Genomic DNA, 60,948 nt, shown 5'->3' on the forward strand with positions numbered 1-60,948 from the left:
ATTGCGAGGACAAACGGATTCTGCGGTATCCTGGATTGGAGCAAAACCCGGACCGGATTCTCAGGACGACCGGATTCTGCGGTATCCTGGATTGGAGCAAAACCCGGACTGGATTCTGAGGACGACCGGAATTGGACTTTTTTTTTTTTTTTTTTTTAAGTCCTAACCCTGTTTTAGATGGACATTTTCATAAATCGTTGTCATAAACCATATATTTCAGATGGAAATTGTTTTCAAAAATCATGTGTTTCAGATGGACATTTTCATAAATCATGTACTGGAGCAAAACCCAGACCGGAATCCGAAGATGACCGGATCCTGGATTGGAGCAAAACCCGGACCGGATTCCGAGGACGAACGGATTCAGCGGTATCCTGGATTGGAGCAAAACCCGGACCGGATTCTCAGGTCGACCGGATTCTGCGGTATCCTGGATTGGAGCAAAACCAGGACCGGAATCCGAGGACGACTGGATTCTGCGGTATCCTGGATTGGAGCAAAACCCGGACCGGATTCCGAGGAAAACCGGATTCTGCGGTCTCCTGGATTGGAGCAAAACCCGGACCTGATTGCGAGGACAAACGGATTCTGCGGTATCCTGGATTGGAGCAAAACCCGGACCGGATTCTCAGGACGACCGGATTCTGCGGTATCCTGGATTGGAGCAAAACCCGGACTGGATTCTGAGGACGACCGGAATTGGACTTTTTTTTTTTTTTTTTTTAAGTCCTAACCCTGTTTTAGATGGACATTTTCATAAATCGTTGTCATAAACCATATATTTCAGATGGAAATTGTTTTCAAAAATCATGTGTTTCAGATGGACATTTTCATAAATCATGTACTGGAGCAAAACCCAGACCGGAATCCGAAGATGACCGGATCCTGGATTGGAGCAAAACCCGGACCGGATTCCGAGGACGAACGGATTCAGCGGTATCCTGGATTGGAGCAAAACCCGGACCGGATTCTCAGGTCGACCGGATTCTGCGGTATCCTGGATTGGAGCAAAACCAGGACCGGAATCCGAGGACGACTGGATTCTGCGGTATCCTGGATTGGAGCAAAACCCGGACCGGATTCCGAGGAAAACCGGATTCTGCGGTCTCCTGGATTGGAGCAAAACCCGGACCTGATTGCGAGGACAAACGGATTCTGCGGTATCCTGGATTGGAGCAAAACCCGGACCGGATTCTCAGGACGACCGGATTCTGCGGTATCCTGGATTGGAGCAAAACCCGGACTGGATTCTGAGGACGACCGGAATTGGACTTTTTTTTTTTTTTTTTTTTTAAGTCCTAACCCTGTTTTAGATGGACATTTTCATAAATCGTTGTCATAAACCATATATTTCAGATGGAAATTGTTTTCAAAAATCATGTGTTTCAGATGGACATTTTCATAAATCATGTACTGGAGCAAAACCCAGACCGGAATCCGAAGATGACCGGATCCTGGATTGGAGCAAAACCCGGACCGGATTCCGAGGACGAACGGATTCTGCGGTATCCTGGATTGGAGCAAAACCCGGACCGGATTCCGAGGAAAGCCGGATTCTGCGGTCTCCTGGATTGGAGCAAAACCCGGACCGGATTCCGACGACGAACGGATTCTGCGGTATCCTGGATTGGAGCAAAACCCGGACCGGCTTCTCAGGACGACCGGATTCTGCGGTATCCTGGATTGGAGCAAAACCTGGACCGGATTCTCAGGTCGACCGGATTCTGCGGTATCCTGAATTGGAGCAAAACCCGGACCGGATTCTGAGGACGTCCGGAATTGGACTTTTTTTAAATTATTTTTTTTTAAGCCCTAACCCTGTTTCAGATGGACATTTTCATAAATCGTTTCATAAACCATATATTTCAGATGTAAATTGTTTTCAAAAATCATGTGTTTCAGATGGACATTTTCATAAATCGTTGTCATAAACCATATATTTCAGATGGAAATTGTTTTCAAAATCAGATGGATATTGTTTTCAAAAATCATGTGTTTCAGATGGACATTTTCATAAATCATGTATTTCACATTGGAAATTGTTTTAAAAAATCATGTGTTTCAGATGGACACTTTCATAAATCATGTATTTCACATTGGAAATTGTTTTAAAAAATCATGTGTTTCAGATGGACATTTTCATAAATCATGTACTGGAGCAAAACCCAGACCGGATTCTGAGGACTACCGGATTCTGCGGTCTCCTGGATTGGAGCAAAACCCGGACCGGATTCCGAGGACGACCGGATTCTTCGGTCTCCTGGATTGGAGCAAAACCAGGACCGGAATCCGAGGACGACCGGATTCTGCGGTATCCTGCATTGGAGCAAAACTCGGACCGGATTCCGAGAAAAACCGGATTCTGCGGTCTCCTGGATTGGAGCAAAACCAGGACCGGATTCCGAGGACGAACGGATTCTGCGGTATCCTGGATTGGAGCAAAACCCGGACCGGATTCTCAGGACGACCGGATTCTGCGGTATCCTGGATTGGAGCAAAACCCGGACCGGATTCTCAGGACGACCGGATTCTGCGGTATCCTGGATTGGAGCAAAACCCGGACCGGATTCTCAGGACGACCGGATTCTGCGGTATCCTGGATTGGAGCAAAACCCGGACCGGATTCTCAGGACGACCGGATTCTGCGGTATCCTGGATTGGAGCAAAACCCGGACCGGATTCTCAGGACGACCGGATTCTGCGGTATCCTGGATTGGAGCAAAACCCGGACCGGATTCTCAGGACGACCGGATTCTGCGGTATCCTGGATTGGAGCAAAACCCGGACTGGATTCTGAGGACGACCGGAATTGGATTTTTTTTTTTTTTTTTTTTTAAGTCCTAACCCTGTTTTAGATGGACATTTTCATAAATCGTTGTCATAAACCCTATATTTCAGATGGAAATTGTTTTCAAAAATCATGTGTTTCAGATGGACATTTTCATAAATCATGTACTGGAGCAAAACCCAGACCGGAATCCGAAGATGACCGGATCCTGGATTGGAGCAAAACGCAGACCGGATTCCGAGGACGAACGGATTCTGCGGTATCCTGGATTGGAGCAAAACCCGGACCGGATTCCGAGGAAAACCGGATTCTGCGGTCTCCTGGATTGGAGCAAAACCCGGACCGGATTCCGACGACGAACGGATTCTGCGGTATCCTGGATTGGAGCAAAACCCGGACCGGCTTCTCAGGACGACCGGATTCTGCGGTATCCTGGATTGGAGCAAAACCTGGACCGGATTCTCAGGTCGACCGGATTCTGCGGTATCCTGAATTGGAGCAAAACCCGGACCGGATTCTGAGGACGTCCGGAATTGGACTTTTTTTTAATTATTTTTTTTAAGCCCTAACCCTGTTTCAGATGGACATTTTCATAAATCGTTTCATAAACCATATATTTCAGATGTAAATTGTTTTCAAAAATCATGTGTTTCAGATGGACATTTTCATAAATCGTTGTCATAAACCATATATTTCAGATGGAAATTGTTTTCAAAATCAGATGGATATTGTTTTCAAAAATCATGTGTTTCAGATGGACATTTTCATAAATCATGTATTTCACATTGGAAATTGTTTTAAAAAATCATGTGTTTCAGATGGACACTTTCATAAATCATGTATTTCACATTGGAAATTGTTTTAAAAAATCATGTGTTTCAGATGGACATTTTCATAAATCATGTACTGGAGCAAAACCCAGACCGGATTCTGAGGACTACCGGATTCTGCGGTCTCCTGGATTGGAGCAAAACCCGGACCGGATTCCGAGGACGACCGGATTCTTCGGTCTCCTGGATTGGAGCAAAACCAGGACCGGAATCCGAGGACGACCGGATTCTGCGGTATCCTGCATTGGAGCAAAACTCGGACCGGATTCCGAGAAAAACCGGATTCTGCGGTCTCCTGGATTGGAGCAAAACCCGGACCGGATTCTCAGGACGACCGGATTCTGCGGTATCCTGGATTGGAGCAAAACCCGGACCGGATTCTCAGGACGACCGGATTCTGCGGTATCCTGGATTGGAGCAAAACCCGGACCGGATTCTCAGGACGACCGGATTCTGCGGTATCCTGGATTGGAGCAAAACCCGGACCGGATTCTCAGGACGACCGGATTCTGCGGTATCCTGGATTGGAGCAAAACCCGGACCGGATTCCGAGGAAAACCGGATTCTGCGGTCTCCTGGATTGGAGCAAAATCCGGACCGGATTGCGAGGACAAACGGATTCTGCGGTATCCTGGATTGGAGCAAAACCCGGACCGGATTCTCAGGACGACCGGATTCTGCGGTATCCTGGATTGGAGCAAAACCCGGATTGGATTCTGAGGACGACCGGAATTGGACTTTTTTTTTTTTTTTTTTTTAAGTCCTAACCCTGTTTTAGATGGACATTTTCATAAATCGTTGTCATAAACCATATATTTCAGATGTAAATTGTTTTCAAAAATCATGTGTTTCAGATGGACATTTTCATAAATCATGTACTGGAGCAAAACCCAGACCGGATTCTGAGGACTACCGGATTCTGCGGTCTCCTGGATTGGAGCAAAACCCGGACCGGATTCCGAGGACGACCGGATTCTTCGGTCTCCTGGATTGGAGCAAAACCAGGACCGGAATCCGAGGACGACCGGATTCTGCGGTATCCTGCATTGGAGCAAAACTCGGACCGGATTCCGAGAAAAACCGGATTCTGCGGTCTCCTGGATTGGAGCAAAACCAGGACCGGATTCCGAGGACGAACGGATTCTGCGGTATCCTGGATTGGAGCAAAACCCGGACCGGATTCTCAGGACGACCGGATTCTGCGGTATCCTGGATTGGAGCAAAACCCGGACCGGATTCTCAGGACGACCGGATTCTGCGGTATCCTGGATTGGAGCAAAACCCGGACCGGATTCTCAGGACGACCGGATTCTGCGGTATCCTGGATTGGAGCAAAACCCGGACCGGATTCTCAGGACGACCGGATTCTGCGGTATCCTGGATTGGAGCAAAACCCGGACCGGATTCTCAGGACGACCGGATTCTGCGGTATCCTGGATTGGAGCAAAACCCGGACCGGATTCTCAGGACGACCGGATTCTGCGGTATCCTGGATTGGAGCAAAACCCGGACCGGATTCTCAGGACGACCGGATTCTGCGGTATCCTGGATTGGAGCAAAACCCGGACTGGATTCTGAGGACGACCGGAATTGGACTTTTTTTTTTTTTTTTTTTTTTAAGTCCTAACCCTGTTTTAGATGGACATTTTCATAAATCGTTGTCATAAACCATATATTTCAGATGGAAATTGTTTTCAAAAATCATGTGTTTCAGATGGACATTTTCATAAATCATGTACTGGAGCAAAACCCAGACCGGAATCCGAAGATGACCGGATCCTGGATTGGAGCAAAACCCGGACCGGATGCCGAGGACGAACGGATTCTGCGGTATCCTGGATTGGAGCAAAACCCGGACCGGATTCCGAGGAAAACCGGATTCTGCGGTCTCCTGGATTGGAGCAAAACCCGGACCGGATTCCGACGACGAACGGATTCTGCGGTATCCTGGATTGGAGCAAAACCCGGACCGGCTTCTCAGGACGACCGGATTCTGCGGTATCCTGGATTGGAGCAAAACCCGGACCGGATTCCGAGTAAAACCGGATTCTGCGGTCTCCTGGATTGGAGCAAAATCCGGACCGGATTGCGAGGACAAACGGATTCTGCGGTATCCTGGATTGGAGCAAAACCCGGACCGGATTCTCAGGATGACCGGATTCTGCGGTATCCTGGATTGGAGCAAAACCCGGACTGGATTCTGAGGACGACCGGAATTGGACTTTTTTTTTTTTTTTTTTTTTAAGTCCTAACCCTGTTTTAGATGGACATTTTCATAAATCGTTGTCATAAACCATATATTTCAGATGGAAATTGTTTTCAAAAATCATGTGTTTCAGATGGACATTTTCATAAATCATGTACTGGAGCAAAACCCAGACCGGAATCCGAAGATGACCGGATCCTGGATTGGAGCAAAACCCGGACCGGATTCCGAGGACGAACGGATTCTGCGGTATCCTGGATTGGAGCAAAATCCGGACCGGCTTCTCAGGACGACCGGATTCTGCGGTATCCTGGATTGGAGCAAAACCCGGACCGGATTCTCAGGTCGACCGGATTCTGCGGTATCCTGGATTGGAGCAAAACCCGGACCGGATTCTGAGGACGACCGGAATTGGACTTTTTTTAAATTATTTTTTTTAAGCCCTAACCCTGTTTCAGATGGACATTTTCATAAATCGTTTCATAAACCATATATTTCAGATGTAAATTGTTTTCAAAAATCATGTGTTTCAGATGGACATTTTCATAAATCGTTGTCATAAACCATATATTTCAGATGGAAATTGTTTTCAAAATCAGATGGATATTGTTTTCAAAAATCATGTGTTTCAGATGGACATTTTCATAAATCATGTATTTCAAATTGGAAATTGTTTTAAAAAATCATGTGTTTCAGATGGACACTTTCATAAATCATGTATTTCACATTGGAAATTGTTTTAAAAAATCATGTGTTTCAGATGGAAATTTTCATAAATCATGTACTGGAGCAAAACCCAGACCGGATTCTGAGGACTACCGGATTCTGCGGTCTCCTGGATTGGAGCAAAACCCGGACCGGATTCCGAGGACGACCGGATTCTTCGGTCTCCTGGATTGGAGCAAAACCAGGACCGGAATCCGAGGACGACCGGATTCTGCGGCATCCTGCATTGGAGCAAAACTCGGACCGGATTCCGAGAAAAACCGGATTCTGCGGTCTCCTGGATTGGAGCAAAACCAGGACCGGATTCCGAGGACGAACGGATTCTGCGGTATCCTGGATTGGAGCAAAACCCGGACCGGATTCTCAGGACGACCGGATTCTGCGGTATCCTGGATTGGAGCAAAACCCGGACCGGATTCTCAGGACGACCGGATTCTGCGGTATCCTGGATTGGAGCAAAACCCGGACCGGATTCTCAGGACGACCGGATTCTGCGGTATCCTGGATTGGAGCAAAACCCGGACCGGATTCTCAGGACGACCGGATTCTGCGGTATCCTGGATTGGAGCAAAACCCGGACCGGATTCTCAGGACGACCGGATTCTGCGGTATCCTGGATTGGAGCAAAACCCGGACCGGATTCTCAGGACGACCGGATTTTGCGGTATCCTGGATTGGAGCAAAACCCGGACCGGATTCTCAGGACGACCGGATTCTGCGGTATCCTGGATTGGAGCAAAACCCGGACCGGATTCTCAGGACGACCGGATTCTGCGGTATCCTGGATTGGAGCAAAACCCGGACCGGATTCTGAGGACGACCGGAATTGGACTTTTTTTTTTTTTTTTTTTTAAGCCCTAACCCTGTTTCAGATGGACATTTTCATAAATCATTGTCATAAACCATATATTTCAGATGGCAATTGTTTTCAAAAATCATGTGTTTCAGATGGACATTTTCATAAATCATGTATTTCAAGTTGGAAATTGCTTTAAAAAATCATGTGTTTCAGATGGACATTTTCATAAATCATGTATTTCAGATGGAATTTTTTTTTTAAATCGTGTTTCAGATGGACATTTTCATAAATCATGTACTGGAGCAAAACCCATACCGGATTCCGAGAAAAACCGGATTCTGCGGTCTCCTGGATTGGAGCAAAACCAGGACCGGATTCCGAGGACGAACGGATTCTGCGGTATCCTGGATTGGAGCAAAACCCGGACCGGATTCTCAGGACGACCGGATTCTGCGGTATCCTGGATTGGAGCAAAACCCGGACCGGATTTTCAGGACGACCGGATTCTGCGGTATCCTGGATTGGAGCAAAACCCGGACCGGATTCTCAGGACGACCGGATTCTGCGGTATCCTGGATTGGAGCAAAACCCGGACCGGATTCTCAGGACGACCGGATTTTGCGGTATCCTGGATTGGAGCAAAACCCGGACCGGATTCTCAGGACGACCGGATTCTGCGGTATCCTGGATTGGAGCAAAACCCGGACCGGATTCTCAGGACGACCGGATTCTGCGGTATCCTGGATTGGAGCAAAACCCGGACCGGATTCTGAGGACGACCGGAATTGGACTTTTTTTTTTTTTTTTTTTTAAGCCCTAACCCTGTTTCAGATGGACATTTTCATAAATCATTGTCATAAACCATATATTTCAGATGGCAATTGTTTTCAAAAATCATGTGTTTCAGATGGACATTTTCATAAATCATGTATTTCAAGTTGGAAATTGCTTTAAAAAATCATGTGTTTCAGATGGACATTTTCATAAATCATGTATTTCAGATGGAATTTTTTTTTTAAATCATGTGTTTCAGATGGACATTTTCATAAATCATGTACTGGAGCAAAACCCAGACCGGATTCTGAGGACTACCGGATTCTGCGGTCTCCTGGATTGGAGCAAAACCCGGACCGGATTCCGAGAACGAACGGATTCAGCGGTATCCTGGATTGGAGCAAAACCCGGACCGGATTCTCAGGTCGACCGGATTCTGCGGTATCCTGGATTGGAGCAAAACCAGGACCGGATTCCGAGAACGAACGGATTCAGCGGTATCCTGGATTGGAGCAAAACCCGGACCGGATTCTCAGGTCGACCGGATTCTGCGGTATCCTGGATTGGAGCAAAACCAGGACCGGAATCCGAGGACGACCGGATTCTGCGGTATCCTGGATTGGAGCAAAACCCGGACCGGATTCCGAGGAAAACCGGATTCTGCGGTCTCCTGGATTGGAGCAAAATCCGGACCGGATTACGAGGACAAACGGATTCTGCGGTATCCTGGATTGGAGCAAAACCCGGACCGGATTCTCAGGACGACCGGATTCTGCGGTATCCTGGATTGGAGCAAAACCCGGACTGGATTCTGAGGACGACCGGAATTGGACTTTTTTTTTTTTTTTTTTTTTAAGTCCTAACCCTGTTTTAGATGGACATTTTCATAAATCGTTGTCATAAACCATATATTTCAGATGGAAATTGTTTTCAAAAATCATGTGTTTCAGATGGACATTTTCATAAATCATGTACTGGAGCAAAACCCAGACCGGAATCCGAAGATGACCGGATCCTGGATTGGAGCAAAACCCGGACCGGATTCCGAGGACGAACGGATTCTGCGGTATCCTGGATTGGAGCAAAATCCGGACCGGCTTCTCAGGACGACCGGATTCTGCGGTATCCTGGATTGGAGCAAAACCCGGACCGGATTCTCAGGTCGACCGGATTCTGCGGTATCCTGGATTGGAGCAAAACCCGGACCGGATTCTGAGGACGACCGGAATTGGACTTTTTTTTAATTATTTTTTTTAAGCCCTAACCCTGTTTCAGATGGACATTTTCATAAATCGTTTCATAAACCATATATTTCAGATGTAAATTGTTTTCAAAATCAGATGGATATTGTTTTCAAAAATCATGTGTTTCAGATGGACATTTTCATGAATCATGTATTTCAGATGGAATTTTTTTTTAAATCATGTGTTTCAGATGGACATTTTCATAAATCATGTATTTCAAGTTGGAAATTGCTTTAAAAAATCATGTGTTTCAGATGGACATTTTCATAAATCGTTGTCATAAACCATATATTTCAGATGGAAATTGTTTTCAAAATCAGATGGATATTGTTTTCAAAAATCATGTGTTTCAGATGGACATTTTCATGAATCGTATGTCAGATGGAATTTTTTTTTTAAATCAAGTGTTTTAGATGGACATTTTCATAAATCATGTATTTCAGATGGAATTTTTTTTTTTAAATCATGTGTTTCAGATGGACACTTTCATAAATCATGTATTTCACATTGGAAATTGTTTTAAAAAATCATGTGTTTCAGATGGACATTTTCATAAATCATGTACTGGAGCAAAACCCAGACCGGATTCTGAGGACTACCGGATTCTGCGGTCTCCTGGATTGGAGCAAAACCCGGACCGGATTCCGAGGACGACCGGATTCTTCGGTCTCCTGGATTGGAGCAAAACCAGGACCGGAATCCGAGGACAACCGGATTCTGCGGTATCCTGCATTGGAGCAAAACCAGGACCGGATTCCGAGAAAAACCGGATTCTGCGTTCTCCTGGATTGGAGCAAAACCAGGACAGAATTCCGAGAACGAACGGATTCAGCGGTATCCTGGAATGGAGCAAAACCCGGACCGGATTCTCAGGTCGACCGGATTCTGCGGTATCCTGGATTGGAGCAAAACCAGGACCGGAATCCGAGGACGACCGGATTCTGCGGTATCCTGGATTGGAGCAAAACCCGGACCGGATTCCGAGGAAAACCGGATTGTGCGGTCTCCTGGATTGGAGCAAAACCCGGACCGGATTCCGAGGACGAACGGATTCTGCGGTATCCTGGATTGGAGCAAAACCCGGACCGGATTCTCAGGACGACATGGATTCTGCGGTATCCTGGATTGGAGCAAAACCAGGACCGGATTCTCAGGACGACCGGATTCTGCGGTATCCTGGATTGGAGCAAAACCCGGACCGGATTCTGAGGACGACCGGAATTGGACTTTTTTTAAATTATTTTTTTTAAGCCCTAACCCTGTTTCAGATGGACATTTTCATAAATCATTGTCATAAACCATATATTTCAGATGGCAATTGTTTTCAAAAATCATGTGTTTCAGATGGACATTTTCATAAATCATGTATTTCAAGTTGGAAATTGCTTTAAAAAATCATGTGTTTCAGATGGACATTTTCATAAATCATGTATTTCAGATGGAATTTTTTTTTTAAATCGTGTTTCAGATGGACATTTTCATAAATCATGTATTTCAAGTTGGAAATTGCTTTAAAAAATCATGTGTTTCAGATGGACATTTTCATAAATCGTTGTCATAAACCATATATTTCAGATGGAAATTGTTTTCAAAATCAGATGGATATTGTTTTCAAAAATCATGTGTTTCAGATGGACATTTTCATGAATCGTATGTCAGATGGAATTTTTTTTTTAAATCAAGTGTTTTAGATGGACATTTTCATAAATCATGTATTTCAGATGGAATTTTTTTTTTAAATCATGTGTTTCAGATGGACACTTTCATAAATCATGTATTTCACATTGGAAATTGTTTTAAAAAATCATGTGTTTCAGATGGACATTTTCATAAATCATGTACTGGAGCAAAACCCAGACCGGATTCTGAGGACTACCGGATTCTGCGGTCTCCTGGATTGGAGCAAAACCCGGACCGGATTCCGAGGACGACCGGATTCTTTGGTCTCCTGGATTGGAGCAAAACCAGGACCGGAATCCGAGGACGACCGGATTCTGCGGTATCCTGCATTGGAGCAAAACTCGGACCGGATTCCGAGAAAAACCGGATTCTGCGTTCTCCTGGATTGGAGCAAAACCAGGACAGAATTCCGAGAACGAACGGATTCAGCGGTATCCTGGAATGGAGCAAAACCCGGACCGGATTCTCAGGTCGACCGGATTCTGCGGTATCCTGGATTGGAGCAAAACCAGGACCGGAATCCGAGGACGACCGGATTCTGCGGTATCCTGGATTGGAGCAAAACCCGGACCGGATTCCGAGGAAAACCGGATTGTGCGGTCTCCTGGATTGGAGCAAAACCCGGACCGGATTCCGAGGACGAACGGATTCTGCGGTATCCTGGATTGGAGCAAAACCCGGACCGGATTCTCAGGACGACATGGATTCTGCGGTATCCTGGATTGGAGCAAAACCCGGACCGGATTCTCAGGACGACCGGATTCTGCGGTATCCTGGATTGGAGCAAAACCCGGACCGGATTCTGAGGAAGACCGGAATTGGACTTTTTTTAAATTATTTTTTTTAAGCCCTAACCCTGTTTCAGATGGACATTTTCATAAATCGTTTCATAAACCATATATTTCAGATGTAAATTGTTTTCAAAAATCATGTGTTTCAGATGGACATTTTCATAAATCATTGTCATAAACCATATATTTCAGATGGAAATTGTTTTCAAAATCAGATGGATATTGTTTTCAAAAATCATGTGTTTCAGATGGACATTTTCATAAATCATGTATTTCAAATTGGAAATTGTTTTAAAAAATCATGTGTTTCAGATGGACACTTTCATAAATCATGTATTTCACATTGGAAATTGTTTTAAAAAATCATGTGTTTCAGATGGAAATTTTCATAAATCATGTACTGGAGCAAAACCCAGACCGGATTCTGAGGACTACCGGATTCTGCGGTCTCCTGGATTGGAGCAAAACCCGGACCGGATTCCGAGGACGACCGGATTCTTCGGTCTCCTGGATTGGAGCAAAACCAGGACCGGAATCCGAGGACGACCGGATTCTGCGGTATCCTGCATTGGAGCAAAACTCGGACCGGATTCCGAGAAAAACCGGATTCTGCGGTCTCCTGGATTGGAGCAAAACCAGGACCGGATTCCGAGGACGAACGGATTCTGCGGTATCCTGGATTGGAGCAAAACCCGGACCGGATTCTCAGGACGACCGGATTCTGCGGTATCCTGGATTGGAGCAAAACCCGGACCGGATTCTCAGGACGACCGGATTCTGCGGTATCCTGGATTGGAGCAAAACCCGGACCGGATTCTCAGGACGACCGGATTCTGCGGTATCCTGGATTGGAGCAAAACCCGGACCGGATTCTCAGGACGACCGGATTCTGCGGTATCCTGGATTGGAGCAAAACCCGGACCGGATTCTCAGGACGACCGGATTTTGCGGTATCCTGGATTGGAGCAAAACCCGGACCGGATTCTCAGGACGACCGGATTCTGCGGTATCCTGGATTGGAGCAAAACCCGGACCGGATTCTCAGGACGACCGGATTCTGCGGTATCCTGGATTGGAGCAAAACCCGGACCGGATTCTGAGGACGACCGGAATTGGACTTTTTTTTTTTTTTTTTTTTAAGCCCTAACCCTGTTTCAGATGGACATTTTCATAAATCATTGTCATAAACCATATATTTCAGATGGCAATTGTTTTCAAAAATCATGTGTTTCAGATGGACATTTTCATAAATCATGTATTTCAAGTTGGAAATTGCTTTAAAAAATCATGTGTTTCAGATGGACATTTTCATAAATCATGTATTTCAGATGGAATTTTTTTTTTAAATCGTGTTTCAGATGGACATTTTCATAAATCATGTATTTCAAGTTGGAAATTGCTTTAAAAAATCATGTGTTTCAGATGGACATTTTCATAAATCGTTGTCATAAACCATATATTTCAGATGGAAATTGTTTTCAAAATCAGATGGATATTGTTTTCAAAAATCATGTGTTTCAGATGGACATTTTCATGAATCGTATGTCAGATGGAATTTTTTTTTTAAATCAAGTGTTTTAGATGGACATTTTCATAAATCATGTATTTCAGATGGAATTTTTTTTTTTAAATCATGTGTTTCAGATGGACACTTTCATAAATCATGTATTTCACATTGGAAATTGTTTTAAAAAATCATGTGTTTCAGATGGACATTTTCATAAATCATGTACTGGAGCAAAACCCAGACCGGATTCTGAGGACTACCGGATTCTGCGGTCTCCTGGATTGGAGCAAAACCCGGACCGGATTCCGAGGACGACCGGATTCTTTGGTCTCCTGGATTGGAGCAAAACCAGGACCGGAATCCGAGGACGACCGGATTCTGCGGTATCCTGCATTGGAGCAAAACTCGGACCGGATTCCGAGAAAAACCGGATTCTGCGTTCTCCTGGATTGGAGCAAAACCAGGACAGAATTCCGAGAACGAACGGATTCAGCGGTATCCTGGAATGGAGCAAAACCCGGACCGGATTCTCAGGTCGACCGGATTCTGCGGTATCCTGGATTGGAGCAAAACCAGGACCGGAATCCGAGGACGACCGGATTCTGCGGTATCCTGGATTGGAGCAAAACCCGGACCGGATTCCGAGGAAAACCGGATTGTGCGGTCTCCTGGATTGGAGCAAAACCCGGACCGGATTCCGAGGACGAACGGATTCTGCGGTATCCTGGATTGGAGCAAAACCCGGACCGGATTCTCAGGACGACATGGATTCTGCGGTATCCTGGATTGGAGCAAAACCCGGACCGGATTCTCAGGACGACCGGATTCTGCGGTATCCTGGATTGGAGCAAAACCCGGACCGGATTCTGAGGAAGACCGGAATTGGACTTTTTTTAAATTATTTTTTTTAAGCCCTAACCCTGTTTCAGATGGACATTTTCATAAATCGTTTCATAAACCATATATTTCAGATGTAAATTGTTTTCAAAAATCATGTGTTTCAGATGGACATTTTCATAAATCATTGTCATAAACCATATATTTCAGATGGAAATTGTTTTCAAAATCAGATGGATATTGTTTTCAAAAATCATGTGTTTCAGATGGACATTTTCATAAATCATGTATTTCAAATTGGAAATTGTTTTAAAAAATCATGTGTTTCAGATGGACACTTTCATAAATCATGTATTTCACATTGGAAATTGTTTTAAAAAATCATGTGTTTCAGATGGAAATTTTCATAAATCATGTACTGGAGCAAAACCCAGACCGGATTCTGAGGACTACCGGATTCTGCGGTCTCCTGGATTGGAGCAAAACCCGGACCGGATTCCGAGGACGACCGGATTCTTCGGTCTCCTGGATTGGAGCAAAACCAGGACCGGAATCCGAGGACGACCGGATTCTGCGGTATCCTGCATTGGAGCAAAACTCGGACCGGATTCCGAGAAAAACCGGATTCTGCGGTCTCCTGGATTGGAGCAAAACCAGGACCGGATTCCGAGGACGAACGGATTCTGCGGTATCCTGGATTGGAGCAAAACCCGGACCGGATTCTCAGGACGACCGGATTCTGCGGTATCCTGGATTGGAGCAAAACCCGGACCGGATTCTCAGGACGACCGGATTCTGCGGTATCCTGGATTGGAGCAAAACCCGGACCGGATTCTCAGGACGACCGGATTCTGCGGTATCCTGGATTGGAGCAAAACCCGGACCGGATTCTCAGGACGACCGGATTCTGCGGTATCCTGGATTGGAGCAAAACCCGGACCGGATTCTCAGGACGACCGGATTTTGCGGTATCCTGGATTGGAGCAAAACCCGGACCGGATTCTCAGGACGACCGGATTCTGCGGTATCCTGGATTGGAGCAAAACCCGGACCGGATTCTCAGGACGACCGGATTCTGCGGTATCCTGGATTGGAGCAAAACCCGGACCGGATTCTGAGGACGACCGGAATTGGACTTTTTTTTTTTTTTTTTTTTAAGCCCTAACCCTGTTTCAGATGGACATTTTCATAAATCATTGTCATAAACCATATATTTCAGATGGCAATTGTTTTCAAAAATCATGTGTTTCAGATGGACATTTTCATAAATCATGTATTTCAAGTTGGAAATTGCTTTAAAAAATCATGTGTTTCAGATGGACATTTTCATAAATCATGTATTTCAGATGGAATTTTTTTTTTAAATCATGTGTTTCAGATGGACATTTTCATAAATCATGTACTGGAGCAAAACCCATACCGGATTCTGAGGACTACCGGATTCTGCGGTCTCCTGGATTGGAGCAAAACCCGGACCGGATTCCGAGAACGAACGGATTCAGCGGTATCCTGGATTGGAGCAAAACCCGGACCGGATTCTCAGGTCGACCGGATTCTGCGGTATCCTGGATTGGAGCAAAACCAGGACCGGAATCCGAGGACGACCGGATTCTGCGGTATCCTGGATTGGAGCAAAACCCGGACCGGATTCCGAGAACGAACGGATTCAGCGGTATCCTGGATTGGAGCAAAACCCGGACCGGATTCTCAGGTCGACCGGATTCTGCGGTATCCTGGATTGGAGCAAAACCAGGACCGGAATCCGAGGACGACCGGATTCTGCGGTATCCTGGATTGGAGCAAAACCCGGACCGGATTCCGAGGAAAACCGGATTCTGCGGTCTCCTGGATTGGAGCAAATTCCGGACCGGATTGCGAGGACAAACGGATTCTGCGGTATCCTGGATTGGAGCAAAAACCGGACCGGATTCTCAGGACGACCGGATTCTGCGGTATCCTGGATTGGAGCAAAACCCGGATTGGATTCTGAGGACGACCGGAATTGGACTTTTTTTTTTTTTTTTTTTTTAAGTCCTAACCCTGTTTTAGATGGACATTTTCATAAATCGTTGTCATAAACCATATATTTCAGATGTAAATTGTTTTCAAAAATCATGTGTTTCAGATGGACATTTTCATAAATCATGTACTGGAGCAAAACCCAGACCGGAATCCGAAGATGACCGGATCCTGGATTGGAGCAAAACCCGGACCGGATTCCGAGGAAAACCGGATTCTGCGGGCTCCTGGATTGGAGCAAAACCCGGACCGGATTCCGAGGACGAACGGATTCTGCGGTATCCTGGATTGGAGCAAAACCCGGACCGGCTTCTCAGGACGACCGGATTCTGCGGTATCCTGGATTGGAGCAAAACCCGGACCGGATTCTCAGGTCGACCGGATTCTGCGGTATCCTGGATTGGAGCAAAACCCGGACCGGATTCTGAGGACGACCGGAATTGGACTTTTTTTAAATTATTTTTTTTAAGCCCTAACCCTGTTTCAGATGGACATTTTCATAAATCGTTTCATAAACCATATATTTCAGATGTAAATTGTTTTCAAAATCAGATGGATATTGTTTTCAAAAATCATGTGTTTCAGATGGACATTTTCATGAATCATGTATTTCAGATGGAATTTTTTTTTAAATCATGTGTTTCAGATGGACATTTTCATAAATCATGTATTTCAAGTTGGAAATTGCTTTAAAAAATCATGTGTTTCAGATGGACATTTTCATGAATCGCATTTCAGATGGAATTTTTTTTTTAAATCAAGTGTTTTAGATGGACATTTTCATAAATCATGTATTTCAGATGGAATTTTTTTTTTTAAATCATGTGTTTCAGATGGACACTTTCATAAATCATGTATTTCACATTGGAAATTGTTTTAAAAAATCATGTGTTTCAGATGGACATTTTCATAAATCATGTACTGGAGCAAAACCCAGACCGGATTCTGAGGACTACCGGATTCTGCGGTCTCTTGGATTGGACCAAAACCCGGACCGGATTCCGAGGACGACCGGATTCTTCGGTCTCCTGGATTGGAGCAAAACCAGGACAGAATTCCGAGAACGAACGGATTCAGCGGTATCCTGGAATGGAGCAAAACCCGGACCGGATTCTCAGGTCGACCGGATTCTGCGGTATCCTGGATTGGAGCAAAACCAGGACCGGAATCCGAGGACGACCGGATTCTGCGGTATCCTGGATTGGAGCAAAACCCGGACCGGATTCCGAGGAAAACCGGATTGTGCGGTCTCCTGGATTGGAGCAAAACCCGGACCGGATTCCGAGGACGAACGGATTCTGCGGTATCCTGGATTGGAGCAAAACCCGGACCGGATTCTCAGGACGACATGGATTCTGCGGTATCCTGGATTGGAGCAAAACCCGGACCGGATTCTCAGGACGACCGGATTCTGCGGTATCCTGGATTGGAGCAAAACCCGGACCGGATTCTGAGGACGACCGGAATTGGACTTTTTTTAAATTATTTTTTTTAAGCCCTAACCCTGTTTCAGATGGACATTTTCATAAATCGTTTCATAAACCATATATTTCAGATGTAAATTGTTTTCAAAAATCATGTGTTTCAGATGGACATTTTCATAAATCATTGTCATAAACCATATATTTCAGATGGAAATTGTTTTCAAAATCAGATGGATATTGTTTTCAAAAATCATGTGTTTCAGATGGACATTTTCATAAATCATGTATTTCAAATTGGAAATTGTTTTAAAAAATCATGTGTTTCAGATGGACACTTTCATAAATCATGTATTTCACATTGGAAATTGTTTTAAAAAATCATGTGTTTCAGATGGAAATTTTCATAAATCATGTACTGGAGCAAAACCCAGACCGGATTCTGAGGACTACCGGATTCTGCGGTCTCCTGGATTGGAGCAAAACCCGGACCGGATTCCGAGGACGACCGGATTCTTCGGTCTCCTGGATTGGAGCAAAACCAGGACCGGAATCCGAGGACGACCGGATTCTGCGGCATCCTGCATTGGAGCAAAACTCGGACCGGATTCCGAGAAAAACCGGATTCTGCGGTCTCCTGGATTGGAGCAAAACCAGGACCGGATTCCGAGGACGAACGGATTCTGCGGTATCCTGGATTGGAGCAAAACCCGGACCGGATTCTCAGGACGACCGGATTCTGCGGTATCCTGGATTGGAGCAAAACCCGGACCGGATTCTCAGGACGACCGGATTCTGCGGTATCCTGGATTGGAGCAAAACCCGGACCGGATTCTCAGGACGACCGGATTCTGCGGTATCCTGGATTGGAGCAAAACCCGGACCGGATTCTCAGGACGACCGGATTCTGCGGTATCCTGGATTGGAGCAAAACCCGGACCGGATTCTCAGGACGACCGGATTCTGCGGTATCCTGGATTGGAGCAAAACCCGGACCGGATTCTCAGGACGACCGGATTTTGCGGTATCCTGGATTGGAGCAAAACCCGGACCGGATTCTCAGGACGACCGGATTCTGCGGTATCCTGGATTGGAGCAAAACCCGGACCGGATTCTCAGGACGACCGGATTCTGCGGTATCCTGGATTGGAGCAAAACCCGGACCGGATTCTGAGGACGACCGGAATTGGACTTTTTTTTTTTTTTTTTTTTAAGCCCTAACCCTGTTTCAGATGGACATTTTCATAAATCATTGTCATAAACCATATATTTCAGATGGCAATTGTTTTCAAAAATCATGTGTTTCAGATGGACATTTTCATAAATCATGTATTTCAAGTTGGAAATTGCTTTAAAAAATCATGTGTTTCAGATGGACATTTTCATAAATCATGTATTTCAGATGGAATTTTTTTTTTAAATCATGTGTTTCAGATGGACATTTTCATAAATCATGTACTGGAGCAAAACCCATACCGGATTCTGAGGACTACCGGATTCTGCGGTCTCCTGGATTGGAGCAAAACCCGGACCGGATTCCGAGAACGAACGGATTCAGCGGTATCCTGGATTGGAGCAAAACCCGGACCGGATTCTCAGGTCGACCGGATTCTGCGGTATCCTGGATTGGAGCAAAACCAGGACCGGAATCCGAGGACGACCGGATTCTGCGGTATCCTGGATTGGAGCAAAACCCGGACCGGATTCCGAGAACGAACGGATTCAGCGGTATCCTGGATTGGAGCAAAACCCGGACCGGATTCTCAGGTCGACCGGATTCTGCGGTATCCTGGATTGGAGCAAAACCAGGACCGGAATCCGAGGACGACCGGATTCTGCGGTATCCTGGATTGGAGCAAAACCCGGACCGGATTCCGAGGAAAACCGGATTCTGCGGTCTCCTGGATTGGAGCAAATTCCGGACCGGATTGCGAGGACAAACGGATTCTGCGGTATCCTGGATTGGAGCAAAAACCGGACCGGATTCTCAGGACGACCGGATTCTGCGGTATCCTGGATTGGAGCAAAACCCGGATTGGATTCTGAGGACGACCGGAATTGGACTTTTTTTTTTTTTTTTTTTTTAAGTCCTAACCCTGTTTTAGATGGACATTTTCATAAATCGTTGTCATAAACCATATATTTCAGATGTAAATTGTTTTCAAAAATCATGTGTTTCAGATGGACATTTTCATAAATCATGTACTGGAGCAAAACCCAGACCGGAATCCGAAGATGACCGGATCCTGGATTGGAGCAAAACCCGGACCGGATTCCGAGGAAAACCGGATTCTGCGGGCTCCTGGATTGGAGCAAAACCCGGACCGGATTCCGAGGACGAACGGATTCTGCGGTATCCTGGATTGGAGCAAAACCCGGACCGGCTTCTCAGGACGACCGGATTCTGCGGTATCCTGGATTGGAGCAAAACCCGGACCGGATTCTCAGGTCGACCGGATTCTGCGGTATCCTGGATTGGAGCAAAACCCGGACCGGATTCTGAGGACGACCGGAATTGGACTTTTTTTAAATTATTTTTTTTAAGCCCTAACCCTGTTTCAGATGGACATTTTCATAAATCGTTTCATAAACCATATATTTCAGATGTAAATTGTTTTCAAAATCAGATGGATATTGTTTTCAAAAATCATGTGTTTCAGATGGACATTTTCATGAATCATGTATTTCAGATGGAATTTTTTTTTAAATCATGTGTTTCAGATGGACATTTTCATAAATCATGTATTTCAAGTTGGAAATTGCTTTAAAAAATCATGTGTTTCAGATGGACATTTTCATGAATCGCATTTCAGATGGAATTTTTTTTTTAAATCAAGTGTTTTAGATGGACATTTTCATAAATCATGTATTTCAGATGGAATTTTTTTTTTTAAATCATGTGTTTCAGATGGACACTTTCATAAATCATGTATTTCACATTGGAAATTGTTTTAAAAAATCATGTGTTTCAGATGGACATTTTCATAAATCATGTACTGCAGCAAAACCCAGACCGGATTCTGAGGACTACCGGATTCTGCGGTCTCTTGGATTGGAGCAAAACCCGGACCGGATTCCGAGGACGACCGGATTCTTCGGTCTCCTGGATTGGAGCAAAACCAGGACCGGAATCCGAGGACGACCGGATTCTGCGGTATCCTGCATTGGAGCAAAACTCGGACCGGATTCCGAGAAAAACCGGATTCTGCGGTCTCCTGGATTGGAGCAAAACCCGGACCGGATTCCGAGGAAAACCGGATTCTGCGGTATCCTGGATTGGAGCAAAACCCGGACCGGATTCTCAGGACGACCGGATTCTGCGGTATCCTGGATTGGAGCAAAACCCGGACCGGATTCTCAGGACGACTGGATTCTGCGGTATCCTGGATTGGAGCAAAACCCGGACCGGATTCTCAGGACGACCGGATTCTGCGGTATCCTGGATTGGAGCAAAACCCGGACCAGATTCTCAGGACGACCGGATTCTGCGGTATCCTGGATTGGAGCAAAACCCGGACCGGATTCTCAGGACGACCGGATTCTGCGGTATCCTGGATTGGAGCAAAACCCGGACCGGATTCTGAGGATGACCGGATTCTGCGGTATCCTGGATTGGAGCAAAACCCGGACCGGATTCTGAGGACGACCGGAATTGGACTTTTTTTTTTTTTTTTTTATAAGCCCTAACCCTGTTTCAGATGGACATTTTCATAAATCATTGTCATAAACCATATATTTCAGATGGCAATTGTTTTCAAAAATCATGTGTTTCAGATGGACATTTTCATAAATCATGTATTTCAAGTTGGAAATTGCTTTAAAAAATCATGTGTTTCAGATGGACATTTTCATAAATCATGTATTTCAGATGGAATTTTTTTTTTAAATCATGTGTTTCAGATGGACATTTTCATAAATCATGTACTGGAGCAAAACCCAGACCGGATTCTGAGGACTACCGGATTCTGCGGTCTCCTGGATTGGAGCAAAACCCGGACCGGATTCCGAGAACAAACGGATTCAGCGGTATTCTGGATTGGAGCAAAACCCGGACCGTATTCTCAGGTCGACCGGATTCTGCGGTATGCTGGATTGGAGCAAAACCAGGACCGGAATCCGAGGACGACCGGATTCTGCGGTATCCTGGATTGGAGCAAAACCCGGACCGGATTCCGAGAACGAACGGCTTCAGCGGTATCCTGGATTGGAGCAAAACCCGGACCGGATTCTCAGGTCGACCGGATTCTGCGGTATCCTGGATTGGAGCAAAACCCGGACCGGATTGCGAGGACAAACGGATTCTGCGGTATCCTGGATTGGAGCAAAACCCGGACCGGATTCTCAGGACGACCGGATTCTGCGGTATGCTGGATTGGAGCAAAACCCGGACTGGATTCTGAGGACGACCGGAATTGGACTTTTTTTTTTTTTTTTTTTTTTTAAGTCCTAACCCTGTTTTAGATGGACATTTTCATAAATCGTTGTCATAAACCATATATTTCAGATGGAAATTGTTTTCAAAAATCATGTGTTTCAGATGGACATTTTCATAAATCATGTACTGGAGCAAAACCCAGACCGGAATCCGAGGATGACCGGATCCTGGATTGGAGCAAAACCCGGACCGGATTCCGAGGAAAACCGGATTCTGCGGGCTCCTGGATTGGAGCAAAACCCGGACCGGATTCCGAGGACGAACGGATTCTGCGGTATCCTGGATTGGAGCAAAACCCGGACCGGCTTCTCAGGACGACCGGATTCTGCGGTATCCTGGATTGGAGCAAAACCCGGACCGGATTCTCAGGTCGACCGGATTCTGCGGTATCCTGGATTGGAGCAAAACCCGGACCGGTTTCTGAGGACGACCGGAATTGGACTTTTTTTAAATTATTTTTTTTAAGCCCTAACCCTGTTTCAGATGGACATTTTCATAAATCGTTTCATAAACCATATATTTCAGATGTAAATTGTTTTCAAAAATCATGTGTTTCAGATGGACATTTTCATGAATCATGTATTTCAGATGGAATTTTTTTTTAAATCATGTGTTTCAGATGGACATTTTCATAAATCATGTATTTCAAGTTGGAAATTGCTTTAAAAAATCATGTGTTTCAGATGGACATTTTCATAAATCGTTGTCATAAACCATATATTTCAGATGGAAATTGTTTTCAAAATCAGATGGATATTGTTTTCAAAAATCATGTGTTTCAGATGGACATTTTCATGAATCGTATTTCAGATGGAATTTTTTTTTTAAATCAAGTGTTTTAGATGGACATTTTCATAAATCATGTATTTCAGATGGAATTTTTTTTTTTAAATCGTGTTTCAGATGGACACTTTCATAAATCATGTATTTCACATTGGAAATTGTTTTAAAAAATCATGTGTTTCAGATGGACATTTTCATAAATCATGTACTGGAGCAAAACCCGGACCGGATTCCGAGGACGACCGGATTCCGTGGTCTCCTGGATTGGTGCAAAACCCGGACCGGATTCTGAGGACGACCGGATTCTGCGGTCTCCTGGAATATAGCAAAACCCGGACCGGAATCCGAGGACGACCGGATTCTGCGGTATCCTGGATTGGAGCAAAACCCGGACCGGATTCCGAGGAAAACCGGATTGTGCGGTCTCCTGGATTGGAGCAAAACCCGGACCAGATTCCGAGGACGAACGGATTCTGCGGTTTCCTGGATTGGAGCAAAACCCGGACCGGATTCTCAGGACGACCGGATTCTGCGGTATCCTGGATTGGAGCAAAACCCGGACCGGATTCTCAAGACGACCGGATTCTGCGGTATCCTGGATTGGAGCAAAACCCGGACCGGATTCTCAGGACGACCGGATTCTGCGGTATCCTGGATTGGAGCAAAACCCGGACCGGATTCTCAGGACGACCGGATTCTGCGGTATCCTGGATTGGAGCAAAACCCGGACCGGATTCTCAGGACGACCGGATTCTGCGGTATCCTGGATTGGAGCAAAACCCGGACCGGATTCTGAGGACGACCGGAATTGGACTTTTTTTTTTTTTTTTTTTTTTAAGCCCTAACCCTGTTTCAGATGGACATTTTCATAAATCATTGTCATAAACCATATATTTCAGATGGAAATTGTTTTAAAAAATCATGTGTTTCAGATGGACATTTTCATAAATCATGTATTTCAAGTTGGAAATTGCTTTAAAAAATCATGTGTTTCAGATGGACATTTTCATAAATCGTTGTCATAAACCATATATTTCAGATGGAAATTGTTTTCAAAATCAGATGGAAATTGATTTAAAAAATCATGTGTTTCAGATGGACATTTTCATGAATCGTATTTCAGATGGAATTTTTTTTTTAAATCAAGTGTTTTAGATGGACATTTTCATAAATCATGTATTTCAGATGGAATTTTTTTTTTAAATCATGTGTTTCAGATGGACATTTTCATAAATCATGTACTGGAGCAAAACCCAGACCGGATTCAGAGGACTACCGGATTCTGCGGTCTCCTGGATTGGAGCAAAACCCGAACCGGATTCCGAGAACGAACGGATTCAGCGGTATCCTGGATTGGAGCAAAACCCGGACCGGATTCTCAGGTCGACGGGATTCTGCGGTATCCTGGATTGGAGCAAAACCAGGACCGGAATCTGAGGACGACCGGATTCTGCGGTATCCTGGATTGGAGCAAAACCCGGACCGGATTCCGAGAACGAACGGATTCAGCGGTATCCTGGATTGGAGCAAAACCAGGACCGGAATCTGAGGACGACCGGATTCTGCGGTAACCTGGATTGGAGCAAAACCCGGACCGGATTCCGAGAACGAACGGATTCAGCGGTATCCTGGATTGGAGCAAAACCCGGACCGGATTCCGAGGAAAACCGGATTCTGCGGTCTCCTGGATTGGAGCAAAACCCGGACCGGATTGCGAGGACAAACGGATTCTGCGGTATCCTGGATTGGAGCAAAACCCGGACCGGATTATCAGGACGACCGGATTCTGCGGTATCCTGGATTGGAGCAAAACCCGGACTGGATTCTGAGGACGACCGGAATTGGACTTTTTTTTTTTTTTTTTTTTTAAGTCCTAACCCTGTTTTAGATGGACATTTTCATAAATCGTTATCATAAACCATATATTTCAGATGGAAATTGTTTTCAAAAATCATGTGTTTCAGATGGACATTTTCATAAATCGTTGTCATAAACCATATATTTCAGATGGAAATTGTTTTCAAAAATCATGTGTTTCAGATGGACATTTTCATAAATCATGTACTGGAGCAAAACCCAGACCGGAATCCGAGGATGACCGGATCCTGGATTGGAGCAAAACCCGGACCGGCTTCTCAGGATGACCGGATTCTGCGGTATCCTGGATTGGAACAAAACCCGGACCGGATTCTCAGGTCGACCGGATTCTGCGGTATCCTGGATTGGAGCAAAACCCGGACCGGATTCTGAGGACGACCGGAATTGGACTTTTTTTTTATTTATTTTTTTAAGCCCTAACCCTGTTTCAGATGGACATTTTCATAAATCGTTGTCATAAACCATATATTTCAGATGGAAATTGTTTTCAAAATCAGATGGATATTGTTTTCAAAAATCATGTGTTTCAGATGGACATTTTCATGAATCGTATTTCAGATGGATTTTTTTTTTTAAATCAAGTGTTTTAGATGGACATTTTCATAAATCATGTATTTCAGATGGATTTTTTTTTTTTAAATCATGTGTTTCAGATGGACACTTTCATAAATCATGTATTTCACATTGGAAATTGTTTTCAAAAATCATGTGTTTCAGATGGACATTTTCATAAATCATGTATTTCACGTTGGAAATTGCTTTTAAAAATCATGTGTTTCAGATGGACATTTTCATAAATCATGTACTGGAGCAAAACACAGACCGGATTCTCAGGTCGACCGGATTCTGCGGTATCCTGGATTGGAGCAAAACCCGGACCGGATTCTGAGGTCGACCGGAATTGGACTTTTTTATTTATTCTTTTTTTTAAGCCCTAACCCTGTTTCAGATGGACATTTTCATAAATCGTTGTCATAAACCATATATTTCAGATGGAAATTGTTTTCAAAAATCATGTGTTTCAGATGGACATTTTCATGAATCATGTATTTCACGTTGGAAATTGCTTTAAAAAATCATGTGTTTCAGATGGACATTTTCATAAATCATGTACTGGAGCAAAACCCAGACCGGAATCCGAGGATGACCGGATCCTGGATTGGAGCAAAACCCGGACCGGATTCTCAGGACGACCGGATTCTGCGGTATCCTGGATTGGAGCAAAACCCGGACCGGATTCTGAGGACGACCGGAATTGGACTTTTTTTAAATTATTTTTTTTAAGCCCTAACCCTGTTTCAGATGGACATTTTCATAAATCGTTTCATAAACCATATATTTCAGATGTAAATTGTTTTCAAAAATCATGTGTTTCAGATGGACATTTTCATGAATCATGTATTTCAGATGGAATTTTTTTTTTTAATCGTGTTTCAGATGGACATTTTCATAAATCATGTACTGGAGCAAAACCCAGACCGGATTCTGAGGACTACCGGATTCTGCGGTCTCCTGGATTGGAGCAAAACCCGGACCGGATTCCGAGGACGACTGGATTCTTCGGTCTCCTGGATTGGAGCAAAACCAGGACCGGAATCCGAGGACGACCGGATTCTGCGGTATCCTGGATTGGAGCAAAACCCAGACCGGATTCCGAGAACGAACGGATTCAGCAGTATCCTGGATTGGAGCAAAACCCGGACCGGATTCTCAAGTCGACCGGATTCTGCGGTATCCTGGATTGGAGCAAAACCCGGACCGGATTCCGAGGACGAACGGATTCTGCGGTATCCTGGATTGGAGCAAAACCCGGACCGGCTTCTCAGGACGACCGGATTCTGCGGTATCCTGGATTGGAGCAAAACCCGGACCGGATTCTGAGGACGACCGGAATTGGACTTTTTTTTAATTATTTTTTTTAAGCCCTAACCCTGTTTCAGATGGACATTTTCATAAATCGTTGTCATAAACCATATATTTCAGATGGAAATTGTTTTCAAAAATCATGTGTTTCAGATGGACATTTTCATGAATCATGTATTTCAGATGGAATTTTTTTTTTTAATCATATATTATTAGATGGACATTTTCAAAAATCATGTATTTCAGATGGAATTTTTTTTTTAAATCATGTGTTTCAGATGGACATTTTCATAAATCATGTACTGGAGCAAATTCCAGACCGGATTCTGAGGACGACCGGATTCTGCGGTCTGCTGGATTGGAGCAAAACCCGGACCGGATTCCGCGTTCTCCTGGATTGGAGCAAAACCTGGACCGGATTCTGAGGACGACCGGAATTGGACTTTGTTTTAATTTTTTTTAAGCCCTAACCCTGTTTCAGATGGACATTTTCATAAATCGCTGTCATAAACCATATATTTCAGATGGATTTTTTTTTTTAAATCATGTGTTTCAGATGGACATTTTCATAAATCAAATCAAATCAAATCAAATCAAATCACTTTTATTGTCACATCACCACAGCACGTGTGCCTTCGTGAGTGAAATTCTTGAGAGCGTGCTCCAGACACTGCAAAAACAATTTACATATAGACATTACCATACATACGTACAGACTTATACAGATGACAATGTGTAATATACACATACATATACTCAGTACACTCAGTGTACTATTAGACAGACATACAGTTACCGATACACATTATACACAGTATGTAGTACACATTCTACGTTATATACACACAGTAATATGCGAAGATGCAGCAGATTATATATAAACCGGATGTGCAAATGTCATGGATGTGCATTGGATGGTATCCGGTGCTGGCAAAAAGATTGTTGTATTTGTGCAGTAGTGTACTGGTAGTCCAGTTTGAACTGTGTGGAATTAAAGTGCAGTGCGTATACTGTAAAGTGGGATTATGCTGTAGGTATATTAGTTTTGACTGTTCATTAGCCTGATAGCCTGAGGAAAAAAAACTATCCCTCAGTCGGCTAGTGCGGGATCGGATGCTGCGGAGACGTCTTCCTGAGGGCAGCAGAGAGAGCAGTCTGTGGGACGGGTGGCTGGAGTCACTGATGATCCTCCGGGCTTTCTTTATACACCGCCTGGTGTAGATGTCCTGGAGGGAGGGAAGCTCACCTCCAACAATGTGACGGGCAGTTCGCACGACCCTTTGCAGAGCTTTGCGGTTGCCAGCAGTGCTGTTTCCAAACCAGGCGGTGATGCAGCCTGTCAGGATGCTCTCCACAGTGCAGGTGTAGAATGATCTGAGGATGCTGGGGTTCATTCCAAACTTCCTCAGCCGTCTCAGGAAGAAGAGGCGTTGGTGTGTCTTCTTCAGCACTGCATCTGTGTGAGCGGACCATGTGAGATCCTCGGTGATGTGAACACCGAGGAATTTGAAGCTGTTTACTCGCTCCACAGGTGTCATGTCGATGGTGATGGGTGTGTGTTCTCTGCTCTGTCTCCTGAAGTCCACCACCAGCTCCTTGGTCTTGTCGATGTTGAGTGAGAGGTGGTTCTCTTGACACCATTTAGTCAGGGTTCTCACCTCCTCTCTGTAGGCCGTCTCATCGTTGTCAGTGATCAGGCCTATCACCGTTGTGTCGTCAGCAAATTTGACGATGACGTTGGAGCTGTGTGTTGCTGTACAGTCGTGTGTGTACAGGGAGTACAGGAGTGGGCTGAGGACGCAGCCCTGAGGAGCACCAGTGTTGAGGGTCAGCGGGGATGAAGTGTTGTTGCCCATTCTGACCACCTGACATCTGCCTGTCAGGAAGTCCAGGATCCAGCTGCACAGAGATCCGTTTAGTCCCAGAGTCTGGAGCTTCTCAACCAGTGTGGCAGGCACTATGGTATTGAATGCTGAGCTGTAGTCCACAAACAGCATTCTCACATAGGTGTTCTTATTTTCCAGGTGGGAGAGAGCAGTGTGCAGGGTGAAGGCAATAGCATCGTTGTGGAACGGTTTCTGCGATATGCAAATTGTAGGGGATCCAGTGAGTCAGGCAGCACAGAGCAGATGTAGTCTCTGATGAGTTTCTCAAAGCACTTGCTGAAGATGGGTGTCAGAGCAATGGGCCTCCAGTCATTCAAGCATGTGATTTTATTTTTCTTTGGTATGGGCACAATGGTGGATTTTTTGAAGCATGCGGGAACCACAGACAGAGAGAGGGAAAGGTTAAAAATGTCTGTGAAAACCCCGGCCAGTTGGAATGCGCATGCTCGGAGCACACGGCCTGGGATGCCATCGGGACCCACAGCCTTGCGGATGTTCACCCGTCGGAAGGATCGGGTTACATCTGCGACAGAAAAGGAAAGTGCGCTTGCCTCTTCTGCTATAGCCGCGGGAGCGCGCTCTGTGTGGGCGGTGTTGTGAGCCTCGAAACGAGCATAAAAGTTATTAAGTTCGTCCGGTACAGAGGCGGCAATGTTCACAGTAGCTGGTTTATTCCCTCTGAAATCTGTGATGTTGTTGATACCCTGCCACATGCTTCTTGCGTTGTTGGTTTTGAATTGTTCTTCAACTTTGTTTTTATATTGTCGTTTGGCAGCTTTGATTGATTTCCTGAGATCGTAACTGGCTTGTTTGCGATCGTCAGAGTTTCCGGATTTAAAGGCAGATGTCCGCGCTGACAAGGCTGCTCGAACATCGCTGTTAATCCACGGTTTTTGGTTGGGGTAGATGCGGATTGTTTTTGTCGGTACTACATCCTCTACACACTTCCTGATGAAACACGTTACAGTATCTGAGTACGCCTCTATGTCGTCATCAGACGCTGCCCGGAACATGTCCCAGTCCACGTGATCAAAACAGTCCTGTAGTATAGCGTCTGATTGGTCCGACCAGCATTGAATTGTCCTGAGGGCGGGTGCTTCTCGTTTCAGTTTCTGCCTATAAGCAGGCAGGAGCAGAACGGAAGTGTGGTCCGATTTGCCGAAAGGTGGGCGGGGGAGCGATTTGTAGGCGTCCCGGAATGGAGAGTAGCAGTGGTCCAGTACACGATCACCACGCGTGTTGATGGTGATGTGTTGAAAGTATTTTGGAGCTATTGTTCTGAAGTTGGCTTTGTTGAAGTCCCCCGTAACAATAAACGCTGCATCTGGGTACGCGGTTTCCTGCTCGCTTATATTCCCATACAGTTCCTTAAGTGCCTGGTCTGTGTTGGCTTGAGGGGGAATGTAAACAGCTGTGATTATGATCGCTGTAAATTCCCTCGGTAGCCAGAATGGTCGACACAGAAGCATATGAAATTCCAGATCAGGGGAGCAGGAGGATTTAATAGAGTGTAGGTTCCTTTCATCACACCACGAGTTGTTGATAAAGAAACAGACGCCCCCGCCTCTGCTTTTCCCTGTGAGCTCTTTCGTTCTGTCCGAGCGGTGCACGGAGAACCCCGTGAGCTCGATGGCTGAGTCTGGAACCACTGCCGACATCCAGGTTTCTGTGAGGCAAATAATGCAGCAGTCCCTTGTTTCCCGTTGGTATGAGATGCGTGCCCGCAGTTCACAGAGTTTGTTGTCCAGTGACTGAACGTTAGCCAGCAAAATAGTTGGGAGAGGAGGTCGGAGGGGACGGCGTCTGAGTCTGACAAGGATGCCGGCTCTCTTCCCCCTTTTCCGGCGGCGTTTCTTCGGTCGCGATCGTGCAGCCCAGACAAAGGGCTCTGATGCGGTGTCTGTAAACAAGGCGCCGGCGTTCAGGAACTCAAAGTCCGGTTTGCGTTGCGCGACGAAGGAACCAATGTTTAAAAGCGTGTGTCTATCGTAGACAGTTATACTGACAACATCTAACACGTGAAACAACAAAATAACAAATAAAACATAAAAAACATAAGAAAAACTGCAGAGTTTTCTTGGAGCTCGCAACACGGCTGCCATGCTCGGCGCCATCTTGGTTCTATTTTTCCGAAATCATGTACTGGAGCAAATTCCAGACCGGATTCTGAGGACGACCGGATTCTGCGGTCTCCTGGATTGGAGCAAAACCCGGACCGGATTCCGAGGACGACCAGATTCTGCAGTATCCTGGATTGGAGCAAAACCCGGACCGGATTCTCAGGACGACCGGATTCTGCGGTATCCTGGATTGGAGCAAAACCCGGACCCGATTCTGAGGACGACCGGAATTGGACTTTGTTTTAATTTTTTTTAAGCCCTAACCCTTTGAAGGATACCCCTCATAAAAAGACCCTTAGAAACGTAGTAGATTCATAAATACAACTCATAGAACACAAGAGGAGAATGTGTGAATTTAACCAGAAATAATTCAATTTGCTGAAAGTCAAGGAACTCGGATGGATGCTGGGCCCTGGGCGTGGGACCAGGCCCGAGTGGGACTGGAAAGTGGCCAGAAGGAGTAGAAGGACAGTGCACAACCGAAACTGGAGTTTGTTTTCATTTTCTTTTCACCCCCAACCCTGTTTCAGATGGACAGTTTCATAAATCGTTGTCATAAAACCATATATTTCAGATGGAAATTGTTTTCAAAAATCACGTGTTTGAGATGGACATTTTCATAAATCATGTATTTCAGATGGAAATTGTTTTCAAAAATCATGTGTTTCAGATGGAAATCATTTTCAAAAATCATGTATTTGAGCAAAACCCGGACCGGGTTCTGAGGACAACCGGATTCTGCGGTGAACGATGCAAATAAAAGACATGGCTATGAAAGTGCCATAATCAGATATAGCACACGTTCAGATGTGGTGTTCACATTCAAGTTATAAATAAACTTGATTTTAATAGTCATATATACACACACACACACACATCACATTTAACTATGAAACAGCTTCAGAACACTTCAAATATAGTGCACAAAAAGTTTATAGTGCTTTATGTTTTTGGGCGTTTCGTGGGGCTTAACAATAACACAGAATAGTATACGCACAATAAAGGATTTGGATCGGTCTTGTCTAACCGATACCCAATCTGGCAGAAAATTACCATATTTTTTGTATGAAAGTGCATGAAAAAAAGAAAAGGAAAAGAAAATGCCAGTATCTGAACCGATACCGATCATGAGTATCAGAAAATGTTATAAATAAAAACTCAACATTCAGATTTTTTACCCCAGTTTGTTTTTCCTGGGAGTTTCTTTACGTGTCCCGTACAGCTCTATTGCTCATTTCATAAACTCATTTGATTTCTATGAAGGTAAAATGACGTCAAAAAGATTTGCATGCGCAGGGTACGATTTGTGAAAGTGTACATAAGATAACAAGTGTAAATTTATTTTGTATGCGCAAGAAAAGATTTGTAAAAGTATAAATCGCGTTTCAAGCGTAAGAAAAAAAAGATTTGCAGCCTTTTACTGATTTTTATAAGTGTAATTCATGTATTGTGAAACTTCATGCTAAGGCAAAATAAATATGATCTGTATTATTCTGACTTCCATTTTTCCACGCTTACAATTTTGGCACTGTCATTTCGCCCAAATACAGCCAAAAGTATTGCAAGCCTGTGCACAGCATTTTGCAAGCGAAAACAACCGTATCAAGAGCTGCAATACGGATTGACTGCGTGAAACCAATATGTTGACGCTGAGTCAAATGAAGATAAAGATAACGATGTGTTCTCACGTCTGGAGTGTTTATTGAACCAATCAGATAAGAGTAAATCGAGAGTCAGCGAGTTAAATTACCTGATTAGACAACACTCAAATCTAGCACTAAAAATTCATAAAAGAGAACATGTTATTGACACATTCATATTTAATTGTGATCTATGTGTAAATCAAAATGTAGATTATATACACTAAATTACACTTGCAAGAGAAAATTTTCAGCTGGTTTGTAAGAGTTGGGTCTGGTTTGTAAGAGTCTGTGTTTTTTGTCCTCGCTGCATTTACACAGTTTTGACTGGCAGGTGACGTCAGCGCATAGAGATTCAAATCACTGAATCATTTGAGCAGCAACTCCACTAACACTCACTCTGCGCTGTAGCCGGCTCACACACCTGGTCAGACCATTGGGGAGAAGTAGGCTCCAGGGCGATGGTAACTTCCAACCTTGTCCTCGGTCCAAGTTCCTCCATCGCGGCGTGCCGAAGGTCTGCGGTGGGCTCGTGCGACACCTCCATCTCATCATTCGCTGGTGGTGGGCTGGTCTCTGGCAGTGGTGGAGTGGGGCTGGTGGCAAAATCATCCTCCACAGGGCCGATGGTGAAAGCAGAGTCATTGTGTACCAGCACCCACTCCACAAAGGCAGTGAAATTATCTTTAGGACCGCTCGCTCAGGCTGGTGTAATAAAAAACACAGAGCGAGCGGTCTGGATAGCGGTCTGGTAGTAAGGCACGCGAGCTGAATAAAGTCCAAAATTAAACAAAACAAAAAGGGGAATGATGGGATCAGGCAAAGATAATCCAAAATAACAGCCTTTAATAATAATCCACTCAAAAACGTGTAACATAGACAATAACTGGCAACTGAAATGGGGAAAACTCAGGATTTATAAGCCCAGGGGCTAATGGGATAATTAATGAAACAACAGGTGGTAACGATGAACTTAACAAGACACAGGCAAAAACTAGGTCAAAAACAGAAACTCAACACAGACATGTGGACGCCACAGAAGTAGTCATTAATAAGTTGAGCAAAGCGTTTCATGCCAGTAACTCCAACTAGATTTGCCTGACCGCAGAGCATTTAAAGCATTTGCCACCGAAGGTATTCTGTTAGGCTGGCTCTGTTCCAGTTCTCCCTACATTCCCAAAAGGCAGGCCCTTATAGTGTAATGCAACAGAATTTTAATGCAAAGTTTTAGCATTAAAATTATACTACATACTTTTAAAGGGTGTTGTTTTACAAACAAGTGTGTGTTTCAAGGAATATACTGACATTTTAATGCTACTTAAAAAAAACAAAAAAAACATTAGAAGCCCAATAGAAGCCATCACAGAAATTCCAATTCCAATACCATTATGAACATTAGCTTTTTCAAGTAAAACCATTACAAAATTCCTTTTTGTAGTGTGTTTTGGGCATTTTTCCAATAGGATTTAACATCCCACTAATATAATCTATCACATACCAGTAGACACCATTATAGTTTCCATTAAAACCAATACAATTCCCATTATAACCATTAAATCCATTACATCTTCTATTGTGTTTTGGGCAGGGTTCTATTGGGGGTTTTTTTCAGCAGGGTTGACAAAAAAAGATGATAAATGAAGTCTGCACAGATGTTGTAATAGCTCAAGAAGCAGAGGTTGTATGGATCCAAGTGCAGCTTTATTTTAAAGCAAAATACAAGCAACCAAGGCTTGCTAATTTACATACAGATCAAGAGAAAACAAGAACTAAAAACACAGGAGCGTGTATATGGGAGTAATGATTGCAAAAAACATGAAACGCCTGCAAACAAGTAGAGAGGGAACTGTGAGCCAAGATCTAGGAAAACAAAGTTCAAGCAAAAGACCAATTCAAAACAAAAGATCAAAATAACTAAAACATGATGAGGATAGTTGCATTGTTGAAGAAGTTGAAGCCATCTTCAAATGGCGCTGTTCTGTCGAGCCAGAACATAGTCCCTTCGTTTCTGTGGCCTCTTACACAAATTATATGCAAAAACACACACCACTAGAATAAAACAGAAGGAAGCAGCAGCTACCACCAACCACACAGACTCCGAGTCTAAAGAGAGGATGAGAAAGAGATCAAAGGAGACAAATTTAAACACATAAATAGACATTGTGAAATAAAATATTAGATTTAACATTTACAGGTTCTCCAATTTCTCTTTTTCAGTTTCAATGTACAAAACAGTACACTGTGAAAGATAGGGTAGGCATTTTTATCTAGAAACATTTTTGTTATACTGGTTGAAAATCTCTTCACATTCTCATAGCAATCAATATTGCTTGGTACTAAAAGTATTAATATTAGTAATATTAGCTTTCATAGTTTACACTGAGACAACAACATTAGCATTTTCCAAAACTTGCACTTTGAAACCTGCTTTCAAAAGGCTTCTTGCAGGCGACTAAAACACTGCTGTCCTGTAAATGAACAGCCAAAACGCATCAAAAGTTTTCTGCTTTTAGTTGAAAATATAAACACCCACTAAAACAGCTTTTATTTGGCTACTGATATGGTCTCATGAGAGTTTAAATGATTTCAAATTATTACTTTGAGCATACAGTAGCCCCTCTGGTCAACAGTTACCTACCTTCCAGTTTGATTTGAGTCACAACTTCCTGTTTCTGGTCTTTGTTTTGACATATGCACTTCAGTTCCGTCCCATTGTCCTCTTCCAGAAGCTCAAGGATAACCAGCTGCACCTCCAGATGCTCTCCTGAGATACTGAAAACACATAATGTCTGTGTGATGCTAAATTTCACTTAGTGCTGAGTATTGGATGAAAGTATTCTCCAATATTGTCAGGACTCTGGTCTCTGCAGTTCTTTTCCTGTTCTTGCATTGTTTCACAGAACTCTTGTCTTGTTCTACCTTGCCTTGTTGTCTTTTGTTTTCTCTGATCTGTGTGTGGTCAGCTTCCTGGCCCTGACCTTTGCCCTTGGCTGTACTCTGTGGCCTTCCTGCCCTTTTCAGACTGCTACCCCAGCTCTGACCTTTGCCTGGCCCTGACCTGGCCTTCAGCCTCCTCCTCCCCAATACTCTATGGCCTATTGACTGTTTATGTGCTTTCTGATTTTCTACAAAGTTTCTGTTGAAATTACTTGCTCTTTTGGTCCTCAGTATTCCACTGTGACATTTAGAACACTATACTTTGCAATAAAAATAGCTTGTATTCTGTTTTTTACATTTCCTGCTAGAACTCAGTAACACATGCGCTGCAAAGCCTGTTGGAAATCACTTAAAGTAATTTGAAAGTGTGTGAAATGGCACAAATGATATCAGACAGTGTCGGACTGGCCATCTATACATGGTGTTTCCCGCCAGCGGCTCCATCAGCGTTCCTGTAAGCCTGCAGAGGACAAGCAATTTGGGGAATGGATGTTGCCCAAATTGCTAAATGTTCTAAATGTTCCATCAAGTCAAGTCACCATTATTTATATAGCACTTTTTACAATGCAGATTATGTCAAAGCAGCTTTACAGCCCTCTGGGCATGAACGTATGGTCTCGATGTCATCATGGCCATCGAGCATTTACACTTGGCCTTGATTCTGACTTGCTGAACGCTCTTTGCTATTGTGTTTCTGGACTGAACACACTGTGTGCACTGCAGAGGTTCACATGACAGTGACATAAAATCAGACTTCATTCATCCTAAAGGAAGGCATATTTACACGGTTTGACTCAACCTAGCCTGGTCTCTGGGGTCGCCTACAACAGTGTGGACTATCATTACTGCATGGCTGGTTGTCTAAGTGGAGTCCTCAGAATACTATGGGTTTAATAGTTTTTGGGGTAGACCTGACCTGTTGAAAAGAGAGATGCTCTACCATGCTATTATAATGTGTCTGTTCTATTAACTACCAAACAGAAAACATGTTAATTCATTTGTAAAACAAACAATGTTTGTTGTTAACCTAGAAAATAAAAATAAAAATTAACTTCAGGTCACTCACATTGAAACCCACCCATCCATTTTCCAAACCACATGTCCAGTGTAGCCCATCACAGCATCTCGGGCCACACTCACACCTAAGGACTAGTTTTCAGTTCAATTAATCTGCATGTGTTTGTGGGGGAAACTGAAGCACCCAGAGCAAACCCACATTAACTCCACACCAAGAGATCAGAAACCTGACTCCAATAAATCAGATTAATATATTATTTTACTCCCCTAATCTATTGTTATAAACATGATCCTCAAAAAGTGTTGCAACAGTTTACAGTGATATTCCTGGTGTCCAACCGAGGTCTCAAACTATTACTCCCTCAATAGGAAGCCTCCCAAGTAGCCATACAGACCGCTGTGTAGAGGCTACAGCGTAAAAGAAGAAATCATTCTTTCGTTTTATCTCATGCACAGCTGGTGCAATGAGTCCTGCCTGCCATCAGACTCACTTCTGCCTCACCATCGCTGCATTCTCACCAAAGTGCCTAGACCACTCTTGATCTAGATCACACCTTTGTCCTTTTTTCACACACAATTTTCAGATGGATCAATGCAGGCATCAATGTTACCTCTTATCTGTCTGAAATGCACGTCCACCCAGGTAAGAGTTTTTAAGTGGCTGGTCATTAACCATCCATGTCACATCTGTGGACTGAGCCAGTTCGTTTCCAAAAGACACCATGCACTGGATCACCAAATGTGCGCCTGCAAGTTAACAGTTCTATTAAAGGTTGGTGAGTAACTGTCTGAAAATCATTACATTACAGCCCTTTATGGGGAGTACTTGAATGAATTATTAGTCAATTAAATTGAATGTAAGCAATCAAAATGTACTATTTGCTTTATGACAATTTATTATTAATTTCTGGGAAATTAAAGCTCATGCTCAAGTCCTCTGACATGCTGGATAAAGCAAATCTGTTTACTGTCATTTTACTCAAGGATTATATTAAAGTGTGAACTTGTTAATTATGTCAGTGTTTTCTATATAGCCTATTTTTTCACTGTCCATTCCTGGGCTGTAAACCAGTCCAAAAGTCTGTCTGATCCAAATGAGTACAGATTAATTACAGTACATTTTGTTTATTAGTATTACAGAATACTGTCATACAATATGGACAGTGTCATGCAATGTGTGACCTGCACATAAATACATCATCTAAAAATCTGACAATAACCCCCTGTAAATCAATAATGTTAGCAGTGTAGACTCACCTAAATGACTTTCAATGAAGGATCCGTTTGCAGGAAAGACAATGTAAGGGACTGAATGACTTGATGCTGTGAGAAAACATAAAATTATCAGGGCGTAGAATTCAAATATTTATCTTAATCAATTTTAGATGTTGGTTAAATACTGATAAATATCTCTGATACTTGCATGTGAAAGCACTGAGACTGTTAGAGGTGACCGCTTCTGGTGCAGCACCATCTGATACTGGGACTGAAAATGAAAAGATGTCAGGTGGTGTCATCATTTGCTCCACTATCTGACAGGTTTAGGAAGAAAGAAGCTGTCGCAGAACCATCCGTATGACAAAGAAAGCAAAACGTAGGGAATTTATTTACCTGACACTTGAACTCTCCAGGTCCTGCTCACATTATACTGGGTATTGTTGAAAATCACACTTAGCCTACAAGTGTAGAAGCCTTCATCTTTCACAGAGATGTTTTTGATGGCCAGAATTATGCCTCTCTCAATTGTATACTGTCCTTTGCCAATAATGAGAGCTGTGCTCTGAAAATCCTGTAAATGAATACATTATTCAAACATTTCGGTCCTTTCAATTCAAGCATTTATTAACATGTTTTCCACAATGTGCAGTGACCTACCTTGTACCACTTTGGATTTTCTGACCTTTTGAAATATTTCAAATGGGGACAGATGATCTCTGTATCTTCTCCTGCGCGTGCGGTGTAGGGCATTACAGTCATGTTTGGCTCCTCTGCCTCATAGATCATTACTGTAATACTCCCAGTGAGGCAGAACGTGTCGCTCCTGAGTGAGAAATGCATTACTAACTCCATTTAGACCAACCCAAGTTCTTCAAATGTAATCAGTTCTAAAACACATTTTAGATGGTGCCTTTATTGGACTTTTCATAATATAAACAATTTTTTTTGCCGCACAACTGCTTTCTTCAGTGTACATCATAATGCAGATCGTTGATTCATATGCATGTTAATACAGTGTTGTGAGAAAGTAAAGCAGATGTGTAGATGGTATACTTTGAATTTGTTATTTACTATTTATTAAAAACGTAAGTCCTAGTGCAGCAGTTCTCAATTCCAGTCTTCGCGACTCCCCATCTGTACATTCAGTACGTTTCTCGTATCGCTTCAGAGGTTTGTTCTATTCGACCGTAAGTGCCCTGCGAAGTGGCCTTTACAGGATATTCAGCCATGATTCCAGTTTGAAGGGAGTGTATATGTTCCATTGAATGGGCATTAAAGTGTGCAAGACATGTATTTATATTGTATTTAATTAGGTATGCTATATCACACTGGAATTGAGAACCCATGGACTAGAGCATGACAAAAAAAATAGTTCTTTCTGGTCCTTGAATCTGATTGGCTGATAAGAGTGTTGATATTAGAGTTTAACAGAACTGCAACAGCTGTTGCACTGTTTGTATCACTCCACTTGTTGAAGTTTCCGTATTTCTCAGACGAAGTGTCATGGCGGATGCCCAAATCGACAATAATTTTTAAAATAATACTGTTTGTGTCATGGAATGTAGTTTTAAGAGTATTTTAGGTGATAATGTACTTGTTTGGACTTAAAATATGTGGTTTGTTAATAAAGATAACATCTGTTTGAAAATTTGCTTTGACGTTTTTGGAGGTGTAAGCTCCAGGACGTCAACAGCTGTTCAGCGCTCATAAACCCACGGCGAGAGCGCCTCACCTTGGCCAGATCTTCTGGAGTTTACCACTGGCTCTGATGTCTCTATAGTAGTTAAACATGATATATATTTAATTTTGGGTAAATCAAATTTTGGGCAGTCTTTGGTCCCAATCTATTATTTGTTCCAGAGCAAATAGTTTTGGCAAAATGTCATCATGTTTATGTAACTTCAATGCTGTATATCAGAGCGCTGCCTTTGTACTTTTGACTGAATTGCTTAGTAACTTTTATGATGGCTGTTGTTGTTTATTAAATATTATTATTCAATAAATATTTTATATAAATAATAGTAGGATTTAGTATTGGTAAACGGTGTGTGTGTGTGTGTTCATAACAGTGATTTTAGTTTCATTATGCCGCCATTAGATGGCGACAAGAGACTGTTTAACAAGTCAGCAGTAAAGACTTTTAAATTGAAAAATACTAAAGCAAGTTTTGAACAAGGAAGTTATTTTTTTCTTTCAAAACCAGCTTATACTCAGCCAACAAATGCACCGAGCAGTGCTGTAATCAGAACTCACCCTTAACAGATGCGGATGAGCCTATCGGACATTCAAACTAATGTTTTATTGTGAAAATGAGATTGATCTGATGAATGAATGAATGCTGTATCAGATGCAGGTAATCACGATCGCTCAGTCCTTCGCTCTCTCATAATACTCTACTATACAGTGCATTCAGAAAGTAGTCAGACCCCCTTCACTTTGCCTGATCCTACAATTGTTTAAATATTTTTTTTTTCTCATTAATCTACACTCCGTACCTCATAATGACAAAGTGAAAACAATTTTAGAAATGTCTGTAAATTTATTAAAAAGAAAAAAAAAAAATCAATATCACGTTTACATAAGCATTCAGACCCTTTACTCAGTACTTAGTTGAAGCACCTTTGGCAGCAATTACAGTTGAGTCTTTTTGGGTATGACGCAACAAGCTTTGCACACCTGGATCGGAGGATTTTTTGCCATTCTTCTTTGCAAATCCTCTCAAATTCGGTCAGGTTGGGTGGGGACCGTCGGTGGACAGCCATTTTCAGGTCTCTCCAGAGATGTTCGATATGATTCAGGTCAGGGCTCTGGCTGGGTCACTCTAGGACACTCACAGAGTTGTCCCTAATCCACTCCTGCGTTGCCTTGGCTGTGTGCTTAGGGTCATTGTCCTGTTGGAAGGTGAACCTTCGGCCCAGTCTGAGGTCCTGAGCACTGTGGAACAGGTTTTCATTAGGCTACCTCTATATTTTGGTGCACTGAGCTTTTCTTCGATTCTGACGAGTCCCTCAGTCCCTGCCACTGAAAAACAGCCCCACAGCATGAGGCTGCTACCAGCACACTTTACTTTTGGGATGGTACACTGCAGGTGATGAGCAGTGCCTGCTTTCCTTCAAACATGATGCTTAGAACTGAGGTTCATCAGACCAGATAATCTTGTTTCTCAGAGTCTGAGGGTCCTTTAGGTGCTGTTTTGCAAATTCCAAGTGCGTTTTCATGTGTCTTCACTGAGGAGAGGATTGAGTTTGGCCACACTGACATAAAGCCCAGATCGGTGGAGTGTTGCAGTGATGTTTGTCCTTCTGTAGGTTTCTCCTATCTCCACCAGTGGGGATTTGTTTAAGACTGCAAGGGAAGCTCTGCTTCCCCTATATTGTCAAAAAATGAATGGTCAAATATGTACAATTGTGTTAACATTTTATTGATTAAAAATGTGTTAGAACACGTTCATCTCGAAGACGAGTTCGTTCAGGATCAGCTACATATAGCAGGTGACTCGACTTCCTTCTCATATATTCCCGTAGCGCCACAGTGTATTTCCCTGTTGAAGCCTAGCGTCCATTGACTTCAATGGGGCTGCTTTGAACAGTTTTTTTCAGTGCTTCGAAACTTGACGGTCATTGGATAAATGCTGCGATTATGTCCCGCCCACGGATGCTCAGCGTCTCTGGGGGTGAATGGAGGAGTGGGCAGGGCTCGACTCCGGGCTTCTGCGTGATGATTGGAGGGTCTGTCGAAAGACTGCATCTCCTTTTGATTGACAGCGATTGTGTACTATAAGAAGTCGCTGATGCTGAAGCTATTCAAGCTCAGTCCCATAGCGGATTGACAAACTGCTGCAACCTATTTCTTGGTATTTGCTTGGTGAAATTGCTGGCCAATTTTCATCATAACAGGAGAAAGCTGTGTGATTACTTGGGGTTCCTTAACCCATCGGTGCGGGCTGTCTCGTTTTTCTTTATGAAGCGAAACAAACTAAAAATACTCCACGAGTTTTGATCGTATATAGATAAGAGCATGGTATCATTTGAAACTGCAAAGGGTCTACTTTTATTTGTGTATAGTCATAATAACAACAAAACAATGTGCTTTTAAAAAAATAGAGAAAATAAACAGGGTGCGTTCTCTGCGGGCTCTGTCTCTGTCACCTCTTCACAGACACGTAAATAAAACAACATGAATACAAAAACAAATATTCTATGTTAAAGTAATCCGTATGAAACCAATGCGATGTCCAGTTTTCCCATCTCAACTCATTATATCTAATGCTGTCACGCCCACATCGCCTCCGCAGAAACAAACAAGTTCATCCCGAATTCTTTCTGTTTCTGGAAGAAGATCTGCTGAGAGAAATAACCCAGAATTTCAAAATGTGTTGTTGTTTTTTCCCCTTCAGGGCACATAAACAATATACACTATGAAAATGCCAGGTGCAAAAGCTTGGAGACAGCATATATAGAAATTAAAACTTTTATTTAGCACACAAGTGATGATAAAGACATGTATCATGTTACAAATGATGCTGTTCTTCTGAACTTTCTATTCATCAAAAAAATAAAAATTCTTCTTAGCTCTTTTCAACATAATGTTTTTTTTTAGCAGCAAATCACAATATTAGAATGATTTCTGAATGATCATGTGACTGGAGTAATGCTGCTAAAAAGTCAGCTTTGAAAGACAGCTTTGATTGTTCCTAATAAAATGTTTAAATGCACTCACAAGTGAATCTCAAGTTATTTTGTGTGATAGCTCAATATATACTTAAACCAGAGTTTCCACTAGAAAAAAATGGTGCCGGTCAAAGTGACCGGCAGAGGTTTCGTTTTCCGGACATTTTGGTGATGTGCCGGTCAAATATCGCCTCTTAATTAGTCAAGTTGAGGAAAACTGGAGGCAGGCTATGTAACTTAAAAAAATGACATAATCAGGCCGTATAGAATGCAACGTTTATTAGCCTAACTTTCAAATAGACGGAAAAAAACATGAACGTCCGATTGGCATCAATCAACGCCAATTGCTTTTACTATGGTTTCACATTCATAGTTTAACAAACCAATCCCCCTTCCCCACATAAAATATCTGAATAGTAGCCTATTGTTTTTACTCAAGCGAACTTAATTATACACTCTCAATATGTCTCATTTAACTGGTAACATTTAAATTGGCCACCGTGAAATGACTCCTTGTCAAATTAACTGGAACAAACAAATGACTAGGCCTATAACACTGTCATTTTAGGCTACTTTTTACGCTGTTTTGCAGTGCTGAATTGTGCAGCTGCCGACTTAAAATCAAAACTTCCCAGAGTCTCTCCACAACTTGCAATGCGCATAAGGCGCGTAACCTTGTTCTCCGCAAGGCGTCTTGATCCGATTCTGCAGCGAGAACCCCCTCTCTGCAGGAACACTCGAGACAGGGATTACACAGGCTATCTTGGCGAGCTTGGTCCACTCTGGATACATTTAGTTGAAATCACATATGAGGACTTCGCAGGCTGTGGAGAAATGCAATCCTCCATAGCCACGGAGCTCTGTCATGACAGCGAGGGCATCACGTCGCAGGCTTATGGCATCGATAAGAGGAGCGGTGTCCGCAGACTCAATGCTTGTAAAATGGCAAATAATCCTTCTGATCGCTGGTTCTGCATATTATTGAAGAGCATAAGATAATATAATATAGGTGAGAACGATATTAGAATTATAGGCCTACAAAAGAATGCTGCGCTTATTATAAATAGACGTCTCAGGGGCCATTCACATATCGCGCCTAAAAACGCGTGGAAAACGCTAGGCGCGCCGCTTTCTCTTTTTTTCCAAAGCGCTCGGGCGTCTGTCGTTGCTAAACAACCATCAGCTGCGCTCTCCGTTACAACAAGGACATTTCAGCAATGGATTTCCAACACCGAAAAACACTTGCTGTAACTCTGTTACAAGATTTATTTACTAAGAAAAGTAAAAAACGCCGCAGTGTTTGGGTGCACCCCATACTTCAAAAACACTGCTGAGGTTTCAAAGTAACGGAAAAGGTGAGGAAGCTGATTGGTTGGTTCTTGTCACATGACCTGCGGTGCGCTTGCGGCATTCTGAAAAGTTGAGATGTTTTTATCTCGATGCGGCGCGGACGTGCCTGGAAAAAACGAGCGCGTCGCACCGCGACCGCGTCGCTTCCATTATGAGCGTCTCCATTTGAAATAACGAACTTGAGCGTGCAAAAGACGCGATATGTGAGCGGCCCCTTAGGCGTGCGCTTTATTTTAAATGCAGCATGCGATGTTGTTTAATAACTTTCAAACGGTAGAGCCTGTTCCTTTATAACATATAAGGTCGGTGTATTTTTGCTTTATACATTTTAGCCTTATTCTCAAATTCAGATTGTGTTAGTGGGGCGGGATTATTAGGCCATTTTAATCGGACAATTTGACCGGAGAGATTTAATTTTGTCGGACATTTCATTTTTTTTCCGGCCAATGTCCGGCAATTACCGGACAACGGAAACCCTGACTTAAACTACAAAAAATTTTTTTTATTTATTTTGTCCTCATATTCTCTCTTGTAACTCTTCCTCTCAGTCACATACTTGACTAAATGGCTCATTATGAAGCTCATTATGCAGGCCTGTCTTCTCAGGTGTGAATGTGAAGGTTGACGCCTTTTCACATAGACCCTTTTTACTCAAAAAAATCAATATATTATTTTTTGTGAGCAAATAAACAAGATGATTTTCACATTATTTTGAAGCAAAAATTCTAGGCTACAAGATCCAGTTCTCAGAAGTTCTTAATTTCTTAATTTATCACAGCTGGACTCCAATCAAGGTAAAAACATCTCAGCAATGATCAAGAGAAATGGGCACCTGAGCTAAATTTCAAGTGTTGTTGCACTTGTGTAACAACTTACAAGATACTTATGTAAATGTGATAGTTCAGTTTTTTTCTTTTTAATCAATTTACAGACATTTCTAAAATTCTGTTTTTACTTTGTCATTATGAGGTAAGGAGTGTAGATTGAGGAAAAAATTAATTTAAACAATTGTAGGATCAGGCAGCAACATAACCAAATTGAAAAAAGTCAAAGGGGGTCTGAAAACTTTCTGAATGCACTGTAAATAATACACTGCTTTTACCACAGTAGTACAATAAGCTTTTAATGAAGCAACAATTTTTTTATCTATTGATTATCATGTTAATTACTGTGCCCTTAGCCCTAACAGCAGGTGCACTTTTTACCCCAAATACCATACTTTTAAATATTCTTTCGTTATTTAAATCTGTTGCTTTAATTGTCTTAATCAAAACTGAAAATCGTTAAGAAGACCTTTGTCTCAAAATATATGTATTAATTTTAGCGATTCTCATTTGCTACTTAAATCTACAACATTTTTAAAAAACATAAAATATTCAATCAAGCAAGCACAGAATAAACTTTGCACTGCTGCGCGTGATCGCGTCAAGGATCAGACAAATTTCCATGTTCATCTTGAAAATTGGATGTTTTGGAACGTGCCACACCATGTGTTGTGCCATCTAGTGGTTTAGAGGAAAATAATATCAAAGGTGCCTTTTACCCCGGGGCACCTTTAGCCCCGCTGTACCCTATGTGTATTATATGTATATGTATATGTATATACACACACATAAACATCTATTATTGCATTTGCTCTAGAATAATTAAAAGAATGATTTAGTCATTTAGATCTTCATTTAACTTTCTTTCTGCCTTTGATTTTAAAATTAAATTATGAAATATTAACATTTCTATTTAGTTCACTGTAGTATGAAATATTATATATTAAACAATAAATGTTATTTAAATGTGACCCTGGACCACAAAACCAGTCATAAGGGTAAATTTTTTGAAATTGAGATTTATACATGATCTAAAAAGCTGAAAAATAAGCTTTCCATTAATGTATGGTCAAAAAATCTAATTATTGAGAAAATGGTCTTTGAAGTGAAGTTCTTAGCAATGCATATTACTAATTAAAAATTAAGTTTTGATATATTTATGGTAGGAAATTTACAAAATATCTTCATGGAACATGATCTTTACTTAATATCCTAATGATTTTTGGCCCATTTTGGAAATTGATCATTTTGACCCATACAATGTATTGTTGGCTATTGCTACAAATATACCTGTGTTACTCATGACTGCTATTGTGCTCCAGGGTCACAAATGGTAAAGTATGTTTGTAAGTAAAGGTAATGTTAGTGTTAGTTCCTTTCCTGAATGTAAGCTGCATTAGCTGTGAGATCTGACCTGAAGATGTAGGTGTAGGTTCCAGAGTCAGACGGGTGAGACGGGAGGAGCAGGATCCTGCGCTCGGTCAGCATCACCCGTTCACGGCTCTCGCTCCTCAGGCTGCTGTGACGGATATGGAAGGTCGAGCTGTTGTCCACTCGCAATCTCCGGTAATTCATTGTATCTTCAAGAAAAGGGAATCTGATGATAACCGCTTCGCCTTGAACTCGATAATCCGGGATCTCTGGACCCACAAGCACACAACTGTCTGAACCAACAACCAAAAGAGCTTATTAATCAACAAACAATAGTGCGGCAGCACCGTATCAAAATCACTTTACTGATTCAGGCCATTCAGATGTTTTCCTCTCAACAACAGCACAAACACAACGAGAATGATAGCGTGAGAAAGCAGCACTTTATACAACAGATTGCTTTCTAGTCACCAGTGTCAATATCACAAAAAATGAATACTCACCTAAACTAAAACGAGAAAACGCAAGCTCACTGAAGACAAGTAAACAGTCAGCGATGAAATAAGAATAAGCAAACAATTACAAGCAATAGGACAAAACAAAATAGAGTAGAAAAAATAAATAAGAAATGTTACATTGTATAAAATAATCAAATGTATTAAAACTCTGCATATTCGTCACTGTGTAAATTAAATATATATTTCTTCCTATTAAAGTGACAAAAGTGATTTAGTACATTTTCATGTCAAAGAAGGCCAATGGTACTTTTCCCTGAAAGTTGAGTTTGGCAAGCCATTTTGAACTCCCCAAAAGAGCTTCATTTTGACCTGATTTTGTCAGAAATGACGTCACACCTGTTCGGACGCTCTTGCTCTGCGCTTTGCTCCCTATTTTTGCACTTTTCTCAGATCTCTCTAAGATTTTAACTTCAGCAGATCAGCATAGTGCTCAGACAACACATTTTTTGGGGAAAATGAAGACTTTTTCCCAGAATTTCCCAGCAGTTTACATTCCAGAGACGGAAAAACACAGCTGTCTACATTCAAACAGATGAGATAAAATGCCTCTCGTGGAATCTATTTGCTGCAGAAACTGCCACAGACTTCTACAAAGGATTGTGGTTCTTGAAACAAAGTTACTTGCTGGACTTCCAAAACAGGCGGAACACACAGCAGATGGTCATCACGGACCCCCTCAGCATACAGCCGGTGAGTCCTGTGAATCTAGTGAATCTCAACAGTTTATACAAAGTGTAGAGGAAAAAGCCGAAACAGATCGACAGACAAATTGATGGCACAAACAGGGAGCGAGACCCAAAGGCAATCGAGACATCAGATTATCACGAGTATCTCGTATTGCTGCCGTAGCATCCTCTACCCCAGATACGGCTATGACAAGACTTGTAAACACTGGTATCCTACCACCCCCTATACATCTTGAGAACAGATTTGAAGCATTAATGAATGTGGGTGAGGAATCCGCAACTGTGACTAAACACGGATTGAATCAGCCGGCAGCTAACATCGCTACTAACAGGCGCTCAAGGTCGAGCAGACAGCGGCTTTCAGCTCAGAGCGCAGCCGAGCCCAGGACTCTGATAGTGGGTGACGCTATTATCAGAAAAATCAGTAGCAGGACTACAACTACATACTGCTTTCCTCAAGCAACCGTCTCTGATGTGAACAAAGAACTTCAGAACATTCTGATGAAGCACAAGACTGCAAATCGAGTCATCATCCATGTGGGGAAGAATGATATTCGGAAGGAGCAGTCAGAACTCCTTAAGAAGGATTTCAGTGAACTCTTTGAAACTCTTCAAAGTCTTGAAGTTCAGCCGTTCATCAGTGGACCACACCCAGCAAGGGGAACTAACACGTTTTCACGGTTGCTTGGGCTAAATACATGGCTACAAAGAACCTGCAGTATAAAAGGAGTCAACTTCATCGACAACTTCAATCTTTTCTGGGGCCACAGACAACTGTTTAAACTGGATGGCCTCCACCCAAACAGACTCGGTGCAAGAGTGCTAAAGGACAATATCTATTTCTCTCTCCGTCATCCTTCAGCGGTGTGTGCCAATCTACTCGGCCTGAATGGCACACACACACCTGGACAGAATATGAGTGACCACAGGACTTCATGTCAGCTTTTGAGTCAACATGTGGTTGACACATCTCACAAGGATACTGATAACACTACGCAGCCACAACAAGCACTGCTCATGGACATCCCGGCTGAGCCCTGACCACAGAGCTCATCACATGCAGACTGTGATGTATTACAACAGCTCCAAGACTCAGCACCCAAGGACGACTTTCTGGAAAACAGCCAGGGAAGCCAGGACAACATCTCACAGCCACCGGAAACTCCAGAGCCAGAGCCCTGCTCACCAGACACACTTTCCCTCTCTCCAGCATCTCCACTTCTAAGCTTCTCACAGAAAATGGAGGAACTGGTGTATGTTGGGACCAAACTCTCCCACTCTTTCGCTGCAAGCCCCCAGATATCAACTAAAAAACGGCGGGCCCCACAACCACCAAAGACTGCAGGCCCAGCTCACCCTCCTCCTCCTGCGAGAGCTCTCCGGGCCGCTGCCACAACGCCAGGGCCCAAACCCCTCTCCATCTGGTGTAGGTGAACCAAAAACAACTGATAACAGCTCTCAGTGATATGTGTCGGGTCCCCGCTATATTAGCCACAACATTCACAAATGTTTACAGAAAAAGCGGGAACTCAGTGTGCCTGTAGCCTCCTCTATTTCTGTTTTATCACGTGATAGAAAGTCTAAGACCTTCTCAAGCCGTACGGCTGACCCATCTAACCTGCGGCCTATAATGCATCAATCTAAGATTGCTGTAGAGACTAAATGTAATTCCATCAAGTTAGCATTTTTAAACATTCGCTCACTTAAAAATAATTCATTTCTGATCAACGATTTAATAACTACAAACAACCTGGATTTTATGTTTCTAAATGAAACATGGTTAGAAGACAGCTGCAGTGCAACAGTCCTTAATGAAACAGCCCCTCCTAACTTTAATTTTATAAGTGTCTGCAGGACTGTTAGGAGAGGTGGAGGTGTAGCTGCTCTGTTTAAAGATGTTTATCAAGTTCAAGTTGAGCTTTATTGTCATTCCGCTACATGTGGGGACATACAGTGGAACGAAATGTCGTGTCTCACGGTGCTACATAAATACAGACATACAACAATGAAGTAAAAAACACTATAAACCTATACACTACTAACCTACTGACAGATTTAACTATAAGTATACTAATATATATATATATATATATATATATATATATATATATATATATATATATATAAAGTATTTACCCTATACAAACTAAAAGAATAAAGGATAAAAAAATACAACTATACGAATGCTTCACATAAATATTACCCTATACAAACTAAAAAAATAGAAGATAAAAAATACAAACTATACGAATGCTTCACAAATACTGTACATGTGCAAAGAGAGACATTTGAGTCAGCAGCTGGTTGGGGAACAGTGCAGGATGATTTGTAGTGCATGAGCATGTAAACATACATATATTGCTGAGTCTTTTGTGAGATTGTGCACACGCAGCAGTGTGTGTAAGTGTCCATAGTGCACATAGTGTAAAGTGTAAGTGTCCATAGTGTAAAGTGTCCATAGTGCACATATTGTAAATTGTCCATAGTGTAAAGTGTCCATAGTGCACATAGAGGAGAGTGTGTTACTACAGGTGGTTTGTACAGGCCCACTCACCTGTGTGTAGCACACTTTGAATTGCACAAAAAATAAAAATAAAATAAATAAAAAAATTAAAGTTCCATACAGTTTTTCTTTGGTGTGGTAAGGTTTGGGGTGGGGGGTGGTCCATGTTTCAGGAGGTAGGAGTTTGCATGGGGTTTCAGAGGGGGGCGGGGTGGTTTGAGTTCAGGGCTCTCACAGCCTGGGGGAAAAAGCTGTTGAGCAGTCTGGCGTAGCGGGCTCTGATGCTCCGGTACCGTCTTCTTACCCCCTGTGGGTAAGACCCAGGTGGAGGGTGGAGGAAATTGCATCGTCCGTAGAGCGGTTTGGACGGTATGCAAACAGATTGGCTCTTGCTGTTTTGAGGGCTGCTTTATCTCCTGATCTGAATGCTTCATCTCTGGTCTTTCTGCTGTCATCCATGGCTTCTGGTTTGCACGTGTGGTGATGGTCTTGGTGACTGTCACATCATCAGTGCACTTTTTGATGTAAGCAGTCACAGTTTCAGTGTACTCATTCAGGTCTGTGTGATTGTTGTAGGTGGCTGCCTCTTTAAACATGTTCCAATCTGTGTCCTGGAAGCAGTCCTGCAGTGCTGAGGTGGCATTGTCTGGCCATACTGTGATCTGCTTTTCAACCGGTTTGGTGAGTTTGAGAAGTGGTCTATATGCTGGGATTAGCATAACAGTGATGTGGTCGGAGTACCCGAGGTGGGGGCGGGGGTTCAGCCTTGTAAGCATTCTTAACTGTTTTGTAAACAAAGTCCAGTGTGTTGTTTCCCCTTGTTGCAAAGTTCACATGTTGGTAGAACTTTGGCAAAACTGTCTTTAAGTTTGCGTGGTTGAAGTCACCGGCTATGATGAAAAAGCCGTCGGGGTTTTTTGTTTGTTGTTCACTGATGGCGCTATACAGTTCACGAAGCGTGTCCTTTGCGTTTGCACACGGGGGGGATGTAAACCGCAACGATAACAATGGCTGTGAACTCCCGCGGCAGATAGAACGGTCGACACTTCACAACCATAAACTCCACCAGCGATGAACAGTGTTTTGATAATACCACAGCATTGTTACACCAGTCTTTGTTGATATACACACACAAGCCACCTCCGCGTGTCTTACCAGACAGTGATGAATCTCTGTCCGCTCGGAAGTAGGGATGGGTACCGAAACTCGGTATTAAAATCGGTCTCGGGGCTAAATTATAAAAGACCGGAGTATCGATAAGCTCTGACGTTATCGGTGCTTCTGTCGGTATTGGAGAAATTAAGAAAACACACATGCATTTATTGTTGCTCTCTCTCTCTCTCTCTATATATATATATATATATATATATATATATATATATATATATATATATATATATATATATATAATGTCGCCAGCTGTTTTTATGTGCAATAATATTCAAACATTTGTCTATGATGCATTTTTGCTATGCGCAATTCAGAAGCCAGATCGCGCTCACGCGGAGGAGCTTCAGCACACGCAACATGAAAGTCCTGTTTAATTATGATAGAAGAGAGAACCAACTATTCAAACATCTGCTCACACTTTAGGCCTGTGGCTGTTATATTAAGCTAAGTATTTTTTTATTTTTTTCGATTTTGGCTTCCAAGGATTATAGCCGCATTCTAGCACAACTTCATAGCGGCGCGGATTCGTTCCTCCGAACCAAAACTTAACATCTGAATCAGCTCAATCAGTGATTGTTATAAAATGCCGGCTTTACTGTTGCTACATTGCAGGACATATTTGATAGTAAAACGTTGAAAGTACAATCTGCACAAGTGATGCTGTTCAGGCTGAAATGTGTGCGCGCGTGTGCCTGCACGGCGGCGTGCTCCAAAACGGACAAGCAAAGTACACTTTGAGCTTCGGGCGCGTCGAAATAACACACAAAAATATGCCAAAAAATACACACACAATGTGTCAAAATGGCTGGTTATGAGAGTCTTCACTTTTTTGTTTTAAGTGGACGAGAACAGTTGGGAGAAAATCCGATGCGTGTCAGTATATTGTCTTAAAGTATCAGACTGGAGCTTGAGCCATCAATGTTAATCAAAGAACAAAATGCAAAGAGAAAATCACCCACAGCTCTTAATCTGAACAACGTTATAGCTTTAATAAACATAAATCTATCAGTACATACAGTGAAAACTATGCAGTGCTCATTTACATTTGATTACTTTTGTAACTATTACTTACCTGAATATTAATATTAGTAGACCTTCATGGAAAAATTAAAGCACTGTTTATTTCATTTCGTTTGTGTGTTTGTTTTATTGTATTTGTCAGTTTGTTTTACTTTGTTTCTTTGTTCATGTTGTTACTGTATCTTATCTTATGTATATAAAACACTAAAAATACCTGCACACTGGTGCATTTACAAATTGATGAAGTGCAGGCATTTTTAGTGTTTTATATACATAAGATAAGATACTGTAAGAATATGAACAAAAAAACAAAGTAAAACAAAAAGTACCGATAAGAATACCGTTAAAGTACCGGATCGATAAGCAGTATCGGTAAGAGTAGTAATACCGTTAAAACCTTAACGATACCCATCCCTACTCGGAAGTTGGTTAGCCCGTGCAATTGAATGGCGGAGTCCGGGATGTTGTCGTTTAGCCATGTTTCGGTGAAAACAAACACGCAACAGTCCCTTGCCTCATGCTGTGTAGATTGACTGAGTTGAATTAAATCCAGTTTGTTTCCAGAGAGCGAACGTTTGAGAGCATGAGTGTTGGAAGAGCCGGTCTTGAGGGGTTAGCTCTTAGCCTAGCTCGTATACCTCCGCGCTTACCGCGCTTCCGTCCTCTCTCACACCGCTTGCGACGCTGCCTTGTGCGGGTAGCGTCAGTAGGCGAGGCCGCGGTCTCGAGGTCTGGCTCCAGCAGTAAACAAAGGCCTCGTAGCTTCTCAGTAGCCGCCGGCGAGAGTTGATGTTCGTATGCGTTGCTGATATCCAAAAGACTTTGGCGATCATAGATGAATTCTGGGGTGATTTCCTTAAGAGTTAGCGGTAAACTGACACTATTTGGAGACGAACAGACGACATTAAACAACATAAAAGCACCGTCTTTGGGACCCGGAGCAGCCAAGATTCAAGATTCAAGAGTTTTATTTGTCACATACACAATTATACAGAGTATAACCAGCAGTGAAATGCAGGTGCATGTGCATGTAGCCGCAGTGATCGATCGCTCCGCCATCTTCCTTTTTATTAATCTAATTATCAGTGCAAGCAAATGTCATTTGGTCAGTATTTGTCTTTTGAATACCTAGGTATTGTGCTGAAAGGTGCTCCATGCACCCTGTTTATCATTATTTACAGGCCTCCAAAATATTCTCCAGCCTTTGTTGATGAGTTCACTGAACTGTTATCAATGATTTCCTCAGAGTTTGACTGTTTTGCTATTGCAGGGGATTTTAATATTCACATAGCTAATGCAGAAATCAAAACTACAAAATAAATTATAACTGTTTTAAAACACTTTTGACCTGAGTCAGCATGTGCACGGACCCACACACAATCGTGGACACACTCTAGATTTACTCATCAGTAGAGGTCTAAACATCTCATCCATTGTAATTAAGGATGTAGCACTATCTGATAACTTCTGTATTTTCTTTGATATATTGATCTCAGTCTCCACTGAATCTAGATCTGTCTCTATCAGAAAGAGATGCATTAACGAGAACACTAGTGCGCTATTTATGAAGGCAATATCATTAACACCAAGCATTTCTGCAGACCCTGTTGATCTTCTCCTGGAGTCATTTAACTCAAAAGTTAAGAATGTTATTGATGATATTGCTCCGATAAAGGTAAGCAAGAAGACTGGCAGACAAAAATCAGTCAAAAAATCAGAGAAAATCAACAGCAGTTCAGAGCATGAAAAGACAAAGCAGAAAAGCTGAGCGGATGTGGCGGAAGACGAAACTCGAAATTCACTATAGCATCTATAAAGACAGCCTTCATGCTTTCAATGTGGAACTAGCCACAGCTAGACAGACTTTCTTTTCAAACCTTATAAACAGTAACTTAAACAACACTCGCACTCTTTTTGCGACTGTTGAGAGACTGACAAACCCCCCAAGTCAGATTCCCAGTGAAATGCTCTCCGACAGCAAATGCAATGAGTTTGCTTCCTTCTTTTCTGAGAAGATCAATAATATCAGAAAGGAGATTGGTACATCCTCAAGTTATGCAGAGGTCACACAGATTCGACCGCAATTTCAAAAAGAAGTGACTATGTGTGTTTAAAAAAAAATTGATAACAAAATTTTGGAAGAAATAGTACAGCACCTTAAATCTTCAACCTGCTATCTTGACACACTTCCCACATCCTTTTTCAAAAATGTGCTTAACTGTTTAGAAGCTGATCTCTTAGAAGTAATGAACGCCTCACTTCTTTCTGGGACTTTTCCAAACTCCCTCAAAACTGCAGTTGTTAAGCTCTTTCTGAAAAAGCGCAATCTTGATAACACCATGTTGAGCAACTATAGACCCATATCAAATCTTCCTTTCATAGGTAAGATTATTGAAAAGGTAGTTTTTAATCAGCTGAACAACTACTTAAACTCAAATGGATACCTGGACAATTTTCAATATGGTTTCCGAGCGCATCACAGCACAGAGACAGCACTCATTAAGATAATAAATGATATTCGCTTCAATTCTGATTCTGGCAAAATATCAGTGCTGGTACTACTAGATCTTAGTGCTGCGTTTGACACTGTCGATCATAACATACTTCTAGAGAGACTGGAAAACTGCGTCGGGCTTTCTGGGATGGCACTCAAATAGTTCAGTATAATCATTTTCTTTAAATTTATTTTAAATCAATTTCTATATAATTTTAAAATTCCTTGTTTTTATTATTTTTATTTCCATGTTTTTATTGATTTTTAATGTCTATTTCACTTTATTTTATGTAAAGCACTTTGAATTACCACTGTGTATGAAATGTGCTATATAAATAAACTTGCCTTGCCTTCATTCTTCAATTTCGATTGGGAGTAAAGTGGAAAACGTGATTGCTGTGCTGTCAGACACTGTAGTGGTGTTTTGGTGAGATGTACTGTAGTAGTTTCCAGAGAACGCTTCACACTCCAGCGAGTCTGGGATCAGCCAGATCTCACAGCGCTCACACAACAGCTGTTTGCCAGGGTTCTGTAGTAAACTGTGTCTTTGCAATCAGCCGGTAGTTCCTGCTGGCTGTTACGGGGTTGACAAGACGTGAGACGTGCAGATCCATTTGCAAGGCTTTATTGCAAAACGTGGTCAAGACAGGCAGGGTCAATAAACAGCAGACAGGTATGGCAGAGGCAAGACACAAGAGCAATCCTAGAGCAAGGGTGGGTCGACGATCGGCAAACAGTATCCAAAACAGGGCAAGGCAGAGAGAATAATCCGGGAACACGGCAGGAATCAAAACACATGAAATCTAACTAGGGATACAAGGAAAGCTTAGAAATGTAGCAAGGCTAACAATACTCGGCGAAGAGCCAGAGGAAGTCCCAAGCTTAAATAGTGTGTGTGTGTGTGTGTGATTGTGAGATGGTACTCAGGTGTGGGCGTGATCAGTGTGAACAGCTGTGAGTGATTAGTGAGTGCAATGGATGGTGGGAAATGGAGTCCAATGTGCTGTGTAGTGTGAAAGTCCATGTGGTGAGCGGGTGACCTCTGGTGGTGAGTAAACGGAAGTGCATGGCCAGGATTCGTAACACTGGCTGTGAGTGAGGCTGATTCCTCTAAAGCATAGGTCACTAACAGGCGGACCGCGGTCCTGGTCCGGACCCAAAAGCAGTCCCATACAGACCTGTCTACAGCCAAAACAGAAGGTTCAGATTTAAACCTGACGGGGCGCTTCTATTTCAGCCGGTGCAGCTTTTGTAGTCTGTACGGTAGTGGTAGTGGGGTCGCCAACTGGCAGACCCAGGTCCGAATTCGTGAAGGCTTTTGACATAATGAAATAAATAAATACCAAACGCTAATTTAATAAATAAAATTTATATTAAGCACATCAAGGTCAGCTCTAGAGCCATTTGGGTGCAATCGTGCATGCAGTGATGAAAGCAAAGAGCGGTGCGCTGTATGCGCATGGACAGATGAAACTTTCAGTGAGTGAAAAACGATGCCATTTTCAAAAATTAGGAAAGTTGACGGGTCCTTAAAAAGTCTTAGATGGTACAAGAAAGTCTTAATTATGATTTCAGGAGGTCTTAAATGTGGGGACTGAAAGACAAGAATTGCGATTAAACTTAAAAAAGCTATTCATTGAATAAATATAAGCGCTGCACGTTTCAGATTCAGCTGCTGCGCTGTTTTGTGGAGTCTGTCTCTTGGACTTGTGTACTGCCGTTCCGAAAGCGCCACCTGCTGGAAGAGAATGATTTTCCATTTTCAATCAGCCTGTACGTCTGCTGTTGTCAAAGACCAATGTGAAAACAACCCATGATTTTAAGCAGCAAACACGCAGAGTTGTAAATGTGAACTGGTGGATCAACAAGAAGATAATGTGTTGTAAAATGTAAACAATTAAGGCAGTAAAATGTATTTATATATGTTATTTAATTAATATAAAACTTGATTGTTTTTGTGAAAACCTCCATCTGAACTGTAAATCATGCTTTTTACAGTCATTTTATTTATTTATTTTATTTTTGTGCAGGTTTTAAAAAAGGTCTTTAAAAGTCTTGAAATTAAGCTTAAATATCTTGCATATACCCTGGCCTCGCAAAACCATCAATTGTTTTTTAGAATTGTCCGGACCTCGGCTGGTGGGGAGGGTTCATTACTGGACCTCAAGCCATTTTAGTTGAAGACCCCTGATATAAAGGCAATGTTCAGTTCCATTCCTAAACTCAAGTCAGTTTCAGGAGTTAGTGCCATGGTTGCACTGCAGGAAAGGGAGTTTGCAGAAGAGCCTTATTGAGTTTATTGAAGTGAATCAGGGTTGATCTGCTGTGTTTCTGGAGGGAAGGGCTGCTGGGAACGCTGGAGGTGTCAGTGAGGTACAGCCACGCTACTGTCACAAAGCACTGATCTTTGGATGAGACGTTAAAACAAGTGAAGAAGTTGCTATGTAATTGTAATGAATTATTAATTTGCTATCCCACAAAAGTTAAATTTGCTCCTATAACTACAACAGAGAAAAAGACTGACTGATTTTTTTGTTAATAGTATTTCAATAATGTTTAGTTTGGGTTACATATTTGTATTATCTTGCTTAAAATTATATTTATCTGATGTTTTGTTATTATGATGTTATTTATTATTATTATAACTTTAAAGCTTTTCTATTCACTTTGGTACTATTTTCTTAAGTAAGGTGTTCATTTCTTAAAATTCTTAGTAGATAAAACTCTTAGAAGAACTGATCACAGTCTGGTGTTAAATCCGAACACAACCGTGTGATCTCGCTTTAATTACTTGACAGTCAGTTCATTCAATAGCAGACAATGTAAACACATTTCTAATAACCTTGTTGCTGAATTCAAGATGCTACAGTACATCTGAGAAATCGATAACGGCTTGACATTCAAAGGTGTGATGAAGACCTGAAAACAGTTATGAGCAACAAAACATGAAATACTGTATAAATCAGTAGGCCTAAAAAGCGTGGCATTATAAACAGGCTACCAGAATAAAACAGCAAACGAAACTGCAAATTATCAAATTAAATTGTATAGAGCTTTGTGTAGAGCTTCAAAGCAGGTCTTTGCGCTTCTTAATTGAATGATGCTGGAAAAGACAGCAGATTCTTTATCATTGCTGATTTTGTCATTGTACAATCAGCTGTGATCACGACAACATTTACTGCTGCATTCTGTCTTCACAAGCAGCTTCTGAGGTTAGAAGTGGCTAAACTGTGCATTTTAATGACAAGCTGAAATAAGCTATTTCTATTTCTTCATGCAACACACAAAAATACAAGCAAAGTGTTTTGCTAAGACTAAAAATATAATTTTCTGCTGCCCATCAAGGTAAATCGGACATCACAGGTCGCGTTTGTTCAGGTAAGACACACTACAACAGCAACAGAATGCAATTACATATATTTTTAATAGTATGTGTTAAAATAATCTACAGAAATCCGCCTTGAAGTCTTTGATCGTAAAGGAGTAGTTGACATGAAATTTGAAGCAGTGAAATCTGCTGTCATTATTATACATGGGTTTTTATAACACTGAGAATAGAGGATGCATGCAAAGCTGTCCTGTGCACGGACTTCTTATATGGATGCAGTATAAGGGTTGCATAAATTCATCCTTACCCTTCACAGGCAGAGCCGAGGTCAGGAATAATCTCAGGGAAAACATGACAATACATGTGCTGCATTCAAAGAGACACTAGCAGGAAAGAGCAGACGACATGACCATCAGCACATCATTAACATCGTTTCCATCTGTCCTGAATACCCTAATAAACCAGAATAGTGAAATCAGAGAACTCTAGATTCATAAAAGGTGTCTCTCTGAACTCAACTCAGCTCTGCAGCAATCAGAGTTAAACAAATATATGTTATTATAAAGTATCCAGCCACTTGTATTCATTATGTATCGTAGACTGAAACATTGAATATGGATTGGATGGATTTGAATGCTCTGGCTCTCACCTGCCTGTTGATGATCATGATGATGATGATGATGATGATGGTGATGTGAAGAGCTTTGCTGACAGATGTAGACACAAGAGGACATGAGCAGCGGTCAGCAGTTCTCTGTGTTTCTGTGTCTCTTATGGACAGGTTACGGGGAAACCCTGATCCCGTTCAGACCACGCTTCCTCATCAATACGTGGAAACTCCACATTTCCACATCAGAGCGGCTGTCCAGATCACCTCTGAACATGCAGAGAAACACAGAGCTTCACACTGAAACAGACCGCTGTGGGTTTGCTGGAGAACATCTGCAACAGCGCAAACATTTTATGTTAGGACACACGGCAAGATGTGTGCAATCAAACACACCAAACGCTCTCATAGGCTGTTAATCAGGTAATAGATGTTGTATTTGATAACACAGTAAGCTATATTGCTGAATATTAAACTAGACATTTGAATCTGGGGTGGTTTGAGCACAAAGTGTTCATGTTCATATTCATGTGTTAGCGTGTTTAGTGTGATCCGTCTGACGCAATCATGATGTTCTAAAACAAATGCCTGCGTTTGTACATTTTGGAAAAAAAGAGGAAACTGATGACACATTGGTAGTTCCCCTACAGACCTCCATGATTATATATGTATATATATATATATACAGGTCCTTTTCAAAAAATTTGCATATTGTGATAAAGTTAATTATTTTCTGTAATGTACTGATAAACATTAGACTTTCATATATTTTAGATTCATTACAACACAACTGAAGTAGTTCAAGCCTTTTATTGTTTTAATATTGATGATTTTGGCATACAGCTCATGAAAACCCAAAATTCCTATCTCAAAAAATTAGCATATTTCATCCGACCAATAAAAGAAAAGGGTTCTTAATACAAAAAAAGTCAACCTTCAAATAATTATGTTCAGTTATGCACTCAATACTTGGTCGGGAATCCTTTTGCAGAAATGACTGCTTCAATGCGGCGTGGCATGGAGGCAATCAGCCTGTGGCACTGCTGAGGTGTTATGGAGGCCCAGGATGCTTCGATAGCGGCCTTAAGCTCATCCAGAGTGTTGGGTCTTGCGTCTCTCAACTTTCTCTTCACAATATCCCACAGATTCTCTATGGGGTTCAGGTCAGGAGAGTTGGCAGGCCAATTGAGCACAGTAATACCATGGTCAGTAAACCATTTACCAGTGGTTTTGGCACTGTGAGCAGGTGCCAGGTCGTGCTGAAAAATGAAATCGTCTCCATAAAGCTTTTCAGCAGATGGAAGCATGAAGTGCTCCAAAATCTCCTGATAGCTAGCTGCATTGACCCTGCCCTTGATAAAACACAGTGGACCAACACCAGCATCACTGACTGTGGGTACTTGACACTGGACTTCAGGCATTTTGGCATTTCCCTCTCCCCAGTCTTCCTCCAGACTCTGGCACCTTGATTTCCGAATGACATGCAAAATTTGCTTTCATCCGAAAAAAGTACTTTGGACCACTGAGCAACAGTCCAGTGCTGCTTCTCTGTAGCCCAGGTCAGGTGCTTCTGCCGCTGTTTCTGGTTCAAAAGTGGCTTGACCTGGGGAATGCGGCACCTGTAGCCCATTTCCTGCACACGCCTGTACACGGTGGCTCTGGATGTTTCTACTCCAGACTCAGTCCACTGCTTCCGCAGGTCCCCCAAGGTCTGGAATCGGTCCTTCTCCACAATCTTCCTCAGGGTCCGGTCACCTCTTCTCGTTGTGCTGCGTTTTCTGCCACACTTTTTCCTTCCCACAGACTTCCCACTGAGGTGCCTTGATACAGCACTCTGGGAACAGCCTATTCGTTCAGAAATGTCTTTCTGTGTCTTACCCTCTTGCTTGAGGGTGTCAATGATGGCCTTCTGGACAGCAGTCAGGTCGGCAGTCTTACCCATGATTGCGGTTTTGAGTAATGAACCAGGCTGGGAGTTTTTAAAAGCCTCAGGAATCTTTTGCAGGTGTTTAGAGTTAATTAGTTGATTCAGATGATTAGGTTAATAGCTCGTTTAGAGAACCTTTTCATGATATGCTAATTTTTTGAGATAGGAATTTTGGGTTTTCATGAGCTGTATGCCAAAATCATCAATATTAAAACAATAAAAGGCTTGAACTACTTCAGTTGTGTTGTAATGAATCTAAAATATATGAAAGTCTAATGTTTATCAGTACATTACAGAAAATAATTAACTTTATCACAATATGCTAATTTTTTGAAAAGGGCCTGTATATATATTTAGTGCTGTTAAACAATTAATCACGATTAATCGCATTCAAAATAAAAGTTTTTGTTTACATAATATATGTGTGTATTGTGTATAATTATTATGTATATATAAATACACACACATTGTCATGCCTCTGGACAGTTTTTGTTGTGTTTTCCCTCCCCATGTGCTCCATGACCCAGTTTCTTCCCAGTCTAATTAGTTGATTCCCCGCACCTGTCTGTCCCTCGTTATCGCATGTATTTAAGGTCCTGTCTGTTCATTTGTCCCTCAGTCATGTCTACTCGTTATGTTTGTGTGTTTCCTGCCGTTTCCAGTGTGGATGTACCCATGGATCATCTTCTGAGAGAGTACTGAACGTCTGGCTGTAAAGAAGGGGGAAAGGGAAGTGGTGTGTGGCCAAGTATGGTGATCCATACTCAGAATTTAACCCATCCAAGTGTACACACAGTAGTGAACATACACCCGGAGCAGTGGGCAGCCAATGCTGCGGCGCCCGGGGAGCAGTTGGGGGTTCGGTGCCTTGCTCAAGGGTCTCACCTCAGTCGTGGTATTGAGGGAGGAGAGAGTGTTGGTTATTCACTCCCCCACCGACAATCCCTGCCGGACCTGAGACTCGAACCCACAACCAACCTCCAACTCGCTATACATTAGGCCACGACTGCCCCAGCAGAAGAAGCAGTATGCTAAAAAATATGTAAAATAATGTGATCATCAAACATCCTGATGGAAGCTT

At 42.6% G+C, this 60,948-nt stretch overlaps 1 protein-coding gene across 1 annotated transcript; it reads right to left on the reverse strand.

The window, feature by feature from the left end:
* Positions 1-32,394: 32,394 nt before the first annotated feature.
* On the reverse strand, positions 32,395-58,470 carry LOC306876841 (interleukin-1 receptor type 2-like). The gene is made up of 10 exons (XM_079428268.1): positions 57,983-58,470; positions 57,641-57,716; positions 45,658-45,907; positions 38,057-38,222; positions 37,793-37,970; positions 37,605-37,667; positions 37,439-37,504; positions 36,793-36,928; positions 34,866-34,999; positions 32,395-34,330 (listed from the first exon to the last, which is right to left on the reverse strand). The coding sequence occupies exons 1-10, from the start codon at positions 57,998-58,000 to the stop codon at positions 34,191-34,193; spliced, it is 1,227 nt and encodes a 408-aa protein (XP_079284394.1). The 5' UTR covers positions 58,001-58,470; the 3' UTR covers positions 32,395-34,190.
* Between the last annotated feature and the right edge of the window lie 2,478 nt (positions 58,471-60,948).

Source organism: Barbus barbus (genome assembly GCF_936440315.1).
Source record: "Barbus barbus genome assembly, chromosome: 11".
Taxonomy (NCBI): domain Eukaryota; kingdom Metazoa; phylum Chordata; class Actinopteri; order Cypriniformes; family Cyprinidae; genus Barbus; species Barbus barbus.

Excerpts from the sequence above, each read along its gene's own strand:
- LOC306876841 (XM_079428268.1), bottom strand. Across the intron at positions 37,668-37,792 it reads CTGGAGAGTTCAAGTGTCAG|TCCCAGTATCAGATGGTGCT; the intron begins GTAAATAAATTC and ends TTTCATTTTCAG. Across the intron at positions 35,000-36,792 it reads GCATTTCAGACAGATAAGAG|TATCTCAGGAGAGCATCTGG; the intron begins GTAACATTGATG and ends ATGTGTTTTCAG.